This window comes from Watersipora subatra, chromosome 9 (assembly GCF_963576615.1).
Source record: "Watersipora subatra chromosome 9, tzWatSuba1.1, whole genome shotgun sequence".
In the NCBI taxonomy this organism is placed as follows: domain Eukaryota; kingdom Metazoa; phylum Bryozoa; class Gymnolaemata; order Cheilostomatida; family Watersiporidae; genus Watersipora; species Watersipora subatra.
The window spans coordinates 21,475,624-21,531,869 of NC_088716.1; the positions used below are offsets into that span (position 1 = coordinate 21,475,624).

The following is a 56,246-nucleotide window of genomic DNA, read 5'->3' on the forward strand; positions in this document are numbered from 1 at the left end:
CTAATTTTTCAATACTCTTTGGATACTGGAGTTTTGCCAGACATCTGGAAAACTGCAAATATTGTACCAATTTTTAAAAAAGTGAACAAAGAGCTCCCTGGAAATTTTAGACCGGTGTCTTTAACATGTATATCATGCAAACTTTTAGAGCATATTATTCTTAGCAATATAAGCCCAATACTTGAGGAGTTTTTAAGCCCTGACCAACATGGGTTCAGGAGAGGACTCTCCTGTGCTACTCAGCTTGTTTCTACATCAAATGAAATAATGGCGGCTGTTGATAATGAAACATCAGTACATGCAGCAGTCTTGGATTTTTCCAAGGCTTTTGATAAAGTCTCCCATGGTCTGTTAATTGACAAATTGCTTCGTACTACAATTGACCAGTCAATAATCAAATGGATAGAAAATTTTTTGTTTGATCGATTTCAGAGAGTGGTTATCCAAGGAGGTAACTCAAGCTTTTTGGCAGTTACATCCGGAGTCCCCCAGGGTTCTGTTTTGGGCCCTTCACTGTTTTTAGTTTATGTTAATGATATTGGAAGTTCTCTTCAACATTCTTCTATAAGCCTTTTTGCTGATGATGCTCTCTTATACTGTCCAATTACAACGCCTAGTGATACGCTTTTATTTCAGCAAGATCTTTTATCTCTTGAGCGATGGGCTAACACATGGAAAATGGAGTTTAATGTTAAAAATGCCAGGTAGTTTTGTTTGGCTGGAAGCCACCAATCAACCAAGTTAATTTATCGTATACCCTTTATGGCGTACACTTGGAGATTGTGGAATCTTTTAAATACTTGGGAGTGAATGTCTCTAATGACTTTAAATGGGACATACACATAGATGACATTACCTCTAGAGCATATCAAAGGTTAGGGATGTTGAGGAGAGTATTACACGGAGCACCCAGAAACGTCAAAAAAATTGCATATCTTAGTCTGTGCAGGCCCGTTTTGGAATTCGCTTGTGAGGTATGGGATCCATACCTCATAAAACATGAAACACAACTGGAAAATGTCCAGAGGCGCGCTGTGCGTTTTATTGCGGATCTTAAAGGGGTGGAAAGCGTAACTATGGCCAGAGACAAATTAGGGTTGGAATTGCTTAAGAACAGACGGAAGTCGGCTCGAATAGTTTTACTTATAAAAATTCTCTCCAGCAGTGTGCATGAGTCTTTAATCAATAATTTTAACAATATACACAATGACACACACTCACATCATACCAGATCGGTATCCAATGACGTACCTAGGGCTGTTCCAGCCAGCAAAACATTTTATCATAACAGTTTTTTACCGAGAACTTCTCGCGACCTACGAGGAAATTTTTAACGCACTTTTTATAGTCATGATTAGTAGAGCAGGAGGGCATCAAAAAGCTGTCAAAAAAAGTGATTTATTCCTTTTGAAGGTGGGCTATGTGATAAGAGTGGTACCTAGATCAGAATTTCGAGCTGATTTCAAATATCTGGTTTCTACACCTCTCAGATTGTTCATATTTGAGCAATATAATTAATATATTATTTTAATTAAACAAATGTCTGTAATGTTTTATGTGCTTCTGCCAACAATGTGATAATGAAAATGGAATAATTATAAATACTAAATAATTAGCAATAACCTAAGTTGAAATCAATTCTATTAACACTAAAATATTTATTATTCAAATATTAGAGTAATATTACAAGTGTATTATATAATATTGTGTATTCCCAGTTTGGTTGATATTGTAGCAGCGTTACAGTTTGTCCTTGTTATTCCACAACTCCTATATCATTACAGATCTACAAAACAAAATGAAAAGTATTTTTAAAGACTAAGACCATGTATATATAATATTTTAGTATACATATATTCATCATTAATGCTTATTATGTTGAACCGTGTACTTTATTATGCAAGTGAAATTGCAATTAGTCAGTCTTTTGTATGGTATGACACATGTATTCTAATCAAACATAAAGCACACCTTTGGTTACAATACCTCTCGAATAATAACCTTCTAATTCACAGTCATCTGAGTCTTCTGCATTACTACTTTTATCTCCATCTTTATTTCTATTGCTACAGCAGCTGCATCTGCACATGTCCGTACACTTGAGATCTGTGTTGTTGCACTGACAGCGATGAGACTGGCATCCAGTTTTGCATCGACAAAACGTGTCCATGAGCACATCAGGAGGTGCTGGTTGTTCTGTCATCCATCTAGCTTTAAGCTTTCCACTTTCCATAAACCATCCATGTTGCTGGGGGATGAGGCATTGATGATGATTTGCTTGGCTCTTCTCCATATCGTGGCCTGGTAGGCAGTCCTAGGTATATGGAGATTTAACTCATCTAGTATGGGTGGTAGGTTTGATTGTGATGTGCGAGACGGTGAGCAGAAGATCTTATTCCGTGCTTCATTGATGTGATTTGTCTCCTCAACATATAATCTGCATATGAATGTCTCAATAGGTTCTCATATTGCACCATCAACTTCAAAATCTGTTCCCAATGATTTTAGTGTGTTACAGAATTCAGGATGGTTCTTTAGCAGCTTGAAGAAAGTTATCTTCCCTTTGGAATAGAATGCGCTTACACTGTCGCATCCACTTAGAGCATGGAGCCTGAGCAGTGCTTTGCATCATTCAGTTGTGAAGACGGTAGACAGACAGCCTATGATTACATATCTCAACTGCTTCTTCTTACTGCAGCAGTAAATGAGTTTCTGTGATAGCAGCTCATCCACTACAGATGGACAGCTTAGGAAAATATCTGTGTCCTGGCACTTGATTAGAACTTTTGAGCTGGGTTTGTCTTCCATTATCTTTGCGATAAGTGATAACATGCCCGTATCTGCCTCCTCATGGTCTGATGTCAAATTATCTATTTGGCTTACAGTGATTGATCCATCAAGGTCATAGCTGATCATGTGGCATTCTCGAGAAAAAGCTGTTACAAGTTTCTGCTTCACAGTTGACTCGCTTCATGTATCCATCAAAAATTTCACTAGGGCAGTCTTGTTTGAGCCATCTGCTAAAAATTCAGACCATTTTGGCAATGATTAGTTTGGACTAAACACAGCAACCTTCTGCCTTCCTTTCACACTTCTATGACTTCTCTCACCTCCCTTAATGCTGATATCAGGGTGTGTGTCACAAACAAAATCCACGCCACATGTGTGATACAAGCTTCCAATACTAACCATTCGTTGCAAACGCTGCAGGAGTGTCAGGGTCTGAATTTTGGCTATAGCATCAATCACAACCGCGTCAAAGACTGGTAGCTGATCCTGGTTAACATAAATTGATGGTTGATCAGCACCATCTTTCTCAACAGCAGCCATCAGAGCCAACTTAGCAGTCTTCAATATAGAGCCATCAGAGTTAGCCAAGGACCAGCTGATGTTGCCAAGAGGGAATGATAACACTTTTCTCAAATCCAAGTTATGCTGTTGGCTGATCACTACCAAATTCTCAAACAATCTGTGCGAACACACTAGGACTTTTTATTTTGATTTCATAGTTGATGGTAATGTGGTGAAGGTTTTGAGCTTGTTTGACTTGATAGATGCATTGAAATCAATCTCTTCGGTGCTTAATCTCTTCTGAACAAATTCTGAAAGCTGTTTCTCTCCTATCACATTTGCCATTTCAAGATCCTAGGTACTTCACTTCAATAGAGGCTTTTGCGCCACTGGTAGTATGTACTAGCTTGGTGGTTTGAAACGCAAACGAATTTATTCTTGCTATTATGAGTCTTTCATGACTTCCCTCATTTCCTTATCAGCCTTCCATGCCTTTACACGCATCTCATAACTTGCTGCATCCGAATCACTAAGCACTGGCATCTTCTTCATGTCTGTATGTACAGCTGTTCGTTCCGAGTGAGATGGAGTCCAGCGTTGAGAGGCCAATGACTTCCTGGTAAACTCTATGATTCCACCGTGAGACTTTGAGTCTCTTTTAGCTGTTTGCTCAATAGATTTATCACAAGCGATAGAGCTGAATGGACAGTGATGTCGTGATTGATAAGTAAAATACCCCTTCTTCATAAGAGCCTCATACACCTTGATCTGCGATACTTTCAGATTAGTCATCTCTGCATAGTACAGCGTGCCATATCTAGCATAGTTTGTGTGGTCATATGCAAAAAACCAAGGAAGGATCATAGATATAATTTATCTATACATTTATGTCCAAATTGTAGCTATAACACGTCATTTAAACTGCAAAGAGTTAGTTTTGCTGCTCACAAAATGTGCAGACAAAAATGAAAATGTTTTCTTTTTCTCCCACCAAAGTACCATTATCATGGAGTAATCATCATGAATTTGTAAAGGAATAGATATCTAGTTTCACCTCTTCTGCTGTATCACATTCTTCTGTTTCTTCTCAGCTCTTTCCATAACGAGTTTGTTACATTACTTTTTGTAACAGGCATAATGACATAACGAGTCTGAACTCTCATCAAAGTTCTCAATGCTTGACACTTTTTGAATAATTTCACATTGATTGCTTACTTCTTCCAATATCAACCATCTGTTTTAATACTGTTTAGCTGTCTCATATTGAAGTTTAGTCACTCTGACTAGGGCTTCATTCACAGACTGATCAAGACAGTGAAACAAGCAGTCTTGCTGCATCCTTGGCATGGGTTAAGAAGTGCTGAAAGTTGACTCACCTAATCTCAAATACATGTAAAAGCATTTACTAACTTTTGAGATTATAAAATAGTTTTCTTTGACTAATATGTAAGGTTTTCCAAGCAAACTTGGAGTTGTCCCCTCCCATTTCGAAAGTGCTCTCTAGCTCAGAAATGTGCAAACACATAGGTGTAGAAACATTATAATTGAATTCAGCATAAATTTCTGACTATGAAACATCTTTGTATGAGTAGCCCACCCTCGAAAGGAATAAGCTGAAAGATAAGTTTATGTTCCTGCTCTACTAGATTTTACTTACTTCGAATATTACTTGACTTTTATTGAAAACATTTGAACTAGATCTAGATACGTACATGATGGCCTTTTTTTTCCTCGGGGATCGAGGTCTTAGGGTTCGATTGACCAAGACCAAGACAATAAATTAGCGTTAGTTATATTTTCTCCACCAAGGTTCGCGGGTTGTAGCGAGTTGAAGCGGAAAAGAGACTTTTAACATAAAAACGGGACCGACTTTCAAGATTGAAACGTATGCCATAGCACCTCTAATCTAATCTAAAATTTTCCCACTACACCCTTCTAGAAAGAAGGAAAGGTGTGGGAACTCTTTTATTACAAAAATTCTTTACTAAAAACCTCTCAGGTCTCGAGCTGTTCTCGGCCAAAAAGAATTAAAAAACGCATTTGTCCGGATTGTTGGCACAAACAGACCTGCTTTTTGTCGAGTGTTGTGGTGCTTGATAGTATTTTTAAAACCAGGGACCGTAAAGTTCCTTTCTACCGCTTTTAAATAAAATGCACACCTAATATCTTTTCGCCGTTTAGCTAAACTCTCGATCCCTGTATTTGCTCTTATTTCTGTAAAACTGACTTGCCCCTTTAGTTTAAAAATGAACCTTAAAGCGGTGTTCTGTATTTTCTCAAATCTTTTGATATCTTTTTTCATAAACGGGTCCCATACCGTGCAACCGTACTCTAAAAGTGGCCTCACCAAAGAAAAATAAGCGATCTGCCGAGTTTTTGTGTCAGCATGCTTTAAAACTCTCCTTAGCATATGTAATGTTCTATTAGCTTTGCTTATTATTTTTACATAGTGAATTTCCCATTTCAGGTTATTTTGCAACTCAATGCCAAGATATGGATGTGAATCAACATTGTCCAAACGTTGGTCACATAAAAAAATAACTTGCTTTTGAATTCGACTCTCCAACTGAAAGAACAGCACATTTAGAAACATTAAAAGTCAATTGCCACTCATTAGAATACTTTTGGAGTACCCTAAGGTCTTGTTGCAATACCGCTTTGTTGACGCGGGAATTAAATAAAAGAGTATCATCAGCAAACAGTCGGCATTCTGACACCATAAGGTCTGGCAAGTCATTAACGTACAATAAAAAAAAGAAGGGGTCCCATAACTGACCCTTGGGGCACTCCTGAGTTAATTGGACAAAATGGAGAGTTGGCATCTTCCACGGAAACAAATTGCCTTTGGTTAGATAAAAAATCCTCTATCCAAAAAATAAGTTTTTCATTTATACCGTAATAGTTGAGTTTGAGTAAAAGTTTACGATGATTCACAGTATCAAATGCCTTAGAAAAATCTAATATGATTACATATTAGATTACATTACCTCAAGGATTTTTTGGATAGGAACTAGATATTACCCACTACTGAACTATGGACGCCCGTTTAGGCTCTGCCCAGTCACAATTACAGTTACCAGTTGACTAGTGCCAATCGCTAAACGGCTTTGCTTAGCTAGATTTTTGGCAGTATTTTGGTTGCCACACAGACTTGCCAACCCAAGAGTGGGCCATGCGTGAGATTTGGTTTTGGGCAATCAATGTATCAATAATAGTATATATAAATTTGTGGAAATTGGGGCAAAAATCTCACGCATTTCTCACGCATTTTCATGTTTTCTTTGGGGTGATTGCGTGAGTCTCACGCCCAATGCGTGAGAGTTGGCAGGTATGTTGCCACAGTACATTCGTGTGTCACTTTTTTTACAAAAGATACTTACTCAATAGTAATAGTACACTTGTAATTTGCCCCATAGGCCTTGAGAAAGTGCCTCAGAAGTAAAAATTTGGTTAATACTCTGGTTCACCTAGATTCCAGCATTAGGCTGAGTATGTTTCAGTCTGAGATTTAAGTCCTGTCTCTAACAGTTTTGGGTAAGAAACTGTTAGGTATGAAAGAGGCGAGTCACGGCGTACATTGATGTTGGTTCACCCTGGGCAGCAGCACGTATGATTATGACAGTTTCCTTTCTGTCAGTAGTAAGCTCATCATAAGCAGAAGCTAGCACATTATGCTTACTTTCATGTGATAGAATCTTCATCAGTAAAGCTACTCTCTGATTTCTTCTTCTGGATCCAAGCGATTGTAAACCTAACTTTTAACGGGTGTTGCTGACACTATCTCTACCTTTAAGATTGGCTGTGAATCGTGTTGCTCGGTTTTGGACCATTTCCAAGTTATGTACTGTCTGTCTGTCACTCGGATCCCATACTGTACAAGCATATTCCAGCACAAGACGACACAAGGCTGTATAAGCAAGTTGTTTAGACTGATGGTGCATCGTATAGGGTGCGTTTGATGCATCCAAGAACCTTGGAAGCTTTGTTGGTTTTCTCAGTAATGTGTGCATCAAAGCGTCGGTTAGACTGTAAGGTGACACCAAGATATTTTACAGTATCAACACATGTAAGAGTCCTATCACCCAGTAAATATTGTGGCTGTTGTTGCTCCAAGTTTCCAAATACTATCAGTTCAAACTTGGCTGAGTTAAAAGGCATTTTTCATTTAATTGACCAATCATAGACTGCATCAGTATCAGCCTGAAAATTTCTTTCGTCTTCTGCAGAATTTACTTTTGGGTAAAGCAGTGTATCATCCGTGTACAGACTGACTCTGCACTCTACAGCTGCAGGCAGGTTTGATATAGATAAGAAACAGTGTGGATCCCAAGACAGAGCCCTGCGGGACTCCTGAAGTTACTGGGAGCTGAGAAGATGCTATTCCTCGAAGCACTACAGCTTGGTTGCAGTTTGTTAGAAAATCTCGAACCCAATTTGTTATTTGGGGATTAAGTCCTTTGATTTGTCGTATTTTAAACATAAGCAGTCGGTGTGGCACCTTATCAAACGCCTTTTTGAAATCAAGGGCAACAGCATGGGTACAGGACCGAGTCTCAGCAGTCTTAACTAAGTCATGATAAGTAGAGCAGAGCTGTGTCTCACATGAGAAACCTGAGCGGAAACCATGCTGGCGATTGTGCAGTACTTTATCAAGAGCAACATTTAGATAGTGGAGAACAATATGCTCTAGCATTTTAAAAGGAATGCTAGTGAGCGAGATTGGTCTATAATTTGATGGTTCATCAGTTGGGACTTTCTTGTGAATTGGGGTGACATGAGCAGACTTCCACCAATTGGGCAGCTTGCCACTATCAATAGAGACCTTGAATGTGTGTGATAGACACCGTGCAGTAATGTCTGGGGCTATTAGCATTTCACACTTTCTTATATCAGCTGGTCCAGGAGATTTATTATTTTTCAAGTTTTTGATGAGTGTTCTTACTCCTTTCGCTGTAACTTCCATAGTTTTTTGTGGTACATCCATCAAGAGGAGATCTGAAATCAGCTCGTCTTGGCAGAACTGTTTGTGAAAAAAAGAGTTTAAAGTTTTTGCACACCTTTTCTCATCACTAGTGATGAGACCATTCAGTAATTTCAATGACAATAGGATGGATTTAGAGGTATTTTGAGACTGTCTGACATGCTTATAGAAAGGTTTGGAGTTACCCTTTTCAAGAGGCTTACATACTTTATATAAGAGAGTCTTTCCTGAGTTTCAAAAATTTTTTACTTTTCCATCTCTCCTGCTGGTAACGACAAAAAAGAATGGATCCTCTGTTGCCTTGTATTTTAGATGTGTTTTTCGTTGTTTAGCCGGTAGTTTTCCCCATGCCTGTTTAGCCATTTTGGCCGATTGTTCTGAGCTGGGAATGTTTTAGTGGGTACACGTAATGTGACAGCTGATCGAAATGAACTAGAGAAAAGGTTCCACATTGCCTATACATCGTCCATAGTAGACAGTTGTTGTTCAACCAACTGCATATCGTTTTCAAAAGCTTCAACATCTGCTTATCGAAAAATACGAATTGTTATTTCAGAACTAGTTTTACAAATTTTAGAATTCTGCACTGGAATGCAGATCGCAGCTGTGACAATAAAATGATCACTAAGCCCAGGCATAATAATGTCTGTAATGGTAATACATGCAGCATTATTAGTACACAGGAGATCAAATGTGTTACCCAACACATGAGTAGGTCCTCAAACTAGCGGACATATGTTGTTTTCATTCATCATGCTGATGAAGTTACGATGAATTTCTTTGTACTGGGCATTTGGCTTTACAGAGAAAGTTCTTCAATCAATTCCAGGCAGGTTCATATCACCAGCTGGAGGCTGGACCATGGGGTTGTTGTGTGGTATTCAAGGAGTATCCACAATAACACAAAATATTAATGGCTCCTGCAATTTCGCTCTAACCTGCCTAAGCTAAGTGTTTATGGCTAGTGGCTTTGAAGGCTATTAGCTCTATTATGACAATTGTGACTAGATGGTTGTACTTGTAGAAATTAATCTAATTCCTTGAAGGCAAACTTCCACTGTACTAATTATCAAGTGTTTTAGTGTAGCAATAGAAATGTTTTTTTAATTTTCGTAACCAAAACCTAATACATGAGTAGAAAAATTCTAGAATAGAGCAAAGACAATAACAAGTAGTAAAAGCTAAGTAATATAAAATATATCTTACGTCAACGGCCGCATCTGCTCTTAAAGATGGGGTTGCGTTAAATTTGAGTTGATCTTAAAAGAAAGCATTTTTTTCTCCATCAGTTGATATGTTGTTTGTTGTGTTAGGCGATCTCATTGCCAAGATATTTGAAGATTAAAATCGAAAAAATCTGATCGCGGTAAAAATGCTCAGGCCAAAAAAAACATGCCCAGACTTGCCCAAAATGATGTCACGCGTGATTTTTCTGTCAATATATCTCGTATTCACATAGGCTATTTGCGATAAAAGTCTTAGGCATATGTTTTATTTTGTATTTGCTTATGCTGGTTAGAATAAAATTTTAAACCCCGCTACAGATACATTATTATAAATGTTTCAAAGGCCTCAAATAACGAAAATGGAAAATTTGTCTTACTCACTTTCTCCAAATGCTGTGTAAACATTTGAGTACCGACTACCAGTTCTACCGGTCTACGATAATTCTGTCAAGCAAACTATGTAGAAGAAGGTCTTTGTATCAGCACAGTTCCGCCGCTACCCACACTAACGATATACAGCCTCCCAAAAGCCCCGCCCACATTACGTTCGTCGCCTATCTTTGGGGCGGGGCTGCATATCATTGCCCACACCGAAAACTAGTTTCTTACTACCTTAAGTAAAATAAGCAAGCTGCGTCTTTGAAAAGAATATACATAGGGATAGAGTTTTAAGGATGAAAAGTCTGCTGCAAACTGGATTTGAACTCACATTCTCCAGTTCTGCAGATATCCAAATACCGTATCCAATTCACTACAATATTCTGCAAATCATGTTTTGCATTATCTTCAACAATATAATTTTATTATATAATTTTTACAAGCAAAAAGATTTTCATCTCGGCATAAAGCTTTTATTAAAAATATTCATCAAGTCGTGGCCACTCACATAGTTTTAGCTGATACAATAAGACAAATTCATCTACTGCAACAAACTCAAACAAAACATCATGGTTATGCAGCACACATTCAAGTCTCTCTTTCCCCTTTATGGCAGTTTCCATACTGACAAAGCCGCTTCGGCTGGTGGGATGACATAAACATCCTGTAATTAGTAAAACAAATGCAATAAATATATGTCATTCATAGATATGTCATTCTAAAGCGTATCTACTGAAAGCTTTCAAATTGGGAGTTTGATAGATTGCGAGTGTAATTTTAAAAACGAATAAATGTTTAACAAAGGCACAAGTACGCCAAGCCAATGATGTGAAGCTTTGGTTTTGGAAGTTAAAGATTTGCATTGATCAATCGATTTTCTTCACTTTCTACAAGTGAAAAGTGAACATCTAAAGTCAAATCATAAATCTAATTTACTAGATAAAACTGCCACAGAAAATTTGAAGCAAATGTAGCTAGGTGAACCGATGAAAAAACAAAACGATTATTAGTGATAGCAAAAAGTTATAATTTTATTAATTAGTACATGTATTAATGAGTACTAAAATGTTACCTTTAGTATATTCATCAATTTAAGCCATTGTATAGCTAGATGCTAAAGATTTAAAAAAAGCCGTCAAGAACTCGCTGTACATACGTATCTCGCACGCGCAGGAAATTACATTTTAGCCTCAAACAGAAAAATATAATCTGAATGTAAACTCAACAGGAAACTCTATAGGAGACTCAAAGTAAAAGATAAATTTACCTCCATTCTCCGATCTTCCTCCGTAGAACTTTAACTACCTGATGCCAAGAAAACTCGGAGTCACCTTCGCAGTAACTTTACAGCAATTTTTACAATTATGTTGTTCGCCAATAAAACATGTCGATCGAGTAATTCATTAAAGTAACGATGTTAATTAATTTAGTAAATATCGATGTCCATGCGATTTAATAATAGAGTAAAATCCCTAAATTTGAGATCACAAACAACGCGTTTTACGAGTGATAACATTTATTACAGCCTATATAAAATTTTCGCGCTGATGGTTGGCTAAGGAAGCGCCCTCATATTTATCGCTCGTGGTTTCTTTTCAGATGTATTGCTTTTGACGTCAAGAAAGAAGCAGCAGCTGGAACGTGAGCTTTTTAAAAGAGGGTCTCATTCAAACGCATATATCTCTGAACAGGGTTGGTCTACAAAGACAAAAATGGCATCGAATTGTAGCTGATGTTTTAGCCTTTTATGAGTCTTAATTTCATTAAATCGAATTTTTTGACGCAACCACATCTTTAAAGGCTTACTTGCAGCAAAATTCACATTACAGTTCTTTGGTATCAAAAGGCTCACTATGTCTTACTCTGTTGTATAGTAGGCGCAAATATGTGGTGTAGAATGTATTTGATATATGTAAACTATGGCATTGATTTGAGATTGACTGTTGGTTTCCTTTTTGTAAACAGCCTATTGCAATGCTTACATTACGTCATGCTGGATACAATACAATGACTTTGTGTTAGACTATGTACATGGACTAGTCAGTTGCGTTTTGGATTTGAATAAAAGTACTACGGATCTGTTGCTTACTGAGTGTTTGATAAACATACCACATGGAGAAACGTGATTACAAGCTTTTAAAAGCTCAAAAATGAACAGTTAATCGCAGACATCACGAAAACGCCGTAGGTTGGAATCCCTTTATTTCAAAGACGTACTCCACGCGGCGTGGTTATTGGTTTGACAGGTGATGTTATCACATGAAATAAAAGGCTCAATATAAAATGTCTCGTAGCACTATTTTATAACAAACACTGGGTTCTCCCGGAAAGCCCTTATTAAATATAGATGCTCACTACTTTACAGTTTCTTTCCAGCTTGGTCTAATCATCTAGTCGTAATTCGATCAAATGACCCATGCTTCCTGCCAAATGGCTTAAACAATTACCACTGCACTTTTTGACTATCACAGGTGACCAACAGGCTCCTCATGTTTATCAGAGGATGATATGCACGCCTTCGAGCTAAGGTTCAAAGATTAAAATAATTTTTTAGGCTAGGTTTTGAGATATCAGTGCTCAAAGTGACAGCATTACAATGATGATGAAATAGACGCAAATAGGTGAAAGGACAGTAGACATGATTTTATTGAATGCGTGAAATATATTTATGAAAACATGTCGACGAATGCGATTGCATGAAAGTGTAAACAGAACCACATCATGTTCAACTACGTCCCATTTCAGCCGTTCTGGAAATGGATTCCGATCTACGGCATTTTCGGGATGTTTGCAATTAACCGTTCGTTTTTTAGCTTTTAAGAGTTTGTTCTCACATTTTCACATATTTTGTATCTACAACACAGCAGAGTAAGACATGGTGAACCTTTTGATACCAAATAACTGTAATGTGAATTTTGTTGCAAGTCAACCTATAAGCTCAGCCTTGTACGTCTACAAAACGTCAATGTCAAAAGGGGATGAAATACTATAATTGTTTTCTTTTATAGGCATTTGATTAGCCTGAGGGTAGAGTATAAGTGTTCAGGGTTGTGTATTTATGTTACTGAGGTTGGTCATTGTCTTTGGGCGCGTCATCAGAAATTCACCAGATTAATGAGATGGTATATTCAAGTTATTTTGTTTATGTCCGGTGTTAGCTGCCAGGGGAATGGATTTCAACTTCTCTTGGTGGCTTCTCTGATATGTGATTAGCTCATTTTCTGTGGTTGATTCTTCTCAGCTTGGAGTTTTTAATTAGCTTGTTGCTGCTTTCTAATTGTTGGATTTTTGATGCCTTCAGGGGTGTTGACGCAGTTTCTATGATTGATTGCTCCAATTAAGAAGTTTCTAAGTCTTTGATGTTTTCAACTACTGGATCTTTTGATGTCTTTCCGGTGTCTTGCTGCTCGCATGGGTTGTATGCTTGTCCTGTGGTCTAGCTGCATTCACTATAGGTATGATGTTTTCGCAATATCCTCATATAACAGGGTATAACGGTTCCTAGGTTTAACAGGTAGATCGGAGCATCCCTTACCTTTTTATTCACACGTCATGGTGACACTACGTGTGAATAAAAAAACTTACAAGGTTAAGCAGTGATAATTAGCCAATTAAATGTGAGTACATCTGTACTTGGCCAAACCAACCAATTAGCTCTTTAAACAAAAAACTATTTTTAGCACGGCGTCTATTTGGGCTCAGATAGCAATTACGCCAATTAGGTACTTGTCTGTTTCCGGGTATCACTCGGGTAGAAACTGGCGTTAATTTTGGTAGTAGTAGTAAAAATTTAACCTTTAATTAAATTGATTCCCACAGCTCACTCTCGTAGATCACATTATTCATTACAAAAGAGTACTACATCTTAGCAAGCTGATAAGCTTTTTTAATAACGTCCAGTTATTCAAACAACTTCAATTGCATGGATATATCCAATGGCCACCCTGCCATGAATGCACACTTTAGGCTGCATCGCTCTGTCCTATGAGTGCAGTCAAACGTTGTAAGTCACCAAAATACACATCTACAGTCTCTCCTCCCAATGACCTGTTAAGTAGTTGCTCATATGCACTGTATCTACTTTCGCAAAATACTAAAGACATCGCTTTTTGAGCAGCTCGAAGTCCTTCGCATCATCTGACAGTTGCTTACATACAGCAAAGACTGGTCCGGACAAAAAAATTGGCATGAAAGATACCAGATCAGGAATCTTTTGTAGCTTTGCCACCAGCCCTAGTTAGTTTATCACACCATTCATAAAAATCTTCACAGCTCTGGTTGTCTTCGTTACTCTACACAAGGTCTGATACTTTTACAGTTGCCATTCTGTTTGGTCTCCTATCGTTAAAATATCTTGTGACAGTTAAAAAAATGCAATCATGTATTTTTTTACTACCGCTCAAACTTCCAGACACACTGTTATTGCATAACGTCCAGCTATTAAAACGAGCTAACAGTTACCTACTAGAGAGAAAAATATCACAAGTAACTTGACCATGAAAATAGTAAAAAACCAGTGTTTACAAATAATATAATGAATATCATCATATAAACAAGACATAAACCGTATCACGTATCTACATATCACATGGATTAGTTGCATCATTTAAACCTTCACAAAGTTTACGGTAAGAGTGTAAAAGAGAAAACCACACATAAAGAACTATTTGTGACTTAGTGAATCTCTGTGATTGAAATACTGAAGAGAAAACCAGCAGATGTTATGGAGTGAATGGTAGTTGAAGGATACACGCAAAATTTAGGATCAAGCGATTAGGATAGTTGTATGATATTTTAGCCATAGTGTCTAGATGCAGCCATGTCTACATGCTACATTTGCAACCTACCCATGATCAATGATCGCAGCTGTCTGTATGAGATAGAAATTGAACTCTTATGGTAGCCCTTTAATCTTTCTATCTTTCTTCCCCACTGATGCCTTTTATTCATAACAAACAACAGTCATGACATCTTGCTATTTGACAATAATTTGTATCTACAACAAACTTTTAGCTCCTGCACGATATTTATTTTGCTCAAAGAAAATTTTCAAACACATGTCAGTAATATGGTTGATCTTCTCATCATGACCATTACCACAGCTATCTTAACCGATTGATTTTATCCTGCAAGTAGTATCGTTCATATCCGTTTGATGGTCCTTGTGTGTTGCAACCAATCAATAAAAATACATGTTTTGACTAGATAACCTATTGTTGTTGCGTACATTTCAAGGACTCCATCGGCTGTAAAGAATAGCATGTTAGACAGTTTTTCTAAGCAAATGGCCTTCATGGAGAAGATTATTGCTGAAAAATTTAATCATGCTCCTTAGTGAAATATATCATTTATCACTCAACTTTACCTAAAATGCCTACAAACATTGTGTGAATGCATTCTCATTTGCACCTGCACACAACCATTGAAAAGGTGAATAGATTAGTTATAAAACTTACTATCACATATGAATAAGACAGGCAAAATAAACATATATTTTTCTTCAATCAAAGACCAAACATTAGACAGCACTTTTCATAGTGAAAGTGTACATGAAAGATGCAATATTGCTCTATATAGCTTATACAATTTTGTTAGCTCCACTTACTGGTTTCAATTGTGATAGAAACAGTTTGCATAAGCACTATGCGACAATATTTATTTTTACAGGTGTGGTATTAGTCGACTTGCTTTGTTATAAAGCTCCTTTGCAATAGTGTCATCATGGTGGCATCGCTCCCCAACTGAGCTACTTCAAGTAGCCTACCTGTAGTGATTATATTCAAATTAAACAGGTGACTACGGTACACACCCTCAAACAACGAGGTACATGATTTCGGCAGATGAATGATTTGTTAAGGGAATGCAGAATTTTCAATGAAATAATGCATTTACTTCTTGATTAATTAATCGTTTGATTATTCATCGAAGGATTGAGTAACCGAGTTCGCTATTTTCTCACCCTGGTTTTTTAGGTGGTGTGAGATTTTTTTAGTTTAAGAAGCATTTTAATTGATGAACAATATGAGTTGTTACGAGGATTTAAATTGGTTTGCAATGAACCTTGTGTTAAGTTTTGATAATTCCCCGTTGGTTTGTCAGCATTCGAGAAGTCTACTTAAAATGGCTGGCCAACCCTAAACTAGCTATAAATTTTTGATGGTTGCTCTTTAGTGATCGTAGTCTTCACGCATCTTCTCTCGTTTGCTTGTTGTGCATGTGCCAATTGTCTAGGATTATAATTACCAGGTAACAATGGTTTTCTAACCAGTTTGTTCATGTATGTTTTTAATTAGCAATAATACAACACCTTGCATGCTCTTTGTAAATGTGCTTCATAGCTCACAAAAACCTTCAATTATCAGATTTTTTTCTATTCGTAAGGCATATTAGCTTATTTAAGGCTGGTTCACACTATATCACCGTATGACGGTGTTTTCCTTTCAGCGTTCATTGTCAATTATGTGAACCATGAACCGATAGCATCAACGAAGGCTGTCAAACTTGCAGTTGTCAAATTTTCCCGATATTTCGTTGAGCATCGACGACTGCCTCTACATTGTGAATCATTTTAGCAATAGTAATTTGCAGTCGCTGATAGCGTGATATATTTATTTTCTTTTATGTTAGTCACGGCGGACTAGTACTTGATTCAAGCATGCGAAAACAACGAGGGACTTCGCAAAAAATTGAAAAGAAAAATGTCAACACTACATCACGGAGTATTTGCTGATGCAAACGCAGATGGTTCTGGGATAGTGTGAACATTGTTATCATCGATGATTACCAAAGTATTGTGGCATCAACACCGAGATACGCCGATATAGTATGACTCAGCATCAAGATATGATACTCAATTGTAATGAATTATGCAATCATAATAGCTAGCTGCCAGAATCAAGTTAGGTATAAATATAAAATATTCACTGCTACTACTAGCGTTGACGACAACCTGTACCTGAACTATACCAGAAGCAGGCTAAGGACCTAATCGCTATCGATACAAGCAAATACACACTGTATTAAAAATATCACATTTTTGGGTCTACCGATATGATTGACTGATCTGGTAAACTGCTCGTAAAAAAGTTTATTTTTGCTACTCAAATTTTAATAATTAATTATCTTCAGTTTATAAACTAGAAATATGCTAAAAGTGGTAAGCTATCATAGACCCCATGCTCTGCCACCTGTTGACACAATAATGGTGTGTGGCAACCAAACTACAGTGCCCGTACGCGTTTGCATGTTTTTAGTCCATCGGTAGCTATCTAAAGTGACTATAATTTTCACTAAGTAAAAACAATTCATAATTGGTTTATCATCTTTTTTTTTATATAATGCTAGTGTGTGTTGTGTTAACATTTTTTAGCAGTCAACTGCAGAATTTTAACGTAGAACTATATATTTTTATAGCGTGCAAGATATTGAAGCAATTAGAGAAGACAAGTAAGATTTATCCGCAACCTGACTCCATAAAGTAATCATGAGCAATCAGTAGATTCCATTAATACGAGCCTTAATTAAAGGCAATTACGTGTTTCAAATGATGACAAATGATAATAATCTTCCTCTTTTCAGTATTTGGCTGGTATGTCAACTGAAATGAAGGGGGGGGCGTGTAAACTAATGACACAATGGCAATAAATGAGTACATATAAATCAAGCAAGTGTGGCAGACACAAGTTGTGGACACCAAAGATTCCTTCCATCTTACCACTCGGCCAAACCGGACTGAGAGGAAAAACCAAACCGGTCGAAGGCCAGTCAGAAGAAAAGTGATCAGCCAGATCCCGAGCAGATTCCTGTCTGTGTATATCTCGAGCAATCCTCTTAGTATAAAAGGGCGCACAGGAGCCCCATCCAGGAGCACACTAACGAGATTGTTTTATTTACCATGCTATACTCTGCTTTGTACATTACTATTATTCTTGGTTATTTGAGAATTCCTCAAAATAAGACCATACAGAGTGTTAGAAGCCCAGGTGGCCCCTCCAACCAGCCCCAGTGGTATGCTGTCTGCCAACCAGCCATCTGTAAGTCTATAGTGAGGCAAATGCTACGTTTTGGCTCACTCTAGGGTCGACAGGATGACCTGTCACCTTTGTTTGACCTCGTATTGGCTAGGTCTAACAGCAATAGCCACGAGGCTGGTCAAGAGCTGCGAAGTGTGCTAAGTCACGAAACACAATTGAATTACAGCAGCTGGGGGAAAGCAAAGGGCATACGCCGGCCCGCTATGGCAGAAAGTGATGGTGGACTTGGTAGGTCCCCCACCCACCACATAAAAGGCTAACAAGTGGACAATGGTACTAACAGTTTACTTAACATGATGGCAGGACGATGTAGCCCTACTGGAAGCTATAGCCTTAGTGGTCACTAGTGCCCTGGATGAGAGAGTGTTTTGCTATGTGGGCATGCCAGAACAGATCTACCTGGACCAGTGAGCACTGTTCGAGAGCCAAATAATAGCAGAGCTGTGCCAACTGAACAAATCACACATGACCCCATATCACCCCAGGAAAATGGAATGGTAGAGTGCAGCAACCGTAAGCTGGGTAACTCACTGAAGATGCTTCTACTCTACCGAGGCTAGGAGAAATGGGTTCTGCTGCTTCTCCAACTGATGGGGTGTACCAGGGTAGATCTGGTACGGGTATGCCAGTTTGTGTGTGTATAAAACTCTTTTCTCACGGTGTTCTGTCTGACACGTGAGTATGTGGTTTAAATCATAGAAGACTGGAAAAGGTGCATGGCGCTCTCTGGCAAGGGCAGATGGAGACCTGACAGAAAAAAAGAGCCACCTCTATATGTACCCAGTGACTGGGTCTGGCTGGCCAGCGAGTGGAGGAAATGAGGAGGCAACCTCTAGCTGCAAGTCAAGTTTGTAGAGCCATACCAAGTGATGAAAGTTTGGCTGAGCCACACACATTGGTAGAGTGGTAGGATCAGTCGTCCATACAGAATGATAGCCGGCTCAAGTCGTATCATGTGTGCCCAGGAGAGCTAATGCAGGGCCTGGCCACCCGAGAGCTGAGAAGGAGGCCAACAGCACTTTTTTGTAGTTCAAGAATTTTTGCAACTCCTTATATATGAGTTTTAAAAGTAATTTCATGTGGTAATTTTATACTGAAAATATCAGGATATCACACTAAGGAAACAAAGGCTGTCAGCAAAACTATGTAGTAGCGTACAAACGTATTCATATGTATAAACACTGCAGCTAAGAGTTTCTACGAAAAATGCCAGGGATTCAAAAGAGTAATATATATATATATATATAGACAGAGCTTGATTATTTATATATATGTCATCCATCTGTCTGTACTTCTGTCTGTCCAGCTATAGTGATAAAGTTTTTAGAACTGGATTTGAACTCACAACCTCCAGTTATGCGGACATCTATTTATCCAATACACTACGCTGTCCAACTTGCTATACCATGGAATAAATACAGCACATACTTGAAATACATGCCAATCTTTCATGGCTTCATGTTAAACACTACAGCTAGCGTTACACGTAAAGCCATACCAGAAAAAAAATCTATGAAGCTATACCAGAACAAAAATGCATGCCCATACGTGAAGAAAAGTGTTTGAACTCATATAGCCAACTAGATTATTGCAATCAGTGTAAACCGTGCAACGCCGGGCATCCAGCTAGTATATATACCATAAAACCTCTAATTGAACGCCATGGCGCTCTATTGTTCAACCTTTCCTCTATAGTGGCAGTCAATTGGAGGTGACGTTCAAATAGACGCTGGCGGTGTATTTTTCAAATGGCTCGTCAGAATTTTCGGAAAATAACTTTAGCCTTATTACAGGCGAAGCGAATGGCGACTATATTTTGCTTTGTTTTTTGGTGGAGTGATATTAAACCTTTTGAATGCAATAAACCTGCTAACTTACCTCTAACTTGTCAAAGATCTATAAATAAATGTGCATCGAGAAACTGAGAAATGTCTCTACCAGTTGATATCTATTGCTTGCAATTGACCTACGATGATACTATAGCCTGTGTCCTTCTTTGCAATTTGTTGGCATTTTCAATTTTTATTTCATTATAAATGTGAAGATATATTTTTATTTTATACTTATACTTGTCTTTGTTGAACAAAAGCTTATTGCACTCTTTGATATGTTTGCTGCAGTTTGCAGCCAAAACTAGCTTTTTATGTGCTATGGAAGTGGAGTTATGAGCAAGGATGCTATTAAATAACATGCTATAAATCTGCATATTCATAAGCTATACATTAATAATCTATCAAATGATACAAATTTATATTTATGAACAAGTGACATAAACGAATCATACTTATATTACATGCAGAAACAAAAATTAACGCTTTTAAAACAAAAATATTGCCAACTAATCTGAAATTTTTATCTGATTTTTTTTGCTCGGACAGCTGCGTCCTGATTGTTGCTTTCGATAGAGTGAACATCTACTAGTTGTCCAATATCCTCCTCAATATCTTCTGACTTCAACTCTTCTTTTGCGCTGCTGAACTTGTCGATATTAGCGTCCAAACAATTTTTTGGTGAAGCAATACTTTCACGCGCTGCATTTAGCACTAATGCAATGCGTAAATGTTTGGTTGGCAAACGTAACCTTTGGTCCAAATCTTGCGAACCGGTTTTTATATGCATGTTCTTCGAAGTATTAGGACCGCGTTAAACAAGGAACTACTATTAGCCTGAGAAAGTTACTAGTTATTTTTTTGGCGTTGCTTTCAAAGTTTCATCTGCCATCGTAAATTTAAACCAGTTTTTTTACATGTACATGTACTTCGAAGTATCAGGACCACTGTAAACAATGAACCCCTATTACCCTGGGACAGTAATTATTTCTATAGCGTTGCTTTGAAAGTTCAACTACCATCGTTAATTTGAGTCGTTTTTTATATGTAGGCTATTCCGAAGTAGAAAAACCGCGTTAAACAGAGAACTACTAGCCTAAGATTGTGATTGATTATTGATAAGGTGTTGCTTTCAAAGTTTTAACGAAAAAAACGAAAAGCTTTGGAATTCGACGAGATAATTAATTGTTTTTGATATAAACGATTCGTTAATACAATTTTGTGGACACTTTGCTACTGATCAGTTGATATTATGGGCTCAAAATAATCAAATGTCAAAGTAGCGGTCTAATGGAGGTGACGTTCAATTGGAGGGTGGTGGTCTATTTTTCAACCCTTCTCTCAGGGTGGCGGTCAATTGGAGGTGGTGTTCAAATAGGGCGGCATTCAACTAGAGGTTCTACGGTATATATATCCTGACTAGATGCCTTAGTGATTATATCCATATAAATATATATAATAAATTCTGAAATGAATTTATCGCCATTAATATATATATATATATATACATTATTAGTGATAGATTTATTTTAAACAGAATTTTTTTCTAAATTATGCCCTAAAACAATCATACACCAAAAAAAACAGTAGGGCAGCATTTCGTTTACCATATGGTTTGACATATAGCATTTGAAATATTTATAAAATAATACCTTTTTCTATTAAGAGAGCAGATATTAGGAGACGCATGGGTAAGCGAGCTGGTGATAATATTTTCAAAATTATTGTTAGATGTTATATGCAATTCGTTCCTATCACGTAAGCTTGAATGAGCTGAAAACCTGTTAGTGTTATGTAAAAAATGAGAACACAAACCGTCAAATAAACATTTAACTTAGATAAAGATATAAACTTAGAAGATGCAAAGATTTGAAAAATCATTCGTTGGAATAAAATACGCTGGAATATGTTATTCCACTGTTTTTGGGAGGAAGATAAAAGATGGAGAGAGACCACTATAAGAGTTGTATAGATGCAATAAGTGAGATACTATATTGCTTTTTGTCTAAAACCTTTTTTAAAACGAGTGGAATTAATGCTACATTCTCAGCCCAAAACCCAGCTGATATAAACCTAAATTGCTCATGGCGGTTTTAATCATTTTACTCTAAATCTACACTGGGCATTGTTTTCAGCACCAAACTCATACATTTTTGGGTTTGACATTGTACTGAGAACTGGCTGCTTAATCTTAATGGTAATCATTAAATTTTTTGAGATAAAATGATAGTCTTTTATAAAATACAGATTCATGCTATATAATCAAACAAATATCATTTTAAAAGTTTTTGATAGCCTCAAAACTAAAATTCTTTGATAGCCCTTTGGTTTAGCAAAAATTACAGTGGCAAATGGTCATGAAATGAGAGGTAAAGTATGAGAATAACAAAAAGTCTGAGAATAACTCGAAGTGCGAATGTAGATTTTCAAAATGACTCGCTATACCTCCTTCATGACAACAATCCAATAACACGTTCTTTGCGGGCAGTTGTCCTTAAAGAATGTCAAGGGACACGCTTGAGCTTTTCATCAGACGGGTTTTTAAGAGGATGGCTTTCAGGAACCACATGGATTTTTTAAATCAGTATGCATATGAAGTTTGCATAAAATAGACCAAAAAATTAGGAACAATTAGCGGGTTGTTTACACACGCCCGCACGCACACTCACAATGACAAAGTGGGATTAACTAGTGTGGGTAAAAACTAAAGTCAAGGAACTAATCTTAATGATTTGAACAGAAATATCTCAACATGGTCTGTTGAAAATGGAATATTCTTCACATGAGTTGTTGATGTTTTGAAATGTTGCTAGGCACTGAGAATCCGACTGTGCAGCCTCAGGGTGTGGTGAAGTTACTATATTTTGGAACTTAGCTTTCAATCTGAAAAAAGTTTTTTAAAAATTCATTTCATTGCCAGGGTGTGTAATCATGGACGGCTTTTGACTTCTACTGCCGGAGGCTAAAATTATAATGTCGAAGAAACTGTTGAAGGAAGCATCCAAGTGGACATAATGGCATCAAAGTCTAAGGTAATATTTAATAGTTCACATTGCTGCGAAAAAATTGATATTTCACAACCCAATTGTTTTTATCAACTAATTTTATCAACCCAATCATTTTGTCAATTAAAGGAACACTTCAGCATCTTTTTATTTTCAGGGTGTGTATGTGAAGCAACTGAGTGCATCAACTACTGCAGCAGATCTAAAGAAGATATTCGGAAAGGCCGGGAAAGTTCAAAATGCTTTAAAAGTCTCCCCTCGGACTGCACTTATATTCTTCTATGGAATCAAACAAGCTCAAAAGGTAGTTCGCTTCAGTTCAATTTTTTCTTTACATGAAAACTACTCTTTTTCCAATCATATATTAGTAGTTGTCATGAACTTGCTTTTGAGATGCTGCTTACCTTATCGTTACAGGCCATCGACCTCTTTCACGACTCTAGCATAGATGGTAGTAAGATCCATGTTGAGTACAAGTCCAGCAAAACGGCACATCGAACACAACCTCAAACTTCCTCAACCAGATCACAAAGCCCTAGCAAATCACGAAGCTCTAGCAGGAGCTCTTACTACTCCAGCTCTGGCGAGCCATCAGACCCGTCTGATTACATATCTGATGATGATTTAGCTGCTTCCACCAACCCACCTCCGTCCAATTTTCAGGGTTCAACTAGAGGGAGAGGAAGAGGAGTAAGGGGCTATCGAGGACGTGGTAGTCATCAAACTTTTAAGCACAGTAAATCGGAAGAAAATTTTACACAAGTTCATGGTGATGCCGCCATTCTTGAAAGGGAGTTGGAAAGAAAAAGTGACCAGCCAAGTTGTTCTCGAATATCGGTTTCACACAGATACAGAGTAACTACTAGATCGCGACGGAGGCCGCAGTCATATCATGAAGAGAATAATTCTGAAACAGAAGCTGCACAAAATATCTCATTGCCTACCAACAACCAACTTACATCCACAGGTCAGCAACGCAAAAGAGGCACGCGCTTTCGTGGTAGAGGCGGGCATAGCGCATGTCAGACCCAGACAGATGATAATCAAATGCCCAACTCCAAAAGTGCAGTTTTTGAGAATAATATGCTCTCTTCCAGCCAATCATCAATCGAGCCCGAAAGGGCCGATGAATGTCGTACCACCGAAATTCTGTCAATGGATATTGCTAAGTTGAGATACATAGTTGGTCGTAAACTCACAACTCAAAAAATGAAACAAGTCGATGCAACCATTCGTATTGACCTAAAAGCGTCAGAAGTGGCCGTAGAAGGAAGCAAAGATAATATTCAGAATATAATTTTTAAAATCAATCAACTTACAGGACAGCTAGCCAACATAATTTCACCAGTGTCTGAAGCGTTTACACAATCCTTCTGCACAATCGATGCTAGGGAAATCATTGATGAGTTAAAAAAACACAAAGTTTTCGCTGGCTGGGGTTTTTGCAATGGTAATTTTCATATTTGCAGTGATAACAGACAGAATGCTAGCTTAGCTTTAGAGCTGGTGTGCAAGCTAGTCACTGAGTGGAACTATCCTCCAACCGGTCACTTGTCTGACGGCGAGATTCAGTGTGTTACGCTTAACCCTGAGTGGACTGGCTTCCTTAAAACATTGAGAAGAGAATGTGGGTCACATGGTCCATGGGTTCACTATTCTAAGTCATTGAAACAGTTGGTCATTGCGCAAAGAACAAGCGAAGATAAATCTAATGTGATGAAGGAGTTGGAGAGGTTTTTAGACCCATTTAAATGTATCGAGAAACGCTTTGAATTGAACACAGAAATTAAATCTCTAATCTTGAAAAACAGAGAATATTACGCAAACTTAGTCAATCAAGATGGCGTTACATCGGAATGGGATTGTCTCTCATCAGAGGGTTACTGCGTTCTTAAATCACATTCCGCAGAATCTATTATCACCTCCATGAAAAAACTGACTGAGTCAATTAAGAATATATCCACTAAGACTTTTGAATATCGAAAGCCCGGTGAAATAGCCTGGTTAAAATCACCCATTGGAAAAGCAAAGTTGGAAGACATTAGCACACTCTCACATACAATTTTCTCTACCATTTCTCATAATCTTGGGAGGCGCTATGTGAAACAGCCATCTCCTCAAGCAATGTACACTCGAACGGCATCACCTAGTCCGCCTCGAAGAACTGTATCGCCGAGTCCACCTCGATCGGTCTCACCTCCGCCATCTTCTTCTGGGTCTTCTTCAAACTTGGGCAATAGTTTATCTGGATTTATATCTTTGGTCTGGGAAAGGTTTTCAGCGCCATCAACTACAAGAGGTACTTCTCAATCTCCGGCAAAACCTAAACCAACATCGGTGCCTACACAACCTAAGCCAGCATCTGGTTTCACATTCACAGTTCCTTCACCATCAGTCAATCAACAATTGCTCAACAGCTTAAAGATTGTTACCGGTGATATATCTACGATAGAGGTGAGATATCTTTCCTAAATAGTATTCTAAGTCATCATTTTATATTTGAAGAATGCTATATTCCCATTATACAGGGTTGTTACGATTTAAATCAACCGATTTAAATCAGGCGATTTTTATCTGATTTAAATCACCCAAAAAATCATGATTTTATTGATTTTTATTCTATAACGCGGTAGATATGTTTGAAATAAACCTTGCTATGTATCTTGAGCTCACTGAAGGCTCTTTTGCAGACCATTTTAGCAATCTAGCTCATTGTGTGCAGCAATACAGTTGGTAGGGAAGGGTTAGAAGCCTACAGTCATACTTCAACTTACGAGCTTAATGCGTTCCGAGACTGAGCTCGTATGTCAATTTACTCGCATGTTGGTGCAATTCATTTATATATAGAACAATTAAATATATATTGATTGGTTTCCATACTCTAAAAAAAGCAAATAAAACACTCAAAACAAGATATTGTAACAGAAAGAACATGTTGGTTATTGTCCTTACGTACTACATGCTTTCAAAAAGCAACGAATAAAAAATAATGCAAAGATATGTGATTAATTAAAATGTAAAATTAAATACATACAATAGTAGTTAACACTCGCATTTGCCAGGAAGGGAGATATAAGTTATCCTTTGTTACAAAAGTTGACTTTGATAAATTTAGATTTTATCAAAGTGTTAAAAGACAAACTTAGTAGCAAACCTCAACTAAATGTAATTAAAATTTCTTCGGCGTTCATAGTTTGAAATTTCTCGCTGGTTAGCGAGAAATTTTTCCTTTTTTCGCTTTCACGACTAGCCAGCCGTTTTAAGATAAACCTATATAAGGACGTTTGCCTTTGTCGCCCTTGCAACATGTTGCGATTAGGACGAACACAGGTGTCGTCACAAATGGTTAACGCACGACCACTAGCCAACTTGTCCGAATGTCTATTAAACAGTTTGGATAGATAGCGCCGGCCTTTTCACATAGCATCGTTTCAGCTACGCTGTCACCGGCCAATTGTTTGTCCAATGCCATCAGCGGTCGTGAAGATCGCTGCACTGTTTAGAAACTATGGTTAGTCCTTTTGCGAACTAAATGCCCTGAATATAATCCTTCTGTTTGATAATTATGAATGTATTTCTGTCATATTGCCGAGCTAGCTGAATCACGCATACACATTTCACATATTTTTAAATATTTTTCCGTTTAATATCGGCTGTTATCATTTGCTTTTTCTTTGTATTATCTTTCATTTTACTGGCAAACTTTCGGTCTACGCACAGTACTTTTAATTCACATAATTCTGCACAGAAAATCGTGCACAAAAAACACGGTACAACAGTATAACCTGAGCAGTTGAAAAATACAGAGTGATGCTGTTCTCATAAAACACCTCCGGCATACTTGGCAACTGACTCAAGTGCTCGTATCTCAAACATGGCTCATATGTTAGTGCTAAAACTTGCTTGAAAGCTGGCTCGTATCTCAAGTTTCTCGTACGTTGGAGCACTCGTAAGTTGAAGTATTACTGTACTGTCCATAGCTTATAACGATGGGGTTATAAACAGCATTGCACCTTTCGTTAACTAATGGAAGGGAAGACAAGTCGTCTGGTAGATAATTAAATTTATTTCAATCTTTAATAATGACCGCACTGATTTGAGTAAAAGACTAGATGTCTAGGCATTTGCTTATACAAGCATTTTGCTTCTCATCTCCAAGAGTTTGAAATCTGCAGTTATTCATTAAGCTGATATTCAGACAATATATTGAGTCATAAATACCGAATCTTAACCTCTTTTATAATCACTTTACTTAGCACTTATATTAATCTGGGCAATTGATGAGAAACACACTAAGCTAATTACCTTCGTCGACTTTGTCGGGGGATTTCTTCATCTTCGTTTCTGGGTTTTAAATTTTTAATGTCCAACGCATAAATTATGCGTCCTTTTTGCCGTGTGTTAACTGTGTAAATGTTTTTTCATTTCCTAATTGTTGTAATAAAACTTCATAATACCCTTGCAAATCATAAATTCCAAATTAATAGCAATAACTTGCAATATAGAACACAAAACATCTTTTTGAAACAAAAAAAAATCAAAAATTCGATTTAAATAAAAAAAATCTATAAAAATCGATTTTTTAATTTTTTTTAAAGAATCATGGATTTTTAACAATCCTGCCATTATAACATATACCGTACTTTTCAGACAATAAACCGCACCCCTATATAAGCCGCACCTGCTTTATTTTCCGAAAAACGATAATAAAACAATACATAAGCCGCACCTTTGTATAGGCCGCAGGACTCAAGACTGCTTTTAATGCGGCAGCAACTTCGCCATTTAAAACGGAACACTGCCGAACAGCACAGTTTCGTATTATCCGACACTTTTTTACTTAGTGCCTAACCTATCTGTACCGTGAGGCATTGTTTCGTATTTTCTTTCACCGCTAGAAGCGCACTAATTAGAGATTCCCCGTTAATGCGCCCTAGCGGTGAAGGAAAAAGCCACAGATTAGCTGCACCCTTATATAAGCCGCATGGCTAAAATCATCAGAAAAAAGTAGCGGCTAATAGTCCGAAAAGTACGGTAATAGAACTTCATTTGTGTGCACTGTTGTGACAATTTATCAATACTAGTTCGCTGTGAGAAATCATCATGTGGAATAAATATGTGCATAATTATTCTTATATATGGCAAAGTGGTGTAATGGTTAGCGTGTCGGTTCACCAATGTGAATACGTGAGTTCCATTCCTGTGTGAAGCATTTTTCCCGAATGCTTCAAGTATGGCTTCAGACAGACAGACACGGCTCTTATTATAGTAAAGATTTCACACAATTGTTTAAACAGATTCTACCTTCTGGCTGTTAAACATTAAATCATATTTGACTGTTTAAACAGATTAAACAGTCAAATATTATTAAATGTGGCTTTGATGTAGAGTAAACTCGGTCTAAAATCTAAGAACGCAAATCTACATACTTTTTAAAGTGTGCGGCATTTTTCAACCCTTGGATTGAAGATTTTACAGTCAAAAATGTCATATATTAATCTTAAAACATGTGTGTCTAAAAGCAACATAATACTGTTCATTACACAGTTTGACCAATTAGCACTTAACACATGGTTATAAGGTTATAGTATTTGAAATTTATCATTTCATTTGTTCGGCATTAACACAGTGATTAAGGTAACCAATTAAAGCTACCGATGAAAGATAACCGGTCATTACACTGGAAAATGTGCGCAGCGATTTCTCTCATCAATTTATTACCTACTAACAGTAAACTCATTGATGCCCAAATGTCTTTCATGTTTAATTTATGGTTCTCAGGAACAGGCAAAGTTTTGCAGCCAACTCTTTGCTTAAGCATGGAGCATATGTGTGGGACGTTTGGACAAAATCAGCTAAAAAATTTGGAACTTGTAGTGTTTACGCAGAGTTACAGACAGACATGATGAAAAAGTGGGATTTGTTAAGAGATGACAGCTGAATGATAGCGTAAGCCATACCAGTTCTTTCTTATGACCCCCTATTACTAAATACATTTTTGAATAAGCAATGTCTTGTCTATGTTTAGGCAGACGGACTTGTAAGCAGTCAAGGAGTAATAGCAAGGAGTATTGGTCGCCAATCTCTTACAGGAGATAGTCTTCAACAGGGTCTGCAGAGTGTCTTAATGGATCAACGGGGATGGGTATCAGTCTTTCATCTGCAAACACTTTCATGGAACAATACCGGTGCCAGACTCAAGGCAGGTTCATTAAACAGTTTATTACTCTTGTTAATTTTATGGAGCAATCTTTTTCGGAGCAGTTTGCATGAAAGCTGGAAAGTTTTTCCTATTTTAGCTGCTGTTGTTAATGTATAGCAAGTGGAGATTACATCAAAGTTTGATTGTATTGGCCATCTTTCTTATGGGTTACTTAGTCAGCAAATCTTATTTTGTTTATAAGTACACTACAAGGGATATTATTGGATGGATTTAAAAATTGGAGGGCAGACAATTCCGCGAATAGTTAAAATTTGCGAATTAGAGTTGTTGGCTTTTTGAAAAAAGAGAATAACCACTACTTAAAATTAAAAATCAGTTACTAGCATAGTCAGTAAACATAGCTGAGTTCCAACCTTTTTTGTAACCATTGCCTGGGGTTCGAGTTGCGGCCATTGTCAATGCATCACAATTCTTCACAAAATATTTCAAGGTTGTCACGATTTTTTCAGAATTCAGCATGACATCGTCGTCTCAAAAGTCTCTCTTGCAGTTTTTCACTGTGAAATCTCAAGCCTAAAATCATCTGAAGCCTGCAAGCAGGGCTTAGGACAGGCGCGCCGCAAGAGATCATCAGGTGTAATAACTTACTGCATGATTATTTGCCACTGTGTCAAGGCAGTTGATTAGTGCAGGTGATAAAGGGTCCGTCTACCAGGCCAACAGTTATGAGATCGAATCCCGTGTCAAGCAAGTGTTTTTTAGGCCTCTAATGGGGGATTTGTACAGCTTTCATCATAGTAATGATTATTCATTCTAATGCCTTGCTCATTACTGTTGTTGTTATTACTAGTAGCCTAGAACAGCTATGGGCTCTCTATCTCTGGCAATTTGTGACAATTGCTAGAGGTAGTTGATTGGTGCAGTGGTGTGAGTGTTGGTCTAGCAAGTTGAATGTCATGAGTTCAAATCCCATTTATCGTGATCTTTTATCTCTACATTCAACTATGGTTTGGAACAAATGGATGAACCTGACTCTTGTTATAATAAACAATATTAATAATAATGTTTTCTTCGTTATTAAAAGAAGAGTAAAAAACAAAACTAACAACTAGAAAGCTGTTTGATTTGCAAAGATTATAGAAGTTAGTTTTAGCAGCAGATAGTGAAGTAGAAGTTGAAAATCTCATTGCATAGTAACATTTAACTACTAGCTAAATGTTTGGCATTGCACGGGTATTAAAAACAGCTTATAAACAGTGACAGGTAATGTGGTTGCTTGCCATTAGCCTGGCACATTGCCAATAACTAATTTGAGCAAGGTAGTATCCGTATTGCTAAACTTACTAATAAGAGCTGTGAGAGCAAGCTTCAATGCTAACATAGACTGTTATATGTATTTTAACCAACATATCGCCTAACGAGTCAATTGCATCTTGCGTAGCTTAATTGGTTGGATTGTCGCCTGGTGAAAGGGAGGTACGAGATCAAATCTAGCACAAAGTGGATGATCAAAAATTTTTGCTGCGAAGATCAAAGAGCAAACCTTAAATTGAAAGTCGATGATGGTTCCATGGACCAACCATCTCAGAAACTTGGCTTAATCCTAGTCCAACCTGCACATTTTGATGCTTGATTGTAAACTGTCTCATTTTTTGGTTTTGTATATAAATTAAAAGTTTTTGTAAGGCTTGCAAATATCATATTTTTACAATATTTAGAAATGTATTTCATCGAGCAACAAAGTAACAAGTTGTTTGAAGTAGTCTTTCAATCTTTTAAATTTGTTCAAATTTTTTAACAATGGCATGCCGGTGTATCACCACAAGTCATATAGCGTTTTTCTTTTTTAACCCATTCATAAGATCTTTTGGTTAAAAGGCAAGGATTTTAGTAGTTGTGCTAGTTTACTTGATTTCGATGTTGTTAATAATAATCTTTGATCTGATCGCGAAAGTTTTTGATTGAGTGCTTGCAACAAACAAATATATGAGTGCGTTTACTTGACTCTGTAAACTCTAACACCTGTGCAGTGATGCAGGATTACAAAACAAGCTGATTTACCTGCACTTCAAGTAAGATGACTTATATGGCTTTATTTGGGAACGTACTCTTTTTAAGAACATAGTATTTAGTTTCTGGTAGAATGGCTCATGTGTGCTTTAAAATTCAGGCCTGACCTACCCTTTTAGTGTGCAACTATTGTTTGTTATTCACGTTTTAGGCTCTGCAAGACAACTTAGAGAAAGCATTTAATGCTTTGGTTTTATGCCAAAGCATTGCTGTTCCAGTCATTGGTACGGGAGGCCTTGGTTATCCTCCCGAGGAAGTGGCTAAAGTTATGATTGCCACTTTGCTAGAGTGCATGATTCATACTGTTGCCAATCCTAAATCAGTCACAATTGTGGTACATCCAACAGCAACCAACGTTCAGGAGGTTAGTGTGAATATCACTACTACTAGGTCTCTATTCAGGTGGTTAGTATGAGTATCACTACTACTAGGTCTCTATTCAGGTGGTTAGTATGAATATCACTACTACTAGGTCTCTATTCAGGTGGTTAGTATGAGTATCACTACTACTAGGTCTCTATTCAGGTGGTTAGTATGAATATCACTACTACTAGGTCTCTATTCAGGTGGTTAGTATGAGTATCACTACTACTAGGTCTCTATTCAGGTGGTTAGTATGAGTATCACTACTGCTAGGTCTCTATTCAGGTGGTTAGTATGAATATCACTACTACTAGGTCTCTATTCAGGTGGTTAGTATGAATATCATTACTACTAGGTCTCTATTCAGGTGGTTAGTATGAATATCATTACTACTAGGTCTCTATTCAGGTGGTTAGTATGAATATCACTACTACTAGGTCTCTATTCAGGTGGTTAGTATGAATATCACTACTACTAGGTCTCTATTCAGGTGGTTAGTATGAATATCACTACTACTAGGTCTCTATTCAAGTGGTTAGTATGAATATCACTACTACTAGGTCTCTATTCAGGTGGTTAGTATGAATATCACTACTACTAGGTCAATATTCAGGAGGTTAGTATGAATATCACTACTACTAGGTCTCTATTCAGATGGTTAGTATGAATATCACTACTACTAGGTCTCTATTCAGGTGGTTAGTATGAATATCACTACTACTAGGTCTCCATTCAGGAGGTTAGTATGAATATCACTACTACTAGGTCTCTATTCAGATGGTTAGTATGAATATCACTACTACTAGGTCTCTATTCAGGTGGTTAGTATGAATATCACTACTACTAGGTCTCTATTCAAGTGGTTAGTATGAATATCACTACTACTAGGTCTCTATTCAGGTGGTTAGTATGAATATCACTACTACTAGGTCAATATTCAGGTGGTTAGTATGAATATCACTACTACTAGGTCTCTATTCAGGTGGTTAGTATGAATATCACTACTACTAGGTCAATATTCAGGTGGTTAGTATGAATATCACTACTACTAGGTCTCTATTCAGGTGGTTAGTATGAATATCACTACTACTAGGTCTCTATTCAGGTGGTTAGTATGAATATCACTACTACTAGGTCTCTATTCAGGTGGTTAGTATGAATATCACTACTACTAGGTCTCTATTCAGGTGGTTAATATGAATATCACTACTACTAGGTCTCTATTCAGGTGGTTAGTATGAATATCACTACTACTAGGTCTCTATTCAAGTGGTTAGTATGAATATCACTACTACTAGGTCTCTATTCAGGTGGTTAGTATGAATATCACTACTACTAGGTCTCTATTCAGGTGGTTAATATGAATATCACTACTACTAGGTCTCTATTCAGGTGGTTAGTATGAGTATCACTACTACTAGGTCTCTATTCAGGTGGTTAGTATGAATATCACTACTACTAGGTCTCTATTCAGGTGGTTAGTATGAATATCACTACTACTAGGTCTCTATTCAGGTGGTTAGTATGAGTATCACTACTGCTAGGTCTCTATTCAGGTGGTTAGTATGAATATCACTACTACTAGGTCTCTATTCAGGTGGTTAGTATGAATATCACTACTACTAGGTCTCTATTCAGGTGGTTAGTATGAATATCACTACTACTAGGTCTCTATTCAGGTGGTTAGTATGAGTATCACTACTGCTAGGTCTCTATTCAGGTGGTTAGTATGAATATCACTACTACTAGGTCTCTATTCAGGTGGTTAGTATGAATATCACTACTACTAGGTCTCTATTCAAGTGGTTAGTATGAATATCACTACTAGTAGGTCTCTATTCAAGTGGTTAGTATGAATATCACTACTAGTAGGTCTCTATTCAGGTGGTTAGTATGAATATCACTACTACTAGGTCTCTATTCAGGAGGTTAGTATGAATATCACTACTACTAGGTCTCTATTCAGGTGGTTAGTATGAATATCACTACTACTAGGTCTCTATTCAGGTAGTTAGTATGAATATCACTACTACTAGGTCTCTGTTCAGGTGGTTAGTATGAATATTACTACCACTAGGTCTCTATTCAGGTGGTTAGTATTAATTTCACTACTACTAGGTCTCTATTTAAGTGGTTAGTATGAATATCACTACTGCTAGGTCTCTATTCAGGTGGTTAGTATGAATATCACTACCACTAGGTCTCTATTCAGGTGGTTAGTATTAATTTCACTACTACTAGGTCTCTATTCAGGTGGTTAGTATGAATATCACTACTACTAGGTCTCTATTCAGGTAGTTAGTATGAGTATCACTACTACTAGGTCTCTATTCAGGTGGTTAGTATGAATATCACTACTACTAGGTCTCTATTCAGGTAGTTAGTATGAATATCACTACTACTAGGTCTCTGTTCAGGTGGTTAGTATGAATATTACTACCACTAGGTCTCTATTCAGGTGGTTAGTATTAATTTCACTACTACTAGGTCTCTATTCAAGTGGTTAGTATGAATATCACTACTGCTAGGTCTCTATTCAGGTGGTTAGTATGAATATCACTACCACTAGGTCTCTATTCAGGTGGTTAGTATTAATTTCACTACTACTAGGTCTCTATTCAGGTGGTTAGTATGAATATCACTACTACTAGGTCTCTATTCAGGTAGTTAGTATGAGTATCACTACTACTAGGTCTCTATTCAGGTGGTTAGTATGAATATCACTACTACTAGGTCTCTATTCAGGTGGTTAGTATGAATATCACTACTACTAGGTCTCTATTCAGGTGGTTAGTATGAATATCACTACTACTAGGTCTCTGTTCAGGTGATTAGTATGAATATTACTACTACTAGGTCTCTATTCAGATGGTTAGTATGAATATCACTACTACTAGGTCTCTATTCAAGTGGTTAGTATGAATATCACTACTACTAGGTCTCTATTCAGGTGGTTAGTATGAATATCACTACTAGTAGGTCTCTATTCAGGTGGTTAATATGAATATCACTACTACTAGGTCTCTATTCAAGTGGTTAGTATGAATATCACTACTACTAGGTCTCTATTCAGGTGGTTAGTATGAATATCACTACTACTAGGTCTCTATTCAGGTGGTTAGTATGAATATCACTACTACTAGGTCTCTGTTCAGGTGATTAGTATGAATATTACTACTACTAGGTCTCTATTCAGATGGTTAGTATGAATATCACTATTACTAGGTCAATATTCAAGTGGTTAGTATGAATATCACTGCTACTAGGTCTCTATTCAGGTGGTTAGTATGAATATCACTACTACTAGGTCTCTATTCAGGAGGTTAATTTGAATGTCATTGTTTGAGGTGGCCTGGCGATACTATGCAAAGAATTTTAGCCTGAGTTCTGGTGCAAGGCCCTTCTCATTTTCTTATCAGGAGTTTTTTTTGTCAGGCTTTCCAAAAGGAGTACTCTCGATACAAGCCTACATCAAGTGCCCCTCTTGTCATCGCCCCTGTATTCCAGCCAGCTGAATCCATCAAGTTGACCTTCAAAGGTGTCAGTGCCGCTGATGTACAGAATGCTTTTCAGAGAGTTGAGACAGACCTTCAGCATAGCATAAGCTCTACAGATTGGCTGAATTACCCACAGAAAGGCGCTATAGAGAAGCTCACTCAAGAAGAGGTAAGTTTAGAGCTGTTATATCGGCTGCTGTGTTAAATCTGGTATGTTTGTCTAAGGGACAGTACTTCGACTCAGTTCAGGGCAGCATGGCTCTACCCAGCTCGGCACAACTCAGTTTAGCCAATAGTACTTAAGGAGGCATGCCTTTTAGCCAAGATTCATATAAAAGGCACAGGCAAGATGAGGTTTAGAGCCCATTTGTGCTTGCTTATAAATTGTTTAATTCTTTTATTTGTAATCATAAGTCTAGCAGTATTAAAATCAAAGCGCTCTGAGTTATTCATTTATGTGGTCCTTGTGAAGCTAGCAACACAAATCCTTTATGCTTGGACATTTTTACATAACTAAAACATTAACAACGTTGATCCTATTTTGATAGGCTTAGAAAATATTAATCATTTAGTTTCTTCCTCCCGATGCTAGTACAGCTCTAGGTTTTTGTGTAAAATAACAAAATTTCAAATGTTTACATGTTGTTATCTAATTAGAAAAAAGTCTGTATTTTTTATTCTTTGCCTTTTTTATTTAAAAATGTCTACTTAGCGGACCGCTGTAAGTCTTGATTAACTTACAACTTGACTTGAGTTACTTGAGTGATCATAGACAAACTCACATGAAAACATTCCATTGATTACTATAGCTCGTGAGTTGTAAGTTTACAGAGATTGCAAATGAAGTTATTGGCTAAGTTTCATGTTTTGGCAATGCATTAAATGCTTGTTTCACCTGTTCCGCAGGGAATCACATTTTAGCTTTTGAATCAAGTTAGAATGGCAAACGTTGTTATATGTTACATACAAATCAATTTTCTGTCCAAAGACTTTTTTATTAGCCAGGCAACGCTGGGTGGCACAGCTAGTTAAACCATATGATACAGGAAGATGATATAGTTGTTGGGTTATTATGTCATATATTATATAATCATATGATACAGGTGGATGATATCTACTCAAAGGTTGTTGGGTTGTTATGTCATATATTATATAATCATATGATACAGGTGGATGATATCTACTCAAAGGTTGTTGGGTTGTTATGTCATATATTATATAACCATATGATACAGAAAGATGATATCTACTCAAAGGTTGTTGGTTGTTATGTCATATATTATATAATCATATGATACAGGTAGATGATATCTACTCAAAGGTTGTTGGTTGTTATGTTGTATATTATATTATCATATGATACAGGTGGATGATATCTACTCAAAGGTTGCTGGGTTGTTATGTCATATATTATATAGTCATATGGTACAGGTGGATGGTATCTACTCAAAGGTTGTTGGTTGTTCTGTTATATATTATATAACCATATGATACAAGTGGATGAAATCTATTCAAAGGTTGTTGGTTGTTATGTCATATGTTATATAACCATACAACCATACGGTACGGGTGGATGATATATACTCAAAGGTTGTGTGTTGTTATGTCATATATTATATAATCATATGATACGGGTGTATGATATCTATTCAAAGGTTGTTGGTTGTTATGTCATATATTATATAACCATATGATACGGGTGGATGATATATACTCAAAGGTTGTTGGGTTGTTATGTCATATGTTATATAACCATACAACCATACGGTACGGGTGGATGATATATACTCAAAGGTTGTGTGTTGTTATGTCATATATTATATAATCATATGATACGGGTGTATGATATCTATTCAAAGGTTGTTGGTTGTTATGTCATATATTATATAACCATATGATACGGGTGGATGATATATACTCAAAGGTTGTTGGGTTGTTATGTCATATATTATATAACCATACGGTACGGGTGGATGATATCTACTCAAAGGTTGTTGGGTTGTTATGTCATATATTATATAACCATATGATACAGGTGGATGATATATACTCAAAGGTTGTGTGTTGTTATGTCATATATTATATAATCATATGATACAGGTGTATGATATCTATTCAAAGGTTGTTGGTTGTTATGTCATATATTATATAACCATATGATACGGGTGGATGATATATACTCAAAGGTTGTTGGGTTGTTATGTCATATATTATATAACCATACGGTACGGGTGGATGATATCTACTCAAAGGTTGTTGGGTTGTTATGTCATATATTATATAACCATATGATACGGGTGGATGATATATACTCAAAGGTTGTTGGGTTGTTATGTCATATATTATATAACCATATGATACAGGCGGATGATATCTACTCAAAGGTTGTTGGTTGTTATGTCATATATTATATAACCATACGGTACGGGTGGATGATATATACTCAAAGGTTGTTGGGTTGTTATGTCATATATTATATAACCATATGATACAGGTGGATGACATCTACTCAAAGGTTGTTGGTTGTTATGTCATATATTATATAACCATACGGTACGGGTGGATGATATATACTCAAAGGTTGTTGGGTTGTTATGTCATATATTATATAACCATATGATACAGGTGGATGATATATACAAGAAGGCTGTCAACAAGAACTTAGAAATTTTGTTTCAACTTGACAAGACAAACATCTGGCTGGAAGGTTTAAAGGATGATGTGAACAGCATGAAAGAGGAGATAAACCTCATCCTTCATAAGAAATCCGTTTCTGGTAAGATGATATTTACTTCTCTTACCATTTTCTGCAAGATCCCCTAGTTTCTTGAGTTTTCTGTTTTTTTGTTTTGTTGGTAGTTCAACTGCCTCCAGTAGCAGGTAACGTTTGTTGATATGCAAGAAGTAGCACTCACTATATTAGATGATTTGTATTTCGTTAGTAAATGAGTTAAGAAAAGATACCTTAGCAGTGCCATAAATATAAGCTCAGTTGTTTTATCACATCTCTTATACTTGGTGTTGTCGGCTTTTGCAAGTATTTAATTTTGTAATTGTTACCAAGCAAAACTCTAGCTAGGATTAGAGTGTAATTAAAATTTCAGCAGAAATTATGCCTTATTATAATTCAATCCTTGTTTTTGTGGTTACAAGTGAGCTTAGAAACAACAACGAAATGTTATAACACCTCATTTCTGGGACAACACGTGCAGACAATTTCAACTTATGAACATATCTTCTTACAATCTTTTAACATTTGATGTAATATCTACCAAATAGTTTACTCTACATAGGACAAACTTTTTTCCAAACATTACAGTTTCATAAATTAAATGGTAACCTGGAACAAGTTGTAATCAAAGTGTAAAACAATTGAAAATAATATAAACTTGGGTACTCTCAATTGGAGTTATCTGCTCGTTGCTGAGTCTAAACCTTGCATGGGTCTCTAAAATAAATTAGCAATATAAACTTTCTTTTGTTGATTTATTACTTATCTATATTATTTTGTTTAGTTTGTTACGTTGTATTATATTATTTGTACATCTTAATGCTTTATATATTCACCTAGTGTATCTATCGCTATCATTGCTTTTCTGCTGTCGAGTGACTTAAACAGGATGTAACCAAATAAAGATATAAAAATATGCCCATAGGTGTGACTAATTTAGCATAGATAAAAATTGTCTGAAAGGATTAACCCCATATGGCTATAGTTAACTGTGGCTGTGCTGAACCATGGCTACGGTGAACTGTGGCTATATACAGCCAAAACTATTATAGTGAACTATGGCTATATTGAACTATAAATATAGTGAACCATGGCTACAGGGAACCATGGCTACAGGGAACCATGGCTATAGAGAACCAGGACGTGAATGCAAACATGAGCCGAATGAATGCGCTGCACAAAGACCACTAAAAGGCATTGATAGGTGTTGGCAATTGTCCCACAAAACCTTTTGAAGAGTTCAAGGCTGAGGCCATTATATTAGGCCATAGGCCAAGACAGTTTATCTTGCATTTTTGTTGGCACCCCCTTTCAGTGGCAATTTCTGCAGTGATTTAGACTAATTTTGGTATGGAGAATTCAAAACTGAAGAGTTGCCGCGGCTGCCATTCCTTCTTCTATGAGAAATTTGATAAAAATGATATTTTAGGATTTATCTCCCCTGTAAATAAGATTCCTTCCATAGAAGCATCAGAGTTGCAACTTCTATCATAATTCCTTGGCAGTGATTTAGAATGTCATTAACATTAAAAGTCATCTTCTATCTATTTTCGAACATTCCATATCCTACTATTGTTACAGCCACATGTGAACTATATCCATGTATATACGTATATGTACATGTGTATATAATTGTATGGTTTAATAGCTTTATTGTACAAAAAAAATTCAAAACACTATAATTATGTTATATAACCTGACACTGATGAATCATAGAAAATAATAATTGGTGATTATTATTAGCATTATTATTAGTAGTATTATTAGTAGCTTATATCAACAGTCTTACAAAAAGAGCTGGGATATTTCAAGGTATCTGAGGCTAATTAATTTCAAGCATTGCGTGATCTCGCGGTAGCGCAATTTACATATAGGCCTAGGACCACACCACTGCAGTCTGCAGGTCACAATTTAATCGATGTGATTTCATTACCATTATCAACGACAGTATATTTATTGAAGCATAATCATATTTAGAATTCAAACGAAAGGTGAAATTTGTAAACAATCTATTTGAGCATAGATGACGTTTAGACTGCTTGCTGTTAAATTGGAAACAGTCATGTTTTGATACAAGATTCCCGGGAATTTTAATGGGAGATATTGTGAAAAAATGTCAACAGTGTTCTTCTCTTCATTGGAAGAGGCCAACAGATTTATTAGAAAAGAGAAGCTACGATAAAACGTTCATTGGTCGACGTACAAAACAGGGAAGTTCTCGGAGACTATAACATTTGGTGGTATGTAGGTCAATGTTGGGGCAAGAATTCTTAGTTGGGGTTAGCAATTGACTTTGGATGTGTAGTCAATCATTGGAGTATATCCTATTCTATACTTTAGAGAAACCATACAAAAACATCATCATTTCAGTATTAGTCTTGCTTGGCAGCTACCCAGGGCTGAAAAAATCACGTTACAGTTATTTGGTATCAAAAGATTCACCATGTCTTACTCTGCCGTGTTGTCGGTGCAAAATATGTGGAAATGTGATTACAAGCTCTTAAGAGCTCAAAAACGAACAGCTACTCGCCGCCATCACGAAACCACCGTAGATTGTAATCAGTTTATTTCTCTGACGTAGTCAATCCATTTGGTTATTGTTTTGACACGGGATTTTCTCATGTGAATGGAAAGGCCAATAAAAGGCTCAATATAAAACTTCTAGTATCTCTAGTTTTTGACAAACACTTCGGGTTTTACCGAAGAGCCCTATCAAATATAGATGCTCGCTACTTTACAGTTTTGTTTCGGCTTGATCTAATCGTCTAGTCGTAATCTGATCATGTGACCCATACTTCCTGTCAAACAGCGCGTATAATTTCTGCGGCATTTTTCGATTATCGCAGGTGATCAACAGGCGCCTCATGGTTATCAGAGAACGAAATGTACTCCTTCGAGCTAAGGTTAAAAAATTAAACAAATTTTCACAGTAGGTTATAAGATATCAATGCTGAAAGTGACAACATTACAATGACGATGAAACAGACGCGTAAGAACAACAGACATGGTTTTATTGAATGCGTGAAGTATATTTGTGAAAATATTTCGACAAATAAGGTTGCATGAAAGTGTAAACAGAAACCATCTCCCACAACTACATCACATTTGAGCCGTTTTGGAAAGAGAATCCAAACTACGGCGGTCTCGTGTGGCTGCGATTAACTGTTCGTTTTTTAGCTTTTAAGAGATTGTGATCACATTCCCATATATTTTAAATCTGGTAGCCCTTGCAGACAAGTTGAAGGCATACACCATTGGAAACAGGCCTTTCAGGCTCTTTAAAAAATGTTGTTTTTCAGCTTTTTAGACAGTGACTAAGTGTTTGACCTGTGTGCTTAGTACTGCTGGGCCAGTATATAATTTAGTGCCGGATAGGATATCCTTGCAATTTTTTATCGGTTTTCCCGGTGTCGGTATCCCCGGTATTTACCATCTTCGGTATCCTTTGCCAACTAAGAAAGTTTGGTATTGTGGTTCGGTATATGGTTTTCAGTGTGTGTTCAACTTCAGCTTACCTACTGCCCATTTTTATACAACGCAGGTGGGGGTAAATCAAATATAAAACGTATAAATATATCAAACGTATCAAATATCAAACGGGAGTTTTATCAAATATAAAACGTGATATACGTTTCATATTTGATCAAATATAAAACGTATATTACGTTTTACTTTTTATCAATGTAGGACGTAATATAATACTAGATACCTATAGGTAAGCGTGGGAATGTTCGTTGAAGAAAGAGTTATAATATAATTTGCATGTGTTATGTTTTCAGAATGTCTGAGAAAAAAGGTGGGATTGCCAATGTGCGCTGAGCGACTCTTTTTGATTAGCATGTTCCTCAAAGATGCGTGTTTGCTATTAACCATAACATCAATTGACACGCGCGATTTTTTCTTTTTCATTTCTTTCTAAATCCGTTACATAGCGATTGTGGGTGAGACGTCAAATGAGTTCTTTTATAAGCGACTAATTATGCGGAAGATTCCCCCGTGCACGCGTCGCTGGTAATGCTGTAGCCTGTCAAATACAAAATTCTTTCCGGATAACCAATTACCGATAGGCTTTCACGGATAAATACCGATCATATCAAACCGGCCGCGGATAACTAGCTGTCACCGAAAATGATTGGTTTTTTGGATACCGATAATCACTCGATGTTGGTAAAAGCCGATAACTCCTTACCGGCCCAACACTAGTGCTTAGTCAATGTTTATCAAATTAATTTCTTGAAAGCCTTGTGTGTGGGCTACGGGCTACACAAGTCATTTCAAAGCTCAAACCATGAATGCACTTATCTTGTATCTTATTATTTTCTATGATTCATCAGTGTCAGGTTATAAAACATAATTATAGTGTTTTGAATGTTTTTTGTAAAATAAAGCTATTAAACCATACAATTATATACACATGTACATATACGTATATACATGTATATAGTTTACATGTGCGTGTAACAATCGTAGGATATGGAATGTTCGAAAATAGATAGAAGATGAATTTTAGCTTTACCACTGACATTCTTAATCACTGCAAACTAATTATGATAAAAAGTTGCAAATCTGATGCTTCTATAAAAGAAATCTTATTTACAGGAAAGATAAATCCTGAAATATCATTTTTATCAAATTTCTCATAGAAGTGGGAATGGCAACCGTGGCAACTCTTCAGTTTTGAATTTTCCATACCCAAATTAGTCTAAATCACTGCAAAAGTTGCCACTGAAAGGGGGTACCAACGGAACATCATTTCTAGAGGTCTTCTGCCTTCTCGGCCCATAGCCTATATTCAGTGTTGTCTGTTCTTAGCTCCGTTATTATTATTATTAATAACTTATTATTAATAACTTAGTTATTAATTAATAGCTCTGTTAATATTCTCTTAGCTCTGCCTGTTTACTGGGACCAGACAGCAGCAGCAAGAGACAGAGGACACGTTGATTTGAAGGCAAGCTGTGAAGAGTTTAAAAAAGTCATGAGAAAGTTTGAAGAGACGTCTGGTGGCACAGATATATCTGTTATCAAGGTATGACTTGTTGGCCTTTCAATTGCTTTTCTATGGAAAGACTGTGGGTCAATATGTACCAACTAGTTATCAACCATTGGTAATCGTTCTCTCTTGTGTCTAATTTAGTACTGTAGGTGCTACTAGAAGGTTTTTTATGCATCGTGTTTTAGAATGTTTACATATTTTTCTATCATTTTGCGATGGTGAGTTGTACCAAATCCCTCAATTTTGTGATGTTATATATACATTATTAGATGAATGCCCGGCGTTGCACAGGTAACAAAAAAGCAGTGGATAAACAGTGGCAGATAATGTAGTTTCTGTTGGTTAAGTTTCTTTACCCAATATATTTCAATAACTTTAATAATAATATACTTTGTTAGTTTAGGTACTGAATTATAACAATTAAAAACAATTTTTCTACTGTAATATTCTCTTGAGTTGGTTTTTCATAATATGGTAACGGCTTAATTTTTACTTAGTTATTTTATATAGGAAATAGTGCCTTGAGATATGAGTAAATCGACTAGAACGGATTAAACTCGTATTAACACCTTAATACTTTGATGCCTAGTCTTGTATATGTATGCAGACCCCGTATCTAAGACCGTATTAACAACTTTTCTTTGACTGAAAGTATTTAGGGGAGCACAACTCCGGTTAAACTGGATGCTTGTTGAAGCTCAAAGCTTGTAGAACTCAAAGAAAAAAACAGAAATCAAGTAGGGTGAATAGTTTTGTTTTACATTTTTTCAAAGAAGTAATGTTTTAGAGGTAGGAGAAGAAATGTAATGATTGCAGTACACTGAGTCAGATAGAGTGTAGATTTGCTATAAATAAAAAAGCTAATAGTTTAGTTTAAAGCTTTTGTCATTGAGGAGAAGCTTTCTAGCTTTGTCTATCTCTGATCCTTTATTACCAATAATTTCAGTCAGTACGCCATTAAAAACTATTGTTATGTCCACAGTCATTTTTCATTTCTCGGTTGAAAGTGCCCTCAGTATTTCAACGATATCTCAAGAACTAATAAGCCAATCTCCCTGAACCTTCACAATTATACTGAAAACATAATTGTCATAAAGCGATTAAAATTTCTAAATTCTACATAACCACAAACTGCAAAAAAAACAAAGTGAAATTCAGGCATAGCATCAGGTTGAAAAACAATTCCCCGAATTATCTTTGGCCTAGGCTTCAATGTGGTAATTATACTCCTCAAATTAGTGTTCACTCGAATGTTTGTGAAAAAAACATTCTCTAGAATAGTTTTAGCTCCTAGCATGAAATCTAAAACTGGGCATGGAACAAACAACTTGAACAATACTCTGATATTACTAACTATTTTCTTCTTTATGATATTCTGAACATATCAAGTAGGGCCTTCACCTCCATGGCAGCGTCTAATCCACTGATTTATATATACTAGTACCCTGGCATTGCTGTGAGAGAGTGTCATGTGTAGTAAGTATATACATAATTGTTCCATGATACAGCAAGATGTTTGAGTGATGCAGATGGTGGCATGCTTGGCTGTGACAAAGGTTGACTTGCCACAAAACTCTCATTACAGTTATTTGGTATCAAAAGATTCACCATGTCTTACTCTGCTGTGTTGTAGGTGCAAAATATGTGCAAATGTGATTACAAACTCTTAAAAGCTCAAAAATGAATAGTTAATCGTCGCCATCACGAGACTGTCGTAGATTAGAATTTAAAGACATATGTATGTTGATACACGGTTTTCACTCCAACTATGAGAGGAGACGTCATCTAACAATGCCTCAAACTTTCTATTTACAAATGTATCTGAATTATTGTTAATAACTCAAAACTACAAGCTAAGCTCAAATAGAAATAGTAATTGAGTTATTATGTATGCCTTAGATTTTTACCTTTGTGGATCATCTATGAGTTTGATGGGCATATACATTTTGTGATTTTATGCTGCGAAGAGATGTTTTTTTGTAGAATTCATTATTTTTTCAAAGAGCCTTTGCGCATTTTTCATGCTTGTTTGTAATGAAGGATGCAACTCAATGGTTCAAATCCTAAAATTGTAGCCATTTTAAATTGTGCCAATGTAGTAGCTGCCTTTGGACACCTTTTTACTTGCCAGACTGATTTAGAAAATTTTCAAAAACTTGTTTAAATGAAAAAGATTAGGAATCAACTGGTCTTGAACCTGTAATGCCGAGCTATCGCTCTAAACGATCAGCTTTTTTACTTCCACAAGACTATGTTCTTGTAGATTCTGCGCATACAAAATGAGGAGTTGTATACCCAGTATGAAGCACAGAAAAACAAGGTGAAGAAGGAACTGAGAGATGACAACTCATACTCCATAGAGACTCAGCTCTGGCATGGAACGTCAGTGGAGAGTACAAAGCAGATCTGTGCACACGGGTTCAATAGAAGCTTTGCTGGCAAGAATGGTAAGAGATTATTTTATGTGAATGTTTGTAATAATCATTAATATAAAGAGAACAAGTTTTACAAAGGTCAGTATATGGAACATTTGTGTAGAATTATTACTCACCAAAAGAGTAGAATTATGAGCAATTAACACATCCTAAACATCATTCTATATTTAATTATTAAATAGTCGGAGTTGCTTCATCATTAAAACTTATAAATACATTTATAATACAGTATAGTATATTGTATTGTAACATAATGCATTCTAATATAACACACTATAATATTACCTTATTTTAGATTACATCATATATTATATATAATGTAATCATATATAATATATGATGTAATTATATATTATAAATGATAACATCGTATATATTAATATGATTAATATAATATATGATGTTATATTTATCATACAATATCATATATTATATGATACTATAATCACTATGTTTCCATGATGCGCAGTGCTTCGGAGTTGCGCTATCTCCGAATCATGGAAACGGCGTCTTCGCACTGAAATCACTGCGCACTTATCAGTGCGAAGCCAGTGCAAATTCGCAGTAAGGAAACAGCAACTGCGCAGTGGCTGCGCATAGCTCTCATGCCGTGGAGACGCATTCTTCGAGGGCCATAAACTAGTACAAAGGTTGTCCTGCTAATCTTGTTTTTTTCTATTCTTCCGATCTTCTTTCACCTAAATTTAATTATGGTCTGCATTCACGAGGATGATGAGGTGATTACTTTCTTGGACTTTGTTATCGATGCCAACACTTTTCGAAAAATAGGTGGCAAGTCCTAAATTAACGTATAAATAATATATTACTTAAAAATACTTATTAAAAATATATTACTTTGTAAAACGTGTGTTAAGGTTTGTAAAACGTTGTGAATGTGTATTGTAAATAAAAGTATAATGACGACAGAATCATAAAAAGACCGTTTATGACGTTCGGTATCCGTGATCGATTTTATTTCTCCATCAGGCAATTCGATTTATACAATTTCTCTTCTCTGGCTAATTTGCTGAAAACCACTGCGCAGCATGGACAGGTACAATCCCCTCGACTTCGGAGGGGGCTGCTTCGCAGTACTGCGCACCATGGAAACATAGTGATTATATTGTTTCGCATATGTGAGACATGGTCACTTCTTGTAGTCTCATCTATATCATGCGTTCTACCTAGCAATATGTCAGGTAGTCTACATTTTCGTCCCAGCATCAAATAGTCTAGTTTCCTCTGTTGCTGTAGGTGGGGTTGCTCTGAAGGCCCTCATGATCTGTGGTAGCATAACATTCCAATTGGCTTGAGCTTATGACAGCCAAGGGAATTGCTTAAAGTTCTATTGCCACGCTTTACCGTCGTTAGGTTGAGAATAATATTATGTTGTGCGAGTTATGAGGATCCTCCACATAGCGCATAGTCTTGCCAAAAGATTTTCAAATTATGTTCCTCAGTCACTGTGTAGCGCTTCTGGAAAGTCAATGTAACAAAAGCCAGTTTGTATACAAACCAGCTTGTACACAAACCAGCTTGTACACAAACCAGCTTGTACACAAACCAGCTTGTACACATACATTCTAGAAAAGGATATATAAACAGCTTTATTTCTCTGATCCAATGATTTGATTGCAAAGAGTTCACTGGTGATGCGAACCGACCAATCATCTCCGCTGTTAGTGTTCATATTTGTTCTCAGTTGTGCATCATGGGAACAGGTTTGACTATTATAGCAGACACCATTATCTGTTCATATATTTTACTTCACTTACTTGCTGATAATTAACGTATAATAAACTTTGTAGCACCATTTGAGAATCCAGTCTACGGCGGTCTCATGTGGCTGCGATTTTTTGTTCGTTTTTGAGCTTTTAAGAGCTTGTAATCACCTTTCCACATGTTTTGCACCTACAGCACAACATCTTTTGATACCAAATAACTGTAATGGGAATTTTATTGCAAGTCAACCTTTAAAGTAGAATGTGAATCAATTATAATAGCGTGTGATAAACTTGCTAAAACGTTTCCTAATTCTCACGTTTCACAGTAAAATTAACACTTTATTTGAACAATCAATGCGCACAATGGCATCATCACGCATTGTGATTGGTCAATTATACTTCCCTTTCATTACACCACTAAAATCTTTGCCACACATTTTGGGATGAAGGGTAACTAGGCTAATCATTGGCTAACTCACAAGTCAATGATTCAACAATTTTGGGCCGGAGTTCTCTTGGTTTAAATACGAAAAGATGCTCCCAATTATTCTTAACTTTACAATATTTTTTCAAAGTCAATCTGTTTAAAATCACTGTTTTAGGCGTGGCATATGGACAGGGTACTTACTTCTCTACTCAATCTAAGTACTCCACTAAATATTGCTCAGGTCAAGGTGAGAGGTGCATCATCCTCGCCAAGGTTGTAACTGGTCGATATAAACTAGGCAACAGCTCCACCACCACAACGAATTTACCAACACAGTATCACTCAACTGTAGACAGTGAACGAAATCCTTCTATATTTGTCGTCTATCATGATGCAGCAGCTTACCCTGAGTACGTAATCCATTTTTGGAAATATTGACATCAATGGAGTTATATTCTCCTATAACTTTGACTATTTTTATGCCTATTTTTGATTGATTTGTAAGTTTGTTGTGTACCATGTCACAGTAGCCTATTTATAGTATGTCAACCATTTTTGGTCACAGATGTAACAAAGATAATATTGACATTGATGGAGTTATCTGATCCTGTACTCTGGAATGCCGGTGACCCAATTTTTAATGCTTTATATGATATGCCAGCAGACCTTATGAGTTCCTTGCATATTATTGTTTAAAACTTGTGTAGTGAACCATATTCACAATTGTATTTGCACTTTTACAGGGTTTATATATTATGAAGGATTTTGGTGCTCCATGTTTGCTAGTGACTACACAGAGCTACATGTAGCTCGTTGTTAGTAAATAGTTATACATTACTTACTAGTCTGTATGTGTTCTTATGTGTGATTAACCTTTAACCTTTATATAACTGGATTGATGTTCACGAGATAATTTTCTTTTCTATGTGTAGGAATATGAAAGCTATATGTCCCTTTTAAATGTTTATTTTTAATAAATTATAAAATAGTTAATCAGTGACCAAATATTCAGAGTATTTTTTTAACAGAAGTAACAAATAAACAATTTTAGTAAGTTTTCACACATATGCTTTCTGAAAATTATCGATCTTTAGGCAAAACCATTTATAGCTACGTACATTCAGTAGGGGAAGTTTGAATGTATATTTAGACATTTTTTGCAAAAGCTTGGACAAGAATTTAAAAGCTCTAAAAATCGGAGAGAAGCAAATTCATTCTTCCAAAAGCTCTCCATTTCTTCCAAAAGTTTTCTAAACCCATGGAATCTCTTCAAAACTGAAACTCTTAACTGAGTGTTCAAGCATATGATGATAAGAAGGGCATTTGAGCCTGAATTGCCCTCTACGCATAATTCAACAGCTTGACACCACAGGGATGGACAAATCCTGGAGAAATATTCAATGGCTGTTCTCTGGAACTCTGACTATTTTTGATTATTCAGGTGCTCTTACCACAGGGCCCACACGTGTTTAGTCAAGATCACAGAGCTACTACTTGTTCACCAGTGCTCTTACAAGCGCGCAGCCTTTACCAAACTTAACAGCTTAGAGGTTGCTAGTCACATGATGTTAGTGAAAGGCATTATGGTTACTAAAGGCTTCTATAAAAGTTGAACTTCAAGGCGGAATCCTTTCAGCTAAAATTAGCTTTCAGAACAAATCTCAGCTGAAACAGTTTTTTGAAAGTACAAGGTAGGGATTTCTTTGCAATTTTATGATTTTTAGATTCGATTTATTATAAAAGCGCTGTTACAGAGAGCAGGAGGGGTAACTTACACCCAAATAAGTTGCAACTTGTAACCTCTTACCTAGTTCAAATGAAGGTTTCTATGAACAGCTGCAGTTCCTAGAACAGTTGCAAGTTTCTACGTGCAATGTGAGAGATCGTCATGAGTAATCAGTATATAGAGAATTATACTGTGTTCGTATTGGGCGCTGGAGAGGTGTAGTAGTAGTGTGCTGGTTTTTGTATCTGAGGTCCTGCGTTCGATTCCGGTGCGAGGCAATGTTTTTTGCTCTAATACTTAGCATGGCTTCAGATGAACACTGCTCTTATTATAGTAAAGATTATACCCTTCAACTAGTATGTGTATAAGTCACCACCATCGAGAAGTCTTGTCAGTTACGAATAGCAAACAAAGATGTACTTTATATTTTAGCTAGGCTTGCTTTAGCTATCGCTATTTTAGTTAAAATTTGTTAGCCCCTTTCGTATTAGTAATATTTACTTTTGTCATGTTGGGTGTTGATGTTTACCTTAAACCGATGCATCGGTAATATAGGTAAGAAGAATTGCAACTTTACTAAACAAGTGTATTAGCTGCTTCTGAATTGAAGAATTCTAACTAACTGCAGCTCTACATCATGTTCCAGTATATCTGACTCCATTTAAGGATATTTCCAAATCTGTGCTTTGTTACTTTGCCTATGCTAAATGTTCATTTTATGCTAATTATAAATTTCAAGATCTTCCATGGTGTGTGTCTACAGTTTTTATGCTACGAGTACAGGTTTTCAACTCATTTCAGCTCACGTGATGTGAACAAACTGCATAAAACTTCTAACAATTATGTTGAAAATATTATCAATATCTCACTCAACAATTCTCTACCTAAAATCTGTTTTTTAACATAGAAAGGTGTTTTATATTAGTGTTTATTAATTGTTATTAACTTAAATTGTTATATTAACTATTTATTTAGTTTGATTTACCCTGTTGCTCTTTTTATGATTCTTCTGTAAGAAAACTTTAAGAAAACACATTTCAGTTTGAAATGAAATTATAGTCAATAACATATTAAAAAATATTATGTTAGTCAACTTTATTTGCGTCTGCTCTAGTCTCCTATACATAGTCAAACTATACAGAAATGAGCACTTCTAAAGACATCTCCAATTCTCAAAAACAGAGCTCCAGTAGTATTCAATCACAACAACTTTTTGATCCCGACTCATTATGAACTTATGAACTTTTTGGTCCCGACTCAAGACCCGAGCTCATTATGAAACATATTTGGTATTTTCTAAAAATATGCCAAGTTGATTTGTAAAAGTCTTTTTATGTTCATTTATTTTAGTGTTACTTAATTTTCACAACAAAATATTATGAAAATTTGTTACAACCACCTGATTTCTTTTTTGTTTTTTAATAAAACTATGCTCTATTAGCAGTCAAGGTCAAAGACACCTTTATGATTAAAGATGTCCTTGACCTTTATGTGTTACATGCCAACCCATTCCTTTTCATCAATGGTACTTTTAGTCATTTATATATTAATATATATAAGTGTTATATATTTATATTAACACAAGTATATAAACATGATATTAACACAATATTAATGTTATTAAAATGTTTATATACCAATGCATTACCCAGGAAAGTAGGAGTTATTCATCAAATACCTGGGACGTATCAAATTAACAAGGATAAAATTTTTGTTGTATTTACAATTTAAAAAAATTAGTAGCGATGTTGATGACCTTGAAATCACAAAAATATTTCCAGTGTCGCACTCCACCTGACAAACTCCCTTGAATAGACACAACTACAGAATGATGAGCCATGTTGATGAGGGTATATTATAGCCTGTCTAATCTATTCCATGTACAGACTAAATATTTCTACTGTAAGTAAGCAAGTGAAAGATTGCCAGGAATACTACGACAAGTGAGAGAGAAGTTCGGGGGTTATAAGATATGTCCCAGTAACACCACAATTCATGAGTCCAGCGTGTAGTGTGACTTCTTTGATGGACATGGATGGACAGTGTTTCAAAGGAGAGATAACGGGTCAGTGTCCTTTGACATGCCTTGGTATACTTACAAGAAAGGCTTTGGAAACCTTGATGGAGAATACTGGTTGGGTGAGTATTCATTCAGCATCTTCATGCTAAACACCCGCATCGCTTTTGTACTTGAATACAAGAGTTGTGCTCTAACTTCATATTCTCTTGAGTTCTTTCATTTTTACCTCTTTTTGGTTTCTATTTTGTTATGTGCTAGTCTATTGGTTCAATGTTGTTGTGCTAGCCTATTGATTACATCTATTTTACTATGCACTAGCTTATTGGTTACTTTTATTTTGTTATGTACTAGCCTATTGGTTACTTTTAGTACGTTATGTGCTGCCCTATAGGCTATTTTTATCTTGTTGTGTTAACATATTGGTTACTTCTGTTTTGTTATGTGTTAGCCTGTTAATTGTAGTTTCTATACTTAGTTTATATTCTGTTCTCAATCATTTCACATTGTTGCTATTTTTACTTCATTTCAACTTTTGTTTTTAAGTTACACCCACGTCCTTCCTGGCAGCATTGAATTGTAATTAAAATTAGCTTAGGAGTTTTGTGAGAGATTTTGTTTTTGCTCCATGACTCACTGTGCATATGATTGCATGATCCCAATTTACTCTTTTATAAACCACTAACATTTGTTTCTGCTCAAGCCTCCATCTTGTGACTTGCAGGAAGACTTGCAAATTGCTTGTTATAATAGATTTTTATTGGCTTACCAAGAATTTGAGCTGAGTGCTTAGCAGAATAATGATTTAAACATTTAAAGTATTACGAGTTGTCTGCTCTTCTTTGATGCTAAAATGCAAGATAATGGTTAGCAGAATAATGATTTAAACATTTAAAGCATTACGAGTTGTCTGCTCTTCTCTGATGATAAAATGCAAGATGAGACAAGTTGCAATTTTTTGCTTCATTATTAGTAGTGGTTAGCAGAATAATGATTTAAACATTTAAAACATAACGAGATGTCCGCTCTCTTTTGATAATAGAAAGCAAGAAGAGACAAGTTTTAATTTTATGTTTCATAACTAATAAACTGAAGTTATATTTTTGATACACTTATGTATACTTGTGTACACAAAAAAAATAAATGTGACATTTCTGTAAATGGGCTATAAATATGCCCTAAATAATTAAATTTCAATATAATTTCTATTATTAATAAGAACTGTAATTATGTATATATATGACATAACCTAATAATAACTGTAATAATTACAGTTCTTTACATTAAAAAATTAAAAGTTGATTTCCCTTTAATTTTGACCAGGGTTAAAATGAGGAGATCTTTTGATCTAACAGTCCTATTTGATTAATTGATTGATGTTCCAGCTGGCGACGTTAGTACAATTGGAGCTACGGGATAGGGCGATTTAATTGATAAGGGCGGTTTTGAATGGAGACAATTTGAAAATCGCCATCATTTGAAGAAATGTTGACAATCGCATAAATAATAGACCTACCGTAAGCTGTAATGGCAATTTATATTACACCTGATGATTTTCAGACTGAGTGATACTGGAGCTAAAATGAACGGACCTTCCAGTCTTATAATAGGCTTATTCCATGGTCTCCCACACACAGGTGTTCATGAAATAAATGTTTCTAATTATTGCAAACGCAAATCAGTTTCCTTTCAAGTTAAAATACATGTATACATTAATAAAGATTTACAAGTGTTTTACATTATATTATTGAGATATTTTGTGATTTGTTTAGAAATAGATGGTTCGTGATATCTCGTGATTTGGTGTGGCAAATGTGCAATATCGAATCGTTTGGTGATTTTTAAAAATCGTGAAACACTAAGTATAATCATTGAGGATTTTATAAATGCTAGTCTCTCGTGACAGAAAATGACAAACTCCACCTTTACACTCAGACAAACCCGATCTTGAATATTTACCTGAAAGTGCCAGAAAAAGCACCAGCATATGGCACATGGCAAGAGTTCTATGTTGGAGATGAGCTAGACAAATACAAACTCTCTGTAAGTAATTTAACCTACTAGCAGTTGGTAATATCTGTAGAGCATCTAAAGACTGGTTGACTTCTACATCGCAGTATGTCAGCTTTAATCCCACAATGCATCTGTGATCATCCCTGATAAAATTGTTTACACTTTCTCAAACTCATCTTCATTTACATCAGCAAATAGTCTGCGACATAGTACTCTCATTATGTATTGTGATTGGTGAAACATTGAAATGCTAGTCCCGCAGTAACTGTCATGATGGGAAATACAGATCAAGCAACACGTGACATCCAATTACCATTGCTGAAGCAATGCACAAAGCACAGACTGTAGAGCAATTGCACAGCTGCGATGTCTCCCGACATACCTACGCTGCATCGGCGATGGCATCGGCTCACTAGTCAATGAATAATCCCCGAGCTGACAACCCTGATATACAGAGACACATCATGAACCAGCCTTTAGAAACTAGTACAATCATGACAATTACATTCATACAAACCAATAACAAGCACTCATATAAAGAGATATTTTTTGGTTGCCTGACAAACATAAGCCTCAGTCTTGTGACTGAAAAGCTCTTTATGTAAACTGACTGTTAACATCACAGATATAGTAAACCTTAAATATGCGAATAATGAAAATAAGGGAGGCCTATAAATAGCATGATGCAACATCATGGTGACGCGTAGCGCCAATCAGCTGATCTATCAATTCCTATTGACTTGACACTAAAACCTGCACAATTATTCCATAGTTTGTGCATTTGAGACTGCATAATTTGTTGAAAATATATAAAACTTATATAATGACTTTGGATGAGAAAGGTAAGAATCTTCCACCACGTGGTAATGAATAATACCAATGATTTAGAAGCTTCTATATCATTGATAATACAAAGAGTGACCAAATAGAAATTAAACTAATAACAAACTAATGAATCAAATGAGATTTAGAAGCAGTTACGCTGGACCACTGTATTAAACACCCATTAGACATGACTGAAAATAACTATACGAGATAGTTTTTGTCTAAGGTTGGTTGAACTAGATTCCTGCTTTGAAGCGGCATAGTGTATTCTGATTTTAGTATAGCGATTTACTATAGTTTTGAATAGATTGTTAGCATGCACTGTACATGTGAAACCTTGATTGAGGTTATGTAATAAGACATATGTTATTGTCTGTGATGTTACTTGTTTAAAAACTCTCTGTGTGATACCATAGCTCTCCATGTGTGAACGTAAGCACTTTTCTGCAGCAATACATATTCGACCTATCAATCTGGTCAACAATCCTCCTCTGTTTTAATTGAGATTAAGGTTATGTCATCACTACTTCTACTTCCCGCTACTTCTACTTCGGTCAAGAACTTGATACAGTCATCAGATTTGAGTTAGAGAAAAATTTCTCATCACCCAACTCCTCATCTTCACCTTCCTCAGCTTTTGTCTCTTCCTTCTTCTTCTTTCTAGTCAGAGAATGTAGCAGGAGTTGACCAGTTTTTTCAACCCTGCTCACATCTAGATCAATACAGTTAGCATTGGGACTTGGTGTGATATCTGCTTTTATGAGCAGTGCTCGAAGTGCAGATCTAAAACACTGCACATCCGGGTTATTGTTATAGCCACCCTTAGATTGTATCGTGGAAAACAGAGTCTCAATGTGATCTTGGTTGATCTTAAAGGTTAGGAAGTAGTTGATGTAAGGGTAGTTGCTGAAAAAATATTGAGCAATGCTATGTACAGATTTGGCTGCTGACTCAAAACCAATGATGAAGGTTTTCCTATTATTTTCCACTAGCAGCTTTCAGCTTGGTGTCTTTAATTGGCATAGATAGCTTATGATATTGTTGAGAACTTTTTGTTTTGAGTTGAGTTCTGTCTTGTTATGAGCAATTCAGGATATACCTGGGGTGTTGCAGTCTCCTCTGATGACATTTCACTAAGAATTTGGTCTTCTTGTTACGTTTATAACTTGAAAACTAGCATGACAAGCATTGACTAGCATGACTCATTGCTCAATTGAAGGCTCTGATGCTATGATGCACATCACTGCGACGTAAAGTCGTGAAAACAACAGCCAATTATATGCCCCACTTTTGCTCTATTGCAATGATAGCTATTCGCCAATAAGTTACAATGTAAGTTATACATACTTAACTACAGTTAAGTGAAGCAGCGAAGTTTCACCATTTGCTAAGTAAGAGGACTGCTACTAGTGAATATTTTTGATAGTTCGCTGGCACGAAAAATTCAATGTTTAAAAAGCTTTACAATTTAAATTTACAATTTATTGATTGATTGATCGATTTCAGCATGAGGCATGCGGATGTTTGTCTTCATCAAACTTCACAAAACTGCTAACTTTTTATATTACCCACAATGCTTGTATATGAACCAATAAGGTTACTCATTCATTGAACCTACCGTATATTCCCGCATATAATCCTTATATGCGGGGATATATGGTATTTTGTTCCATTTTTATTACCTGATGAAACAACTCCTGGTAATGCTCAAATCATAATTTCTGGCAACTTTCCAAAACTTTAAAACATTGAATTAGAACATTTGTGTTAGCCAATGAGACGCATCAATGTCAGAGTTTTTCAAGCAAACCACTAACACGCTGTACTCTTATGTAGTTCTTTCCTCATAAGCATGAATTGAACATTTGATTGCAGACTCACTCATCACTCTAATTCCCTGAATTAGACTGCTACAAAGAATTCATATATGCAAATAGGAATTGCGAGTACAACAACGATATTTGCATTAATTGCGAGCAAACCGTCTGTGCAGCTTTCAAACTGCTGCTCAATAACAGATTATTTTAGCTCTTCAAGCTTTAGATGTTTCCTCTTTGTTAGTTTTGAACAATTCACCATTTGCACCGAAATGTGGGTAGACTCAATGAACTTTACAATATAGTGGTAAAAAGATAAAGCATTGTCAAGAATTATGCATCTCCATGTATATGTATAATTCTCAGTGTTTGTCGTCTGTGTGTCCAGTTATAATATAAACTTATAGACACGAAAAATCTGCTTCATACTGGATTTGAACTCAGAACCTCCAGTTCTGCAGACAGGCATGCTAACCATTGCATTCAGCTGTCCTTGTGATGCTAAACAATAACTGTGCAGAAATTACTGCAGAGTTGCAAAAATACTATTGGTTAGTATTTTTGTACTAGCCTGCTTACTACTAGCATGCATGTTATTAGCGTAATGTAATTATAAGTACAATTATAAATGCAAGCTAGCTTAAGACAGCTTCAAACATGGCTCGTATTATAGTGAAGATTTAGACTAGCCTAAATTAC

At 36.3% G+C, this 56,246-nt stretch overlaps 1 protein-coding gene across 1 annotated transcript; it reads left to right on the forward strand.

Annotated features, from left to right (window-relative positions):
- Positions 1-22,657: 22,657 nt before the first annotated feature.
- On the forward strand, positions 22,658-48,145 carry LOC137403638 (uncharacterized). Its single transcript, XM_068089618.1, has 11 exons — positions 22,658-22,770; positions 22,901-23,047; positions 23,161-25,197; positions 28,772-28,945; positions 31,128-31,340; positions 34,775-35,005; positions 37,462-37,612; positions 42,457-42,596; positions 44,827-45,010; positions 47,325-47,559; positions 47,715-48,145. The coding sequence occupies exons 1-11, from the start codon at positions 22,753-22,755 to the stop codon at positions 47,752-47,754; spliced, it is 3,570 nt and encodes a 1,189-aa protein (XP_067945719.1). The 5' UTR covers positions 22,658-22,752; the 3' UTR covers positions 47,755-48,145.
- The last annotated feature ends 8,101 nt before the right edge of the window (positions 48,146-56,246 follow it).

Excerpts from the sequence above, each read along its gene's own strand:
- LOC137403638 (XM_068089618.1), top strand. Across the intron at positions 23,048-23,160 it reads GAATCAAACAAGCTCAAAAG|GCCATCGACCTCTTTCACGA; the intron begins GTAGTTCGCTTC and ends TTATCGTTACAG. Across the intron at positions 37,613-42,456 it reads TCATAAGAAATCCGTTTCTG|CTCTGCCTGTTTACTGGGAC; the intron begins GTAAGATGATAT and ends ATATTCTCTTAG.